We start from the raw sequence: 57,172 nt of genomic DNA on the forward strand, positions 1-57,172 counted from the left end.
CTCGGCCGCGTCATACCAAAAAACGTTAAAATATGGTACTTTGTTGGTCCCTGTCTGGTGCTCGGCATTAATAGGTACAACAAGGACTGGTCGGCTCGGAGTCAGTATAATGTGTCTGAGTGGGGCATTCATGCTTAATAGCGGCATGGTATCTCAGTGAGCTATATCACTAAAAAACCAGCTTCAACCTGGGCTAGTACAAGCAGCCACACATACGTCGTCATATATGAGCGAAATATTCTTAAGTACGACGTTAAACCACTCCTCACCTCACCTCACAAAGGATGAACGTCAATCGCTACTGAATATTTTAATGAAACCATTGCAACGACACAAAACCTTCTAAAACAGACGATCAAAACGGAGCATGTCATAATTTATTTATGCTACGTATCGTTAATGTAGAGATGACACAACTTTATGGATGATCAACTTCTTTATTTTAAGAATAGCGACGTTTTCGGTATAGGTTCTTAAACTGTTTTCAAGCATATGACTCGTGAATGTAGTAGCCTCGATCCTCCTCTTGACTTGAGTAATATAGAACTTACATTGCAATTAAATACTTATTAGAAATGATAAAAAAACAAAACAACAAACACAAAACACAGCTCTTAGACAAGAAACCGTTATACTGCTGGTCCACTATATGAAGTCAAATCTAAACCTGGCAGAGAAATATTTGTTATTGTATACTCATGCCAATAATGGTTGTCACCCCCCTCCCCACCCCAAACCCACACACACCTCACACCCCCTCTCCAATTAAAAAATTTGAAGGGGGTGAGAACCATTATTGGCATGAGTATATTTTGGGTCGCAGTCCTGACGGGCGAACGCTTTAAGCTCTATACTAACATGCTTCTGGTGAAATATAGACATCAAATGGTTATGCTGGACTGGATAAAACCTTACCAATCTGTCAAAAGCGGAACTGAAGAGAAGCCGGGAATGCAAGGTTTCTGTTTGGTATACAAAAATCAAAATAGTTCTACACAGAAATCAAAATCCATATCTAATGCAATACTGACATTCAATCCCAGCAAAATAAATTCTTATTTAAAACAATATATGTTAAAGGTGAAAATACAAAATACAATTGGAGCCTAAAACAAAGCTTAACCTAAATCTGGAGCTCGGGCTATCTAGACTTGCTAAATCATTCTTGACTTGACTTGGGCCTCCTTTTCATTGGAAGGTCATGGAGACTGACTTGTCTACCATGCATGAGAACTTCGGTTATATATATAGACTGGTGACAGACATATATTTCCCAGTCGCATACCTGCCATGTATTGTATAACGATGGTGGAGACATCCAGTTATCACTGAAAAAATAATTAGCACTACATAAATAACAGTAATATTACGATGGGCACAACCAAGAACATCGCGGCTCTACGGTTTTACCCATATTTAGAATCGAACCCGTGTCTGTAGGAACGCTTTTAAAATAACGCTCAGGCTCTAAAATTATATACTTTTGACAGAAACAATTAATCAACTACACATAAATTTGACAAAAAATAAAGAACCAGCAGCAGCAACAACAACACAACCCGCCCACAACAAAATTGGTGTGCTGCTGATTTCAAATCTGTCGGTATAGACATACTTGCTCTTATTCGCAACCTTTGCGCATTAACGGTTGCGTCTATACACGTCATTATGTCTGGGACAGCGGGAGTTTTGAATTACTCTTTTTTTTCATCATCTGTCTGTTAGATGTCTTACAAAACTGATTATATAAGAGCTTGAAATGCGCCGGAATCCCATTGTCGGACAGTGAAACCCCGTGGGTCCTCCAGGTTATAAAATAGCCCCCAGCAACCAATGCGGGCAAAGCAAACCAGTTGGCCTGGTGGTCAGCCAAGGTAACCTGGTTGACTGCGTGTCACCGTAACCCGACGGCGGAGATCGTTGTTCACATTATCAACCACTTGTTTGTATGATATCGCTGACTGCATCAGTGTACGTCAAAACCATACAGACAAAAAGACGCATTAATTAGAGTGAGTGAGTGAGTTTAGTTTTAGGCCTACGCTGCTTTTAGCATATTTCAGCAATGTCACGGCGGGGAACAACAGAAATGGGCTTCACACATTGTACCCATGTGGGAAATCGAACCCGGAACCCGGATCCTCGGCGTGACGAGCGAACGCTTTAACCACTAGGCTACCACACCTCCCACACATATTAGAAATTGGTCTGGATCATCAATTTTCTTTGAACTAGACAGGGAGATGTTATTGGTATTATTGCTGTTTTGAAATAATCATATATCACGATAATATGTTTTTTCTGAATTCAATTTAAAACCCCTCAACAATACTACCGTTTAGGATTCGTCTGCGGACTGTTTAGGTATATGACGTTAAAATATACACACATGCATACATGACCGTGGATATACTCAATATAGAGTATACATCTGTTGTTGAAACTTTTCATACGGATATATAATAAATCTCTTTTATGAACACGGATGTGATATTAATTTAAATACATCAGGTGCCCTTTGACAAATACGGTTGAGGAATGCAACCGCGTTATTCTCGCTGTTCGTTTGTGGAACGAACACGGAATGTGTTGTGATAGCATCACAAGAGGAATATGCACGCCGTTGAAAATACAGTTTAGACTGCGGGCTTCAGAATGCAAACTAAACAAATTCGTTTGGCTATTAATGACACTTGTATAGTCAATAAATTCGATATCGTGTAAAATACAACAGCCGTTTTATGCACTTTGTTTGGTTCATCTTTTTGTATCACCCTTACAACCTTGACCTTACGCCAGGCAAACAAGCAGGTGAGTAATCTTAGCGACGTGTTAAAGAAATTATATCAAAGGAGATATTCATGGACTACTGGCGACATTAAAAAGTGGGTTTAAGAAAGGCAATTTAATGTGCTCAACGTAGACCTCATTATTTGATCCATCGTATGTTGTGATGATTATATATTCAGAAGGAAAGCGGGCAAGTGTTCCCATGTCGGACAACTCAGTCAAACAGGTTTGACACACCTGCTGTTTCAGATGCCGACTTTCCATGTTTAAACACACAATACGGTTAATTATGTTTCACCAGATGTAAATGGTTATCGATATGTTTCGTATGTTAAAGATTTCAATGAGTCCGACTGCTCGTCAATAGATGTACTCGAAAGCTATTTCGCTAGATCACAATGACATTGACGGGCCTGCTTCTTCATTTTCGTGTTTGGGTATCAATTATTCAACTACCTGTGTAGTTTTGTGTTCAGGCAACGTTACAGTAATATAAAGAAGCAAATGACATTGAATAGAATGTGATATAATTTGACTAAATGTTGTCAAATGTTCTGACCGCCGATTGTATCTAATTATATGCAGTGAACGCGCTGGGGATGCAAAGATGCACATTTCAGTGATATCCTGCGGTCCCCAGTGGGAATTATTATGTATGTTTTAGATGTAAAGGGTCACCCTGGCTCCATCGATGTCACTGAGTTATCTATTGTAAGAAATAGCTTATCAAAGAAAACTAAGAGGACTATGGCTACAGGAATATGTGACCATTTAACACACTGAATGTAGTCAAAACATATAGTCAGATAATGACAGCTGGACAGTATCTGGCCACTGATGTGATTAACTGGTCAACACATGTTTCATTTGGCATGGCTAAGAGATGAAAAGGATGCTGAATACTTCTTGGCAGACATCAACAAACATGTGAATGGTTTTAGCATCATCTAGTTGATCCAATATAGTTATGCTTAGTGCATCCTTTGGTTGATAGTACATAACCGTCCTGACATGGACATTTTGTCACCTCTGGTCGTGATAGTTTCTGCCATGGTAATAGAAATAGAAGGATCGAAGGTTATGCTCTGTGAAGATGTATCATATGCATATAAGTAAAACTTTACTTCAACAAAATAATTTGATTTAAGGCACATCCTGTTATGGACTAAACAAAGGAATATTGTTTAACCGTGCTGTTTGTAGTGAGCCTTAGAGATACTTCCTTGTTGTAACAAGGAGATACCATGATTATGTTCTATAAGGAAGGAGGAAGGCAGTGTATCATGTGTATGACTATCATTGGTTAATCTCTCCTAAGTTAAGTATGTCAGCTAAAGCTCTTGTGAGCAAAAATATAAGCCAATGTTTTATTCATAGAATTGAAATGCTTGTTAATGTAGAGGCTTCTTAAACAATGAAATCAAATGTTTATTTTGCATATTATTATTTTACATATGAAATTGAAATAATTTCTCTCAGAATGTGTTGTTTCTTCTATCTTGACATTTATGCTGGCACACAAATACAATTCAAAATGAGATAAAACATGATGAAGACCCCTTTTTGTCATTCTCATACTCATTGTTTAATGGATGTAATTGTAACAAAACTTATGCGTGATGTGTCACATGTTTTGTAGATGCACTTACCAGTATTTCAGGTAGATATTGATAAGTGTTAGTACTTTAAATGTCGTTTTGAGAAATTCTTTATTCTCTGCAGTGGGATATTGTGATTGATTCTGAAAATCATCAGAAGGAATAATTCACACATTCTTCATGATCTTTCCACACTTGTGGATGATATTGTTTCACATAAGCTCATGGAAAAGTCTTGTGTTGGCTGTTTAGCCAATGTCATTATTGTAGGGAGTTGTGAGTGAAACAGTGGCTGTTCTGGTTGTGTGACTGGGTTGTTCAGACTCCTTGAGACAGGCTGTAATGAGTCATATTGCCTGGAGGCAGGAGTTATTGATAAGCGAGTTCAGCTACTTTGCTTCCAAGTATAATGTCGTATATGGCCTGTTTCTTATGTTCAGTTCAGGTTAGAATGATACAGGTTACAATAAAGTCTACAGCAACCCATACTTGCTGTTGTAAGAGGTGACTAACAACATTGGGTGGACATATCGTTGTATTCCGATTGCTTAGAATACAGATATACAATCTGCAACGTTAGCCACTTGTCTGAAGCCAGAGGCAAGTAAAAGTATGTTTGGTCTAGAAAGCTTAGTTGATATTAGTTCATAAATGATAAAACTAAAATCTAGTGCAAATGTTGTTAAGAGCTATGTTTGGCAGGCTCAAAATATATTTGCTCAGATCATATATCTTGATGCATCACATTGCAAGGTACATTGTTGCACCAGTTTATATCACTATCAGTAGGAAGCTCCGAAAAATATATGTTTTCGTAAGGGTTAACTGCCAGGGAGTTTTTCAGTTTACACGATACTACTGCCATAGTACTAGCATTGTATAATGTTACAATAATATATGGTCACATGACAGATGACTACATTCCTTGGCTTCATGGCCACATATAAAATATACTCCACTTCTAACATATACTTCACGTGTAACATATCCTCCATGTGTAACATATCCTCCACGTGTTAACTTAACCAGGTGTTATTAGCACGATATGTATGATAGTATGTGGACTGAGAAGTATCACAATTATGATTGATTATTGACATGATTGAAAATTTTTGTGTTGACCAACAATCTAATGCGAAATATGAACTAGGCAGATCTATTATATATTTAAAATAGAATTATGTTTTGCTTCCTCATCATGCAAATTGTGTATGTTAACAATGGTAACCATGTCAACATTTCTGTGACATTAATTTAGTATATATCCCCAAATTGTAATGATAAGTATCGGCATAGAAAGATATTTTTCTCTGACTTCTGTGTCAAGTGTTATTTTGTTTTGGCATCGACCCTGGAGAAATGCTGGTATGTTGTGATGGTAATATGATGGTGACATGCCAAATCTCTATATAAGAATACCGACTTTTACAAACGCACAGTGTTTAATCAAGTATGGTGTGTGTAATATCATAAGCACAGAAATTATAAGCATGAATGCAATGACAACTTTTCATTAAGCTTGCAATCACTAATAATCTGATGTACATGTACCTCATGAACTGTATATGACCTGATGAAATGATTGGCACCTGTCATCTGATATGAACAAATCCTTTTTTTTGATAAGCATTCTGTCCAGTGAGTTTCGTATATGAGACAAATAGATAGCCAACACTCTGCCAGCTTCTCCTTATTATCTGCTTTTATGATGCAAGGGCTTACTGTTGCTCGTTCCACCTGACCTACTTTGCTCTGTAACTACTGCTGTTCCCAACACGCCTTTAGGGTGAGCTATCAAGTCATCATAGTAATAAACCACTCTAACTGCTTTTAAACAAGACTGCCTCATGATTGCATCGAGAGAACTATAGTTTGATCTGCGACTTCTGAGCCATCAGTCTCAAGTCCGGGTCTAAGAAAATTGTCTTCGCTCTAGTAAAGGACAATATTTGATGGCTAGGGTATTATCTCTAAAAATAAACTGTTCAAGAAAAGGCGAAATATACTATATTACCATCATTGTCTGACTTTATTGTATTTACACAAGGATGTTGGTGATGAGGTTGATGAATGTTGTCATTGCTATAAGGGCTTGTGACCACATATAGTGCGCCCCAGGAGGGCTTCCCCTGGGATATAGGTTGCCAGCAACTGTTCTCTGTTGTCATATACAGGACAATCAATGACCTCTCTGGAACTGGTTTGTTTGTGACCATAATGGCTCATGGCTGACCGTTTTATATTATGGGAATTGAATTCCGTTCCACCAAATGTTTGTTACAAAATAATGTGTTTTGTTTTACTGATAGAACTAGAATGATCACTGGACACGCAGGATGCTGTAAAACACAGCATATTGTTGGTCCTCCCATCTGAGAAAATATTCAATATTTTTATGACTTGTACTGACCATGCTGACTAAGCGTATATTATGTCTCAGTCACAAATTTCAGACTGATACTAACTGGTTGCTCTCTTTTGGCTATTTTCACCACAATGCTGAAGCTTGTTTCTAGAAGTTATTCCTTTTGGGCCAGAAATCTGTGTCTTGGGTGTAAGTGTTGGCACACTGTTTGAGCCATACTCAGGATAATATGCCACTCACTCACTCACCTGCCTGTCCTCCTACCATGACTGATGCCACTACCTGTCCTTCCCGACCCTCTGCTCAAACATTGACACATCCACACACAAACCCCCCCATTCAACTGTAACTCTAAAAAACAGAAATTAACATCGCTGTTCAACAGAAGCGTTGCCATGGTTCTACTCCCATGTCACCTGACCCATGCATGTGTGCTGGCCAAGACACAGGAAAATAGTTTCAACTTCCTCCATTAGAAGATAATAAGACATTACATATTGACAAGAGCCAGTCTGTGAACTCACACAGTCTTTGAAAGTTACGGTATCTGTAATGAGTTGTCTTTTGTCCGACTTAACTGACCTTGTTTACACATATGGGATTCAGTTGGCATTTAATGGGCCATGCTGACAATGAAACAAGGACACAGAGCAGTATCACATCTAATTTCTGAGCTCTATAGCCCACCTGATCTCTGAGTACAATTTCACACCTGATTTTGCACCTGGTTTTCCTTGTTGCATGAAAAAACAATCAAAATAAACAACACTGAGCATCCTTGCTCACATCGTGACGTCTTAAACTACATAATATTGTCCTTTCCAAGAATGATATCACTTTGTTTGATATAATACATAATATTGTCCTTTCCAAGAATGATATCACTTTGTTTGATATAATACATAATATTGTCCTTTCCAAGAATGATATCACTTTGTTTGATATAATACATAATATTGTCTTTTCCAAGAATGATATCACTTTGTTTGATATAATACATAATATTGTCCTTTCCAAGAATGATATCACTTTGTTTGATATTAACAGTAATAACATAGATGACACAGTTACATCACTTGGTGACATATTGACAGAGCCACTGATAGCTACATTGTCTGAACCATTTAGTATGAAATCTAAGAGTTTCTTTTCTGGAAAAGTGCAACTCGAATCCATATGTCTTCACTCCTTGAATGACGTAGTTGTATTTGTTTTGTCAGACGAGACATTTTGATTACCAAGATTATGAGACTGCTTATGCTACAGCTACTACTGATTCTACCTCCAAAAACCGATCATATTAGAAATAAGCCCTGCGGAGAGGATCAACCAGTAAAATCAGAGAATATGTATGCAGTATGTGGTTATAATACCCTCAAAGCATAATTGATGTCAAAAGACTTGGCACCTGCTCCAGGCAGCTCTGGCTCTTTATAGTTACAGAAAAAACAGATTAAAAAACAAGGATACATCTACTGCTGTGCATTACAGGCGGAATGTATCGGTGTTATTTATTTATCTTGTGGATTAGTGACTATATTTGGGGCGGTGGGGTAGCCTAGTGGTTAAAACGTTGGCTCGTCACGCCGAAGACCTGGGTTCGAATCCCACATGGGTACAATGTGTGAAGCCCATTTCTGGTGTCCCCCGCCGTGATGTTGCTGGAATATTGCTAAAAGCGGCGTAAAGCCAAACTCAGTCAGTCAGTCAGTGACTATATTTCATAAGAAGCTGGCAAACACTCAGAGTCATTGATATGTTGTAGGTAGATTTTGTGTGTCTCTCAGCACTATGCTGGGTCTATCATCGGAGCATGTTGAGTCCATGGAACTTTTTGGTTAATACCTGCTTGAAACATTGAGGTATCTTTTCGCCAGAGACTTTAGAATTTATGCAACAAGGACTGTCTGTGTGTCCTTCGCAGTGTGGGCAGACGTCAATATTGTCCAGCTGAAAATAACAGTGGTTGGGTTTACCAGAAATCAGTAGATGTTTACATCTAGCTTAGAGATATTTATACAACATTACCAAGTTCAATTTTGATAGTGAAGGTAGGCAAACAGTTATTCAGTATGAAACATTGGATATGTTGCATAATGTCTAAAGGAATATAGCTCGCACAAATGGTGATAAGGTTTTGGCACTGTTGCAATTTAGTGATCATTAATGATCTCTTAACTGACATAAACATCACTTATTTGACTGTATATTTCTTTTGCTTTGATTGTGGTTTGTTTGATGGAAATTTAGGATTGTCTAACAGGGACACAGTGTTAAAATCACAGACTCATGACACGTTGAGAACAAGTCTGATTGGTGGAGGTGGAGGTCACCATTAACCAGGTAATGGAGGGCAAGTCAATGAAGTACAGTATTTCATGACCTTGCCTTATCTGCCGACTGGGTACACCTACAATATACTGGATACCTATGTGCTATTTTGTTTGATGCTTCATATATGTTTAAGCAGATATATTTAATACTGTATTTACTTAAATTGAACGAATGGTTGTTTTGTCTGCATGATTGATCAGATATTGCTAGGCATCTTTGAAGCTTGCCACTCATGGTTTGCATTTGATTATGGCCGATTGATTTCATTATTCGTGGTGGGGAAAAATACAGAGAAACAAAAAATATCTGTTAAAAGATGAATCACAGGCAGTAAAGCCTAAAGGTCAGTGAGTATGAAAAGAAATATTGTCAGAAATTTCAGAAGCTCTGGGTTAAGTTTTTTGAGTATTTACAAGCAATTAGCAATGTCTTTGCCTTCTCATTCTTGTGATAAGACACCATTTGTGAACAAGAATTGGGACAAGTACACCATGTAGACTTTGTCTCAGGATAAGTGAACTTTTACTGTTTGTCATTTTGGGCATTTATTAAAACCCATTCATAGTGTCTTGTACCATGGTACGCCCACTACAGTATGTATTGCGGTACAAGAAGGCCTTCGATTCTGTTCGATTCGGGACGGTATATGTTATGAGATAAGATCATAATGCAGAAAACTGACAACAAGAGCCATCTAACAAAGAAATGCATAGATTTTGACAAAATTGTTCAATTTTTAGACATTTTAGAAAAGGTTTAAAAAGGTTAATAAAATGTTGGTACGAAAACTGAAAATACCGAATTTTTGGATTGTATTATGGTATACCGATCGAAGGCAAAATACCGGTTCTACTTATACCTCGGCATACCGTTTCATGCCAAGTGTCTTGTGGCATGTACATGTAGTGGTATTAATGTCCTGATATTACTACTAAAAATCTCCTCTCTTCCCATGATTACTACCTTGCAATATTTTGTCAATTTATTAAGTGTGCTGTGAGTGTGTGATAGATTGTTTGTTTACACTTGACTAATGTGTAAGTAAGTCTGCTGATTCAGCATTAAATATTCCTCAGCCAGTCAATCAGTGACCAGCCATCCCAGTCCAGCAACTCGTCACATACCTCTGTTGTCAGTGGTCAGTCGACTGAACCCCTAATCCCCCAGAATAAGGTCAAGTATACAGACCCATCTCTGTCTACATGCTCCCCTGATACAGGAGCCCCCTGGTGTCTGTTAGGAAACTGTCTCTCTGTCAGTGTAATTACGTACTGTCAGTCGACACACTTCAGCTTCAGTGAGTACTTGTTATTCTTCCATGCCACGGATATTTAGTCACAGAAAACTGACTGACAGATAGTATAGCCAGGCCTGGTGTCAGTAATTATGTGGGTGTTAGTGATATTTCACCTTTTCACCTGATGAAAACACTCAAAAAAAAAGAGGGTAAGGGCAAAAGGGCATAGATGCAATGTCAGTCTATGGATAAATTATGTATGTTTTGTGGATCATTAGTGAAGACATTGTTCTTACAGAGGGCAGGTATTGTAACAGGAAAGTCCTTGGATTCAATTCAGATGGTGAGATTAGGGGTGAAACAATACTGCAAGGTCACAAAATGATACAAAGGTCATTATATGATACATAACACGATACATCGGTTATGATACGATGCATATTGCACTTTGCATATTCATGTCAAATTGTGTGGAAACTTCCTGACAATGAAGATTTCAGACCTGGTGTTGAGAGAAAATCTTTCTGCCGACATGTAATGACTACTTTTTTTAAATAAACCTGAAACAAAGTTTCAATACATTTTGGGATATTAACTGACAAAAATACAGTAAGTAAGATAGAAGTCTTTGTATCGAGACTGAAACATATTGACAAATGCACCAATGTTCTGCTTCATGCCTTTTGAGGATGTATTTGTTTCGAAGTGTCCAGGTCCGGTGAGATCCCCTCTATGCTATCTAAGGCTTGAGGTTCTGTGTAGATACCTATCTCCTCCCATCACCAAGGGTATTGATGGCACATGAATGTTAACAATGGCTAGAGGTTAAGTTCCAGTGAGATAAGCCTTTCTTTCTTACTATAGCTCAAACCAACAACTGAAGACTCGAGATCACTGAGGTCTTATATGTATCACGTATCATATGTATCATGATTTGACGGGTGTGGAAACATCAGAACTCTGAACTTTCCCTAGACGTCAACAGTTAAAATTCACACGTCCTGAGACTGTCTACTTGTCTAAATTCTTGTCTTGTGTTTTATCACTGGAATGGGTAGGCAGAGTTATTGTCGTTTGTTTGTAGTCACTGAAAATCTAGAAGCCTGTGCTTCTTGGTAATGTTTGTTTTCATGCTCACTGATGTTTACTGCCTGTGATTTATGTTTCATATCTCTGTTTTTCCACACCACATATAATGAAATCAGTCAGCCATAATCAAATGATAACCAACGACCTTCAAGGAAGCCTTGCAACATATTGCGCAACTGACTATTATACTCTGATCAATCACACACAGATCGAGCAATCAGAGAGTTTTCTCCTGATCTGTGAGATATGAAATGTTAAGTAGTAGTTTATGATGACATGGACCCTTTCACATTGACACTGTAATTGTATAGAAATACTTCCTGTTTTGTGTGTGTTTCACTACTGTGTTCTGAAGTACAGTCAGATTAATTTGTTTGTTGTTGAAAATATTGACCTATACAAGCTGGGTTTGCTATTAGAAAATGTGTCCGAGCTGAGCTGACTGTGTACCGTCCAGCAGGATAATCATCTTGCGTATGTACCATGTTTATGTGTGGATATTAACCATGTTAAGACTGATTCTTATAGGATGTGTGTAAGCATGCATGTAAACAGGTGACATGAAGAACATGAAGGGAAGAAAGTACTGCACTGGATAGAAAACATGTCAGTTATTATGGTAATACCACAGTTTAGGTTGTTTTTTTTGCAACCACAGTTTATTTTTTTTGGGCAAATACCTCCTCTGATGAACATAATGAAACTCAAAATTCCAGATTATTAAGTGATGATGTAGCTAGACATCTTAGGCCTGATGGCCGTGGTCCTGTATATACAGGTCACAAATCATTGAAGTTAAGTAGTGACAGTTGAAGAAAATTGTTGGATGCCTGTCTGTGTTTGGCAGCTTGACTCCTGAGAGACTCTGCCTTCTGTAATCTGAAGGTTATGTTGGGGGTTTTAACGCCACACTCAGCAATATTCCAGCTATTTGGGGGCTGTCTGTAATTAATGGACCAAACAATCCAATGATCAAGAGCATGAGCATTGCTCTACACAGTTGGAATATGATGACATATATCAACCAAGTAAGTGAGCCTGACCACCTGATCCTATTAGTCGCCTCTTACTGAAGACCAATCCTAACCTGGATCTTCGCGGGCGAAGCCTATGTAGCACCCATGGTGTCTTCTCTGGCTAGTTACTTTGTTTGAAATATGTCTCTGTTCAACCAGCAGTGAGTGGGTACCCTGTGGGATGAGACAGTAAGATGACTGTTAACCTTTTTGCGCTTCACAGTCAATTTGGTTATGTACTCCTTAGGGAGCTGAAAATGAAAATCCAATGAACTCTATTCAATCGACAAGGGTAATTATAATGTAGTGACCCTGTGAGCAGCATATCTGGAATACAAATAGATTATCTTTATTAAGTATAGAGGAATCCTAACCGTAGAGAAGCTGTAGACAGGATGCCACAGTAACTAATGCCCTTGTTCTAGCAGCGTTCAGTACAAACAATGTTTAGCCTGCAATGTGTGGCAGTCTTAGTGTCAGAACATCATTCAGCTGACAGTACTGATTGATTTATCTGCATCACCGGCCAGGTTCAACAAAAACACAATAATTGATCGTACTACGGTGCTGTAACTATGTCATGGCGCTCACTGTGTTATAAACATTGTTTTCTGACATCTATGAGTGTTAGTGATGGGATGTACATACTGGTAAGGCAAGGGATGAGTGTTGTTCAGAGCCAACCTCTCCTTTATGTTACATTGTAGTGGCCATATCCATCACTGAATGTCCTGTGGGATCATTTTCAGCCTTTGGGTTGTTTACAGATGTAGGAATATTATTTCCAGTGCAATGAAAGCTAGTTGACCTATAATTATTGGAACCACCACAAATTTTACTTATTTGTTTGATTCACATATTGATTGGTGTCTGTGTATAGTGGAGTATTTTGAGCAACTGTCCATGGCTTAAGTGCACTTTGAGGCAAGTTTGTTTCCAATTTTTAGACTGTTATGCTGTAGAGGAAGGTTGGGGGGAATGAGGGAGGGGTGCGGAAGGAGAGATGAAATTAATGAGGTGTCACTTAACCGTATCACTTAACTCAAGTAGGGGCAGATAATGTTTCAGACACGCTTCTTGCAAGTTTGATGTAACACCACTGGGTGATCGCCTAATGACCAGATGTAGCAGAGTTGCGTCCCTTACATACATTAATATGCAAGAATCCCTAACAGTGGGTTTTGAACCCAAGATTCACCTTCATTCTTGACTTGTCAGCACCTTAACCATGCTTGAAGGTTCCATCAAAGTGGTATATAGAACTGACTATAAGCTCTATTTGTGCTCCTCCAACTTTAGAGTAAATTGGACTGACATGCTGGGGCACAGCTGAGGTCAAAGCAAAGTCCAACTCACTCACTCGATCTCAAAGTGTTTTGGTCCAGAGGGATTCATCACAATTCAGTTGTCTTAATTTGTTCATTCAATCCTGTGTCAGCAAGTGAGTGAGTGAGTGAGATTAATTTTACACCACTCTCAGCAATAGTCCAGCTATATGGCGGCAGTCTGTAAATAATCAAGTCTGGACCTGACAGTCCAGGGATCAACAGCATGAACATCGATCTACCCAAGTGTGATACGATGACATGTGTCAACCAAGTCAGTGAGCCTGACCACACGATCCCGTTAGTTGCCTCTTACGACAAGCATGGGTTACTGAAGATCAATTCTAACCCGGACCTTCTCGGGTCGTCAGCAAGTACAATTGATAACTTATCCACCTAAAGAGATAAAAATATTTCATATTAATGAACCAGCTTTTTGTCGATACTCAAATCCTTCCAAATGTGTGGCAGTATGGTAATGAGTGTGTGTAATTACACATGGGTTTAGTGACTTGTCAAACCTGGAGAATAAATATTTGTTACAGATAAATGCTCAAAGCTTAGCATTTTGTAACACAGGTGGAAATGTACACAATATCATATTATGGTACACCATACAGAATTACCAGCCATTGATGATGTTGATGATCACCCCAAGTTTCTTGCTAATAAGGTCAAATTGCCTCAATCTACCATTAACAGAATGGTTTCAAATTAAGTTGACAGTTTAGAGAAATGTTGGATTGTGAAGGGTGACTTGACTTCATGTGGAATCTATTAACACAAGGTTGTGAGAGAGCAGACGGCAGAGTTACATCAACAGCTGGACTGTTTTAAGTGAGATAAGTCGAAGCACTCAGATGTGTCTGTAGGTAACAATACACAAAGTAGTCCACCTGTATCCGCTGTGAAGAGGAACCAATTGTGTTTTATTGATTGGGCGTTATCACAGTTTCATAAATATGCACAATATTGATTCAGAGTATTCCGGATATAAAACATTACTTGATTTCATACTGCATGACTATCTCCTGATCAGTTAGGATGTGTCATTTCTGTTATAATAGATAGTGTTCAAAACTGATAACTGTTCCGGGATATTAGCAAGACTTATTTCATACATATGGTTAAGTTATTAATTTTCTATTTTTCTATGATGAATTCAACTGACCAGTGCTGACTCACCGGGGTGAAAAAAAGGTAAAAAGAACATAATAATAGATTTTTATTTTTAACTTTAAAATACTGAATGTGCTAGTATTACAATTTACAGATTTATTTAATGGATAAGTTGACGTGTTTGGTTACTGTAGTCTTCTCACAACGGAAAACACATCAGGGAAATACTGTCAGGATACCCAAACTACACTACAGATTCACCACTTTACACAGTATTAGAATTTGGTTAGAACAGGACAAGGACTGGCCAGTACACCTGCCAACTTTAGGTCACTTGATGAGATAAATGTTGTTTGACAAGCAAATACAATTATTTTCTCTTGGTCGATGAACCAGTTTATTGTCATACGGGTTTTGGTCCTTTTAGTTGGAGATTCAGCATGTGTTGGGAGGATGCTAACATTGTTTTTGGTTTCACTGTTTGATGGTTTAATCAACCAGGTTAGCTAAGTCATTATTAATATCATTGTCATCATCATATTTATCATTTTGCTGAAGGAATAATAGTAGTAATTCTGTTTTCCAATTTCCTCATTATTTGTGGGCTTGGGATATCTATCATTGAATTGGATTGAACATATCCGACCAAACAGTTATCATAATTGTTTTACATTGTTAAAATATGTATTATGTATGTTTTGGTCATTAGCACGACTTGTTCATAAGTCAAGTCACTGAGAGACCATGTTGGGATATGCTATTCCTCTTTCCATTTCACACAAGACTGATTCTCGATGATGGTATACTTTAATAAAGTAACATGCAATGGTATTATTAAAATAGTGTATCTGAGTACACCTGTATATAGTTTACTGTGTATAGTATTTAACCTGGCTAGTGTGCCGATTATCTTATTCTCCACCAAATTAAATATAGAACAATTTTTTATGGATAACAACTTCTTTATTTCGTGATTGCGACGTTTCGATAAAGATTCTTGTACCGTTGTCAAGCAAGAATCTGTATCGAAACGTCACACTCACGATAAAGAAGTTGTTATCCATAAAAAATTGTTCTATATTGTACGTTTCAACTTCTAAAATGCCACTCAAACAAATTAAATAATTGTCATTATTCCATCAATCATTCTTTCCCCTGCTAAACTTAAAAGAGAATAATACTCTTTTTATATTTCATATGGCCATGGATATAAATTCTTTCATATACCAAAATGTTCAAAACCAATTTCAATTATGTTTATTAAGATTAATAATATATTCAGAAGAAACTTTAAGAAACCTTTGCGGCTCATCATACCCAATGCAGGCAGTCTGTCACACATTCCATGAACTTTATTATTTTCCCTTACATGCAACTTTTATTGTAATGCTGTAAAAATGAAGCAAGTCTAGATTTTTCACCGGTTCAGAATCTCCCATCATACTGAATCTCCATTTCAATTTAGATTGAGTTGTTTGTTTTAAATGTAAGTGTTAACAGAAGCTAACTGTTTGTCTTCCAGTGCAGGTTTTTATGATTGAAATAATAAGTCATTGTTCCCAAACCCAGTTCCATTCTCTATAAAACATAAACAAGTCATCTGACATGGGAAACATGTTAGTTGTCAACAGGTGAGCCATCAGTAATTAGCCATGTTAACCTGGCTGTGAGGTAATTAACCAAGTGTCACAGTGCCCACTCATGCATACAGGAACTTCTCCAGCCTGGATGGTGCCACCCTGAAGATGTCTTTACTCAGCTGACAAGGTGTTTCTCCACAATGGCCTCATTGTATTGATCTTGACACACGCTGCTTATGTAATATTGAGTGCAGTATTCTTCTCAGCCTGTGCCTGATAAATCTGTTAAGCACATATCAAATCACTGTGCACCTATATGTAGCAAGAGCCACACAGGAGTACTTCCACCTGAACCAGGCTGAACAACTTAAAGGTATTGGAGATTTGATCATGGTGTTTGTGTAGAAGGGTTGATGACATGTCTTGGGTTTAGAAACTAATTGATTTTTAACAAAAATATGCCTTGTTCTTGTAAGATACTTTATGGATAAACATCCATAATGAATCTTATTTACTCATTATTCACCAACTTCTGAATTGCCAATCAAACAGATGAGCTTCTTGTAGTTTAGTACCTGTGACTAACTATGCTGTACAAATTTGTAAATATTAGGAATTTAACAAAAAGATTGAGGTATTTTATATCAAAGACAGGTCAAATGTGAGCTGCAGTCAAGTTAGATATGACTGATAGTGTCAAATCCCTACATGTTTAATATGTATCTTAAAGAATTGTGTAAAGTTTAAGGATATTGCTTGTCTTGTACGGAGTTGACTGTTGTACACATTTGTTAACATAAGCAAAATTATAGATCACATGACCGTAACTGAACTGGATTCTCAAATCAACTCCATGTCCGTTACTGAAGATAAATGATAGTACAGGCCAAATGCAGTACAGACATGTACAATTAGTCAATTGAGGTTGTCAAAAGTGAAATTGTTGTTTGACTTTGAGTACCATCAATGGGTGATTAATTGTGATGTATGGAACTATTACACTACTACTGGCACTTGCTTGATATCTCTGGCTTCGTATTAACTTGTGACCCTGTGAAGATCCGGGGTAGAATAGGTCTTCAGCAACCCATGCTTGCCACAAAAGGCGACTATACTTGTCGTAAGAGGCGACTATCGGGATCGGGTGGTCAGGCTTGCTGACTTGGTTGACAAGTCATCAGTTCCCAATTGCGCAGATCGATGCTCATGCTGTTGATCATTGGATTGTCTGGTCCAGACACGATTATTTACAGACCGCTGCCATATAGCTGGAATATTGCTGAGTGCGGCTTAAAACTAGACTCACTCACTCACTATTAATCTGTGAATTGGAAACATTTATAATCAGGATGAAAACAAACCCAGACAAAGCAGTTGTATAACCCAACAACCAGACTGACTGACTGAATTTGGTTTTACACCGCTTTTAGCAATATTCCAGCAATATCACGGCGGGGGACACCAGAAATGGTCTTCACTCATTGTACCCATGTGGGGATTCGAACCCGGGTCTTCGGCGTGACGAGCCAACGCTTTAACCACTAGACTACCCCACCGCCCCCCAACAACCAGAAGCACTTTGAATTACGGGAATATTGACCAAACATGTTGGTACGGTGTTACTACTGGCAAACAGCCTCATGTCTTCATAATTTCACTGTTCTTCCATTTTTTACAAGTCATTGTGTCTTACTTAACTCTGTTATAAAGAATAATTGCAATGACAAACCTGCTCACCAGGTATCGTGGAGTTGCTATATCAAGCTTTTGCCACATGTTCTGTGGTAGGTGAATGTGGCATTGTTGTATATATTACACTGGCAGTAGACTTGCCGTGACGTGTTGTTAATGCCTATTATGTTATAAGTACTGTATCATGACTGTGGTAAGGGTTTTGGACATCACAGGTCATGTCGAACTCTAATAATGATGAAGGTCAAGGACTCTGTGTGAAGGCCACTCACCATTTCCATACCCATCATTATTATTATTGGGGACAAGTCTTATTGTCTGAGTGAAATGCAAGTAATTTCCTTGATGGAATGATTCCTGGAAAGATTTATGGTAAATATGTCTGTATGTGTGTAATAATACTATCATGGGTAATGTATGAAATGAGATTAGTGTTTGGTTCTTCCTGCTGGGCTTTTTTTAGCATGTGTTCAGGGTTTGAAATTGACCATGTTTACAAATGTTCAGAAACTGAACAATTCCAAAAGAAACCAGTGTGTTATCATGCTTACAACAGAAACCCCTGTTAACCTTTCATCAGTGTCTACATTATATCAAGGTTTGTAAATTATATATCATTTACTTTTGTGTTATGCTGAAATTGATGCTTGCAGTCATGGGACTTAATATTTAACATTAGTCTACCATGCAGGTCTGTCTCAGGTTCACTTGTTTGAGGCTGGTAAAGTGGTAAGGACAGTAGTTTTCACCCAAATATATCGAGATGAGGTGGCAGAGTTGTCAAGGTGTGTGTACATAACCTATTACCCGGGTTCAATTCCCAATAAGGGTACAAGTCTGTAAACTGTAATGGGCGTTCCTCACAGTTCAGGAACATGGCTGAGAGAAAGAGCTGCTCTATATTCAACTCAGTGGTGTGTAGGAAGTGAGCTGTGTACTGTTGGATTTAACTCATTGAGTATAGCAGGAACCTAAGCATGTAGAAAGAAACACCTAAGTTTGTCATTGGGGGCTGATGGTCGGCAACGGGTGGTCAGACTCACTGACTGGGTTGTTCCATGTCATTGTATCCCGCTGTGTAGATCGATGCTCAGGATTTCAATCACTGGATTGTTTGGTTCAGTCTTAGTTATTTAGAAATCACCTTAATATAACTGCAATATTGTTTAGCATGTTTTAAAACAAAAACATAATGTCTACAGGGCTCCAGATAATCATAATGTCTAGTTTTGAAATAAAGCCTACATTTAGAGTACTAAATACATATATTTGCAAATTTCATTCTGTAAATGATTTCCTCATTGGGAAGTGTACAAAATTTTATACGCCGATCACCAGTGTAGTTTTCAAATATAGACATATATTTGACTTGGAAATATCACCAGTGTGTCAGGTGCCTTTGATGTTCAGGGCCTTTGATGTTCACAGCTCTACACAGTACACCTAAGATGTGAACACGTCATTACAATTGTCAGTTTATTGAGCATCCATCGGAAGTGCATCAGTTTGTTGTACAAATGTACGTACAAGTACTCAGCCGTTTGCCCTGCTTCAGTCATTAGTTACATTATCATGATTATCTTGCTCCCGCACTTTAATTATCTCAGCACGATAATGACAGTTTGATATGATGACTGTGTGAGATATGAGTCAGACGCTTTCACCCGGTGTTGAGTCAGGTTGTAACCTGTTCTAAATACAACTTTAAAAATGACGCTTCATCGAGTGTGTTTGTGATCAGTGAAGGGAAAAATGATGTATGGATTTGTTTGCTGTTTGGGAGGTACGTATGAAGTTTGGATGGTTCGGAGCACGGCCTTTGTTCTCGATATGAGTTAATGGGTAAAGAATTTCAAAATTGTACTTGAAAGAGGCGAACTTGTTCCAGTCATAAAACCCCATGCTTAAACACTTTTACTGATAAAACACATTTTTAAATCATGAAACGAGCTTGAGAATCCCCTTGGAGTGTGTGTAGATAGTCTTATCTACAGTGGTGTGGTCAGAATGTTTGTCTGTTGAGTGAAGTATGTGGCATAGCTGACTCGAGTTCACGTTCACATTCCTTGGTGCATGTATTAGAGGAGACAGGGTGGGAGAGGGTATTTGTAGGGTCCGAGAGGGTGTTTGTTGGGTCAGGAGAGGCGGAAACACAGATTTTTACCTATAATCATCATCATCACCATCATTAAGAGTTGTTCTTTTGTTGTTTGCTTAACGCCACACTCAGCAATATTCCAGTCATGTGGCAGGATATATTTCAATCTTATTTGGGGCCTAGACGTGAGCCCTATTGTGAGCCCTAATTGCTTAATATGATTTTATGACAGGTTTTTGTTTGTCCAGGGATAGACATTTGTTTTGCTTTTATTAGTCTGTTAAAATGATCTCTCACAAAATTGCAATTCACCCAATACTAAATAAGGTTGTCTGTGAGGACATGTATTGTAATAGATCTCACTGCCGTTAATGATTTGTGCTGGCCTTGGGTTGGAGGGATGTGTTACTGGGTAATTATTAAACCTGTTCTTGTGATAGTGCTTGCTTTGAATATCCATGTACAATAAACTACATTTATGATGAACAAACATAAAATGAAGTGATGGATATGACTAGTTATTTTGTAAGAAAGAAACATTAGTAATTCATTGTAGCCATAGTGTGGTGTAATGTTTCAAAGTAACACTGAACAATTACCTGAAGGAACTCTAAAATAGCTTAGAAAAGTTTTATATATTAATATTTAAATATTACTGCAGAAAACCTTGAGGATCTTCTTACATTTCCAACATTGGATTAGAATTTGAATGTTTATCATGTTTATTAAGTTAGTCTTCCACACTTATCCAAATTGCAATATGGGGAGCATGCAGTGTTCACGAATGGTGTTTCAAAGTCACAGGACATTGGATCTTGTAAGTTTCAGATGTCTGTCTGACCCATTGAAAATGCACAGGACCCATAGAATAAAATTAAACACACATGTCAGATTTAATATTTCTTATAATTGACATTGAAATTATTAACAAACATAAGCTTTATAAACAGCAAACAAGTGTAACATGCACATAAAACAACTTCAGTCAAAGTCATTGTGAAAAATATATAGTCGGACACTGGGGCCGGCGGGTTGTAGACTTCTGTCTGACCGTTGAATCTGCCGGATTTGTCAGAGGGTCAGACGCTATTCGTGAACACTGAGCATGGTTTTGTTAATGATTCAAGGCATCCATGTGCATCATCTGTTGAAGTCCCGTGGAGCATTACTGTTTTGCAAGAGTGTATATCAAGTACAGGAATAGTTAATGCTTGAGGTGTCCCTGTCTTTATCATTTGAATTATCAACTAAATGATCAATTATGTATGATGTTAAAGGTTATAGATACATTGATAACGTGTTGTACACTGACATCACTGGGGAATACATTTGTTGTTATACTGAAGAACAATAAACATGATGAAGTGATGTCCTCAGAACATGAATGTCATGGTAAATGTCACAGATGGGAGTAGCATTGAGATCAGATGGTCAGAACAGTACGTTATGACACATGGTACTTAATGGAATATACACATGAATATACACAGACACGTATTGACAGCATGGTTATCAGATTTTGGCTTATTTACCATTATATTTATGGTTGCCATGATACCTACAGCCTGTAACCATGGTGATTTTCAGGGGTGGAAATAACCCATTGCCCGGCCGAGTCCAGTGTTTATTGTCGGGCAAGCATTGGTTATCACTGTACCCGGTGTCCAGTTTATATTACAATGTTAATTATGTTGTTTATTTAAAAGTCGACAAGAAAATGGCCGGTATAGTGGTAAAATTATCAGGCCAGTGATTTTACATGTGCCACTGTACCGGAGTACACTAGCAATTTTAAAGTTATTTCGATCCCTGATTTTCAAGTTAAGTTGGCCGTAAACTTGGGTCCTCCAAGTGTAATAAACTGGTTAAATTTTGAATGTAGGAAATCTTGAATACATTCATTGGAACAAAACTGTAAGATAAACCACCAATGAATGTCCAGTTTGTCAATGAAACACTTTCTAAATGTCACATTTCACACAATATGCACAAGGGGATATTTATGACATGCCAAGTTTGGTGTTTAGCTGAGCTTTCGACTCCATTTTCAAATCCCTAAATGCTGACAGTGCTGTGTTGTAATTTTGTAAATTTAGACATAGCATTTTTAATCAATCCTGACAGCATCATGCATATTTTTGATGTAGCATGTGGAGTGGTGACATTAACAGCTTTGCCAGAAGTTGTGTTGTTGTCTTAAAACAGAGTGAGATAAATACATTTTAACTTATACTTTATTGATGACAACTTCTTTAGTATATTATGATGCAGCATTTTGGTATTGATTCTGATACCGTTGTCAAGCAAGTCAAGCACTCATCAACTTCTAAATGCCAATTCTTATTTGTTGATACAATATACAGATCTATCATTATTGATAATAAGCTACTTTAGTGTAAAAGGGCCATGGTTAAGATGGGGAATATAAAGGCAGAAGTTTTAACATAAAGTGGGGCAACATTGGCATATTATATTGTTGGTGGGGATAGGTCATTTTGATCTATATTCATACAGATTACTAAAGCCAGGATGCTTTTAGGATGACAACTTGTTTATTCTATCATGTTGTGACGTTTCAGTATAGATCCTTACACCATTGTCTTGCTTGACAACAATATGAGGATCCATACTGAAATATCTCATCATTAACAAAAGCGACAAAACCCTCTCCACATCTAGAAGAAATCTCTGTTAAAAGCAGAGTCGATTGTACATTTGTGACAGTATCATAAGTATATATTTGTTTCAGTAGTATTACAGCTGTATGATGTTAATTTTTAAACAAATCGAGTCTTCGACATGCAACACTCAACCCATACATTGCATGGCAACAGCACGCAAACGCGTGTACAATTGTGACATGCTGAAGTTGTTATCCATAAAAATGTTTTCTTTTCATTGTTAAGCAACAGCTTCTAAAGCTTCTAAAATGCCAATCAAACAGAGTGCAGAATAACAAATTTTGTTACCAATCAATAGGTATTCATTTATATCATGATATGTTTTAGTGGATATATTGTTGCTAAACTTTCCCACCAGTGACGGCCCTGTAGGATGTATGTAGTTACCTAGCTCTGTCAGAGGAACCAACTTAGGCATGCCACAATCTGAAGAGTGTGTTGGCAGGAGTACTTGACAGGATTACTTAGTCGCATCAAACGATCCGCCATGGTCAGTGATTGTCCGAAACCCATTGACCATACAGTCCTGTGAATACCGGCCCTGATAACACATTACATAGATGACCTGTGTGGGTCTGTGTCAACTGCTGGTCACCTGTATGATGCTGATTATATCATCAGATGATTGTGTTTCTGCGTGACTGGTCACATAGGAGATTACACAACCTTGACCTTTATACCTGTGCTAAATATTGTTGATCGGCGTTCTAGAAGTTGGTGAGTAAATAGTGAAGCATACAACTTTGTGGATATGATTCTTTTATCTTGTTTAACAGTGTAAGAATCTACACCAAAATGCAGAATTGCTCTACGCAATAAACAAGGAGTTCATCCACAAAGTTGTATGCCTTGTTTCTGTGTTAAATAATCCCTGTCCCGCCTGGGAGTGTATAAAACAAGTAGGACTTGTAAGAAACATTTAAGGATGGTGTAAAACATTTGGAAGTTGTATGAAACATATTAGTATGAAATCTTTAAGGGTTGTCTAAAACATTTAGTAGTTGTTTGAAACATTTAGGGGTTGTGTAAAACATTTGGGAGCAGTATGAAACATTTAGGGGGTGTGTAAAACATTTGGGAGCAGTATGAAACATTTAGGGGTTCTGTAAAACATTTGGGAGTAGTATGAAACATTTAGGGGTTCTGTAAAACATTTGGGAGCAGTATGAAACATTTAGGGGTTCTGTAAAACATTTGGGAGTAGTATGAAACATTTAGGGGTTCTGTAAAACATTTGGGAGTAGTATGAAACATTTAGGGGTTCTGTAAAACATTTGGGAGCAGTATGAAACATTTAGGGGTTCTGTAAAACATTTGGGAGCAGTATGAAACATTTAGGGGTTCTGTAAAACATTTGGGAGTAGTATGAAACATTTAGGGGTTGTGTAAAACATTTGGGAGTAGTATGAAACATTTAGGGGTTGTGTAAAACATTTAGGAGTAGTATGAAACATTTAGGGGTTGTGTAAAACATTTGGGAGTAGTATGAAACATTTAGGGGTTCTGTAAAACATTTGGGAGCAGTATGAAACATTTAGGGGTTCTGTAAAACATTTGGGAGTAGTATGAAACATTTGGAAACTATATGAAACTTTTAGATATAAAACATATAGGATTATTATGAAGTATAAAGGGGGTGTATAAAACATTTGGGAGCTGTATGAAATTTTTATGTATAAAACATGGGATTAGTATGAAGCATTATGGGAGTGTATAAAACATTTGTGAGTTATATAAAACATTTGGGGGTTGTATAAAACGTTTTCATTTCTAAAGCCTGATGTAACCTCCAAAGAGTTGACAACTTGGCATTACCCAGGCAAGTTGTTGGTGCACATTTCTCATGCTGGTGTTAATAGTGATAACATGTGCTAATTATAATTTCCTCATGGTTACAGAATGTTTGACATAATGTTTGACAGTGCCCCTGCTGTGTTTGAGGCATTGGTAACAGTGTATGCAATGGATGGCAGTTTGTACCTAGGTGGGAAGTATGTTGTAGGTAATCAAACAGATGATAATTGCTGCCAAATAGCGTTGACCTTATCCTATTTCTACTGTGTAGTGAGTAGCACTGGCCTGACATTTGTAGACACAGTGGCATGGTGCTAGTGTCAGATACAATGGACTCTGTGAGTACAACAGGTTGTATAGTGAAACCATACCACTGATTGCTTGATGTCTACTGCTTTATCACGTTAAATAACACCAGGTTCCTTCATATTACTTTCGTCCCTCTGTCATGCCATATAGTAATGATATGAAAGTAGTGTGATCTTATTATTACAACTGTTTCTCTAAAAACTGAATTTTTTCAGTGTTAATGAAATTTTACCATTTTTTTTATGTGGCTTGAAGAATTTGTCAATTTTCTATTTTCTGTGATAGAAGTGCTGAATATAATATTACATGACATGTTATTTCATGTTTAATGATGTCAAGGATATTTTCGATATTATTCTACTCAAAGAAGATAAAGATCATTCATTTTTTCATATTGCTATCGTTAGACAGTCATTGAAGGACATATTAACAGGAGCATGAAATAATTTGTTTTCAAGTGGTATATTTGTCAATATTGAAATGTGAAGAAAAACTATTGTCCTGTGAACAACTTCTGTGTTCTGTAGACCCATAACATGTTAGAATGTTAATTATGTCAAGAATTATGGACTGCTTGGCACCTGTACAGGTCTCAGCTTCCTCCACTGATTTTAGGGTAATCAGAAGTCTTCACGCGCAGTATGAAGTATGGGTTTAGTTAACAGCGTTTTGGTTTAGTACAGCGCCATAACACCTCCGGTATGTGCAGCATCACAAGATAACAACATTGTACTGGCAAGTAATTTTTATTTTAGTCTTCACAGTGATGTTGTATGTGACCAGATGTATTCAAGGTATATTGTATTCATATGATATGTATTTAGTTTTCAGATATTTGGTTGATAGTTTTCATAATAATTTGATTTGATGTGTTAAGATTTTTTTTGTTTTTTAGATATAATTTTGATCTGCAATTTGTCATCATCTGCATTAATGTTTGAGAACAATTGAGTAATCATGGCAACACGTCAGATTTTGATGTAAATGTAGAGTGCGAACATCATTTCCACAAAGACAAACATTTCTGGGTGTGTCGGCTATCCAGACAAACAGTTACTGAGATCGATGTGGCATGACAATATATATTTGAGACTGTAGACAAATGTGGATGTAGGCTGTAATAGGTGGCGCTGGGATCAGGAAGCATGAATCTCGCTGAGAAAATATCTGAATTAATGAGAGCACTCTTATGTGAAACTAAGCAATGTATTGAGTTGATAAGAAGCCAGGAAGCTGAGGACTGTTTATTCAGCACCCAGCTGTTGTTTCACCTTTGACATCCTCTGTATGAACTGTATGGCAACATGGTGGCTGGAGTATGCCATGTGACTGCATTAAACAGTGGAGTCAGGACCAGATGGATGATTATGTGGTGTGACAGATGGGATTGGGATGAATATTTACCTTGAAAATTGTCATTTGAACAAGACATGGTTTATGAGTCCTGTTAGTGAAGTGAAGGGCGTGTCTTCTAGGCAAGGGCATGGGGATCCACTATGTCACCCTGGGGAGAGTGTGTGTGGGGGTGGGTGTTGTCTTCCTATTTAGACTGGATGGGGGTCTTCCAGTTTAGTGAGGTCTTCCAGGCTAGGGGATAGGGTCCTTCAGTATGGTACAATTTGATTTGTTTTACTAACAGCATTAGGTTTAACAAATTGAACTAATCAGGTTACACCTTGGGATGTTAACAAGAATTGAAATATTTTATTTTCAGTTATTTTGAATATGAAATTAATCAACATAATCAAAAGAGAAAATATACTTGAATATGTGCTGGAGTATTTTATGTTCATTACTGTTGTTTTATTTTAATTATACTGAACCTAACATTTCATCAAGAACACTGTAGGGGTGGCTGCATCATCATCATCATCATCATCATCATCATCATCCCACACCAAAGGAGATAACATTATGTGATATTGGAAATGTATGCACTTGTGGTGGAATATGTTACTGGGCGCAACTTGACACTGAAACTTGCCTAAACAATATTTTACCTGCACTGTCTGGATATAGTGAAATCTGACCATGTCAGTGATGGAGTGTGGCTCCTTGAATCAGTACCTATGCATTGCAACACATTTCAAGAGCTCTGTAATCTGTGACACCTAGCCTAACACTTGAAACATTTCAGGTTTTTTAGCTGATAATAAATCATGTCTCAAGGGAGTGGGTGCAACTTGGTTGATAGGGTGCTGAAAGTATTCTTCTTTTACTGCAACACACCCAGCAGAATGTGTGGCCTCTTGTTTCAGCCTTATTCTGGAGACAAGTATTGCCATATTGCTGTTTTCTAAGGGAGTGTTAGGGTAGTCGAGTGGTTGCCATTAGCTTTTCTCACCTCAGTAAGGTTTAGATCCCCACATAGGTACAGTTTGATAAGGTCATTTTTATGGCTCTCATGTAGGTCTATATCATGTTTAGTTGCAATCAAGATAAGAACAGCATAATATACTCACTAACTTACTGTATCTTGGAGGACATACTTTCAGTGAACAGTTGCATGTTTGGCAATCATTTTCTAGAATTATGTTTTGTCCTGTTATAGACATAATCATTTAGAAATACTGACTACATTATATTGAAGTATAACTTTAAGTGAAACATTGTCCACTGTCAACCTTTTAATGTGTGTTTCCTTGTTTCAGGTTTCTGACCGCTGGCTGATTGCAGTATGTGATAGTGTAACAACATAGTGTGAGGACGTTGTGTGAGGACAATGAGCTGGTTCAAGAGGGGGAGTGTTCGGCAGGAGGGCCGAATGGCCGACTCCCCAGATCATGTGTCTGATCGGGACAGACGGGACACAGACCCTCAGACGTGTCTGGAAGTGTTCCGCAACCACTGGCAACAGGCTCTGAACGTCATCGAGAGCAAGAAGGATGGAAGCAAGGGAACTGTGGATGACATTGATACTGTAATACATAACTTTGAGCACATGGTCACTTTGCTTGTTGGGGAGGAAGGAATTGATGGAATGCCTGGACCAATATTACATTTTCTTCTTGAAAAAGAAGTGTTTGAAAAATTCTGTGCTTTGAGTATGCCAACAAGGGAAGGGCTTGGGAAACTGAAGTATGACCAGTTGCGAATGTTTGAACTTGCTATCAACCAATCCAAGCAGCTTCTGCTGATCCACAAGCCAGTCATACGACCGCTGATGAAGCTTCTGTCCTCCTGCACTGACCAGGCCATCCAGTCAGAGGAGATTGAGTACCGCACTGTCCTTGTGCTGCACCAGATCTGCGTCTGCATCTCGCAGCAGACGGTCATCCTTGAGAGCTTCTTCAACACCAACGCTGACCATGGTCCTGCCCGATTCCTCATCTTTTCATTGCTTATCCCCTACATCCACAGAGAGGGACCTGTTGGGCAGAATGCTCGTGATGCTCTCCTTTTGTTGATGGCCCTCTCCGCCAAATATCCCCACATTGGCCAGTACACCGCAGACTCCGATTTCTGCCCTGTGAGTTTCTTTGTCTTCTTTCTTGTTTAATATGTTCACCAAGGATAAATTGTCCTTATCTTGGATATAGACATAGTACCCTCCTCATAAACATTCTCAACAGTGAGACCATGTCAACTCAGGCATAGCAAACTTAAACTATATACCTGGCAAATCAATAAAGAAGATTGTCAAAATTCTGTCAGCTTCTTGAGTTTTTGCATACAGTAAACTGCTTTATCATTCTTGTAAATAAGATGGGTAATTTACTGAAACATCATTAAAAGATGTAATCATAGTAATTCAGATATGTAAAATATATTTCGGTTTGTTGTTTGCTGTTATCTCAGGCCATGTTTCTTGAAAGGTCACTGTGTCAACCGTATGTGTCAGTCTTCTGTATGTTCTGTCCCTGCTATTGAAGGTGTTGGCCACTGGCTTGTCGGGACTGTACTCCTCACTGCCACGCAAGATATCCCGCCCGAGCGAGGACTGGTACATGGTGACCGATGATGACATTGCCAGGATACCTGATCTGCAGATGTTCCTCAACTCACTCGAGTTCTGCAATGCTGTCATTCAGGTACATTCATATACTTTCAGAGATTTGTACTGCTGTCACCAAGACATGTATATAAATAGTGTCTGAACCTGCTAGAGATTTGTACTGCTGTCAGCAAGACATGTATATAAATAGTGTCTGAACCTGCTAGAGATTTGTAGTGCTGTCACCAAGACATGTATATAAATAGTGTCTGAACCTGCTAGAGATTTGTAATTGCTGTCACCAAGACATGTATATAAATAGTGTCTGAACCTGCTAGAGATTTGTAGTGCTGTCACCAAGCCAGGTACATAAATAGTGTCTGAACCTGCTAAAGATTTGTAGTGCTGTCACCAAGACATGTACATAAATAGTTTCTGAACCTGCTAGAGATTTGTAGTGCTGTTACCAAGGCAGGTACATAAATAGTGTCTGAACCTGCTAGAGATTTGTAGTACTGTCACCAAGACATGTACATAAATAGTGTCTGAACCTGCTAGAGATTTGTAGTGCTGTCACCAAGGCAGGTACATAAATCATGTCTGAACCTGCTAGAGATTTGTACTGCTGCCATCTAGGATCACATCCCATAAAGTGTTCCAAGCTCAATGACTACCATACATCTATGTTAAAGTAGGGGAGTTAAATCATCTTGTGCTCAGAAAGCTTGGTGCAAGAAGATCCAGGCAGGTACATTGACTCTGATTGTCTGAACATGCCAAGTGGAATTACACTTAATGTGGCATTCAGCAACTGGGCAAGACACAAACACACCCTCCACCTGTGTTTGGTGCTGTGGAACCCGATCACATACCTTTTTATCTGTCCTGACAAGTTGGCAGTGTCATATGTCATTCTTGTTGTTTGGACGTCACCTGAAAAATATCCAGTTCTGGTCATATGAACTGTTCTGAATTATTCATGCTATTAATGTCAGTATATAATAGCCTGTCTAGACTGGCTTTTTTTGGCTGCGTTTTCTCCCCAGGGACCTGAGAGTAGAACACACTGATTCATTGGCTTGAGTGGTATTTGTATGCCCTATGATCATCTGTGTGGAATGTTTGTCAGACATTATTGAAGATGATGATGAAAACGATGTAAATATGATAGTACCTTTGATACAACAATCATCCTAGCATACTTGCATCACCATGCTTTGCATACACTTATACTCGTGGGGCGGTATGGTAGCCTAATGGTTCAAGCATCCGCTCATCACATTGGAGACCTGGGTTTGATCCCCCACATGGGTACAATGTGTGAAACCCATTTCTGGTCTCCCCCGCTGTGATATTGCTGGAATATTGCTTAAAAACAGCATAAAACCATACTCAAATACTCACTCATACTCAAGGCAAAATATATTGCTGTTTATGAACTAAGAAGTTGGAAGATTAATTTGGATGATAAGTAGATCATCATCCCCCTGTGTCTTTATATCACACATCAAGTCAAGTCAGCATGTGTTATATCATGCTTAGGTGAGATGTTGGGTTTGTTCACTGACTTGCTCTAAGTGTTTTCTGACTCTTAAATGAAATTTCATAGTCAGCTCGTTTGTGGAATCCAGTAGGATTTCACCATTGATATATAATTAGTTCAAATTTACAAAAAAACAGAGTATCAAAGACAAGCAAAGACAAGCAAAGACAGCTTTTTGTGTGAATTTTCGGGATTTCACATTCAAGTTTCGATCATGATTTACGATGATCAAATCCCAATGTGTTTTCATGTTTGTACTTTCACAGTGTATGATTTATGGACTCTTCAGTAATCATGGAATATTCAGAATAATATTTGGTTTTATTCGTAATCAGTGTTAATGTTGGTTCAGGGTAATTAGGCAACTACAGTGAGTGAGTTTATTTTTACGCCGCACTCAGCAATATTCCACTTATATGGCAGCGGTCTGTAAATAATCGAGTCTGGACCAGACAATCCAGTGATCAGCAGCATGGGCATCGATCTGCGCAATTGTGAACCGATGACATGTCAACCAAGTCAGCAAGGGTAAGATCTGTCGAAATACACTATATTAGCGTGCCATGTTGAATAAGTATCAGAGTATTGATAACCTGTGATGTTGGAGCAACTATCAACCAACAACATCCTCATTGTCTGTGGTGTTTTTCAGATTGCCCATCCGTTAGTGAAGAACCAGTTGATCAAGTACATCTATGACGGGTTCCTGGTGCCGGTTCTAGGTCCGGCTCTGCATCAGGTGGGTAGACATGGTTGTAACAAGAGCCAGCTTCCTGATAACACATGCTTGTACTGACACCTGCGGCTAAGTAGTAAACATTTCCTGTGATGTGAACTTTATAGGTATCAATTGAGCCCTTTTCTGAAACCAGATTATTTTTTATGTTATCAATGTTTATTTTTAGAAAGTTAAATAACTTTAGAAAGTTTAAATGCAGAAACATTTCATTATTCAGCAATATTTTGCAGCACAAGTGTTTTTCTATTGCTTGGATGCTCAAATCCAGATTAAATCTGAATGACCTGATTGGGCTGTAACCACTCACAAAAGATACATTGCTGTATCATGATACATAGGTTGTAATGATACAAAAGATACTCAATTCAAAAAGTTTCCAGAAAGTGTTATGATGATTATGTCGGTATTATTTCCGACTGTGGTGTAAAGCTACACCCACTAGGGCTCATTTGCCATGGTATAATGTGTTTTGTCAACCATTACACCATTGCAAGTGTTGTACAATGACCCTGTGTTTTGCTACAGCCCTAAATGGTTATTTCAAGATGAAGGAATTTATAGTGTTTATTTCAAGTATTCAGACATAATTCTAAACAATATGCAATCACTAATGCTTTTGCGTGTTTTAGTCTTTGTTAAATGTTAATGATTATTAAAACATACTGTAGATAAGTGATTGTGGTGTCCATTGGAGTTAATTCTTAACAAAGCTGCAACTTTTCTGCTTCATTTTCTTTGTGAATTTCTCCTTCTATGAACAGATAAATACTTTCATTCAGAATATCTGTACTATAGAAAATGTCTTCTGTTTATATTTCATCTGTGTAATCCTGTGATATTTTCTTCTTTCAAAATGTCAGATCATCCAGAGGAAATGAGATTTTCTTCCTTTTGCAAAATTCAAACTCAAATGTTTTTTTTGTCATTTCCTCACCAACTCAGGATATCCCTGGCCTTCCATTACCTCTCCTAGATACGGGAATGTTTGCGGTCAGTAATATTCACTAACAAACAGCTGCCTGGCATTGTGACAGTTTGGTTGTATATGAGGTTTGATGACTAGTTTGTGTCTTTTGTTATCTTTGCTTTGTGTTGTCATCTCTGTGTCTAACCTCCATGTGCGGAAGGTTAGACTGTAGTACAGCTTCACGTGGTTTCATTTCGTCATGTCATTGGCACTGGTGTGGTACTTTCGTAACGGTTGTCAGACTGCCCGCTAACCTTTAGTTTGTGCATTTTCTACCAGTCATACTATACAGGGGAGTGGGGTGGTCGAATGGTTTAAGCGTCCACTCGTCACGCTGAAGACCTGGGTTTGATTCTCCACATGGGTACAATGTGTGAAGCCCATTTCTGGTGTTCGCCTGCTGTTATTTTGCTGGAATATTGCTAAAAGCGGCGTAAAACCAAACTCACTCACTCACTCACTCACTCTATATGGGGATGAGGACTTTTTCAATGCCGTAAACAATTGATACAAATTTCATACACGTTTTTAATAGGCGGAAAGTGTGAGGCATTTTGTTTTTTTGTAATTTTTGTTTTCTGTTTGGAGCATCTGCATGCATTAAAGGAACAACCGCTTGATTAGTACCGTAGTGGGTAGGGTGCTGATTTTGTTCTTAGAACACTATTTTCCCACAATTTTTTTCCACCGCACTATTTAACTTGCTGATCACCATCATTTCGAACTGTTTGATTGGCATTGATGAATACATGTTATATGAAAGGTAAGATTCATTACGGATGACAACTTCTATATTATATTATGTTGTCATTCATAAAGTATCTTACTTTTCTCACCATCATTTCCACAAATAACACATAGTTTCTATGTTTGGGTATTTTCCACAAAACAGTCTATGAAATGTTTTTACCATTGCTAACAGACTATTCATTTTGGGCATATTTCTGAACAGACTTATAATTTAAAAGATCTAACCACCACACATCTTCAGTCAAATGGGTGCACTCTAACTGTTGATGGATGTGATTTATTAGAAGTATGTTTGGCTATATATAATTATTTCACCAAGTGAAGATCTTGGAACACACTTTACAGTTTTCTTTGTATGTAGGTTGTTAGGGACAATCTTATGATGTGAGAGGGCAGAAATGGTTAATCACTGGTTTCATATGTATTTATTGTACTTTGCTATACAGTCACCTACAGATTCACAGGTGGGGAATTTGTCTATCATTGAAAGATTTGCACTCTGGGTTCCGAATTACAGTTTCCCCAAAAGATCTACATTGACAAGGTGTTCATCTCCAAACTGTTCCCTTCAGAGGGTACCAACTGATATTTCAGGTCCCTTTTCATTTGTTGTGTTTAGAGTTGATGCAGGCGGTGGGGTAACCTAGTGGTTAAAGTGTTCAATGTGTGAAGCCCATTTCTGGTGTCCCCTGCCGTGATATTGCTGGAATATTACTAAAAGCGGCGTAAAACCCAACTCACCCACTCACTCCCTCCCTCAGAGTTGATACATGTCACCATGACCTAGTCTTCATAGGTCGGTACTGATGATATCAGTAACTAGATCCACTGGTCCAGACTTTAATATCCTGCCATCCTGTAGCTGTAACATTCCTCACTGCTGCTCCAACAAACCAAACTAAATCATGTTGTATGTTGTACCTCATTTCACACTCACCATGCTCACGTTTTCCTTGTTTGAATAGTGAATCATCAGAATTAATGTTACTGTAGAAGTTTAGTGTATTAAAGGAATAGTTTTATCTCCTTATTATTGTGTACACAGTGTGGTGGTATGATTATTGAAATAATCGAAGAAAAGTGAGTGACTAAACAACCAAGCAATCGATCATAATTTCTCATAATCGAACACAAACAATTCTGGAAAACTTTTTGCATTAACAATGTTTTTCACAAGGTTGGTTTTGTCTGTCTGTTACATTTCATAAGCACTACAAGCTCGTTCCAAGTCATGATTGAATTTATCTTAAAGACTCCAAGAAATTAATGTTTCTAACATACTAGTCATCCTTTAAAGATCCTTTTCTTTAGCAAACAAAACAACCAGGAAAATAAACCATGGATGAAATTTCATAAATGGATTTTAACCAATTCCCAACACTAACCAATGTTACATTTTACATAGTATGATTGACTGTACAGTGTTGTACCATGAACCAATCAGCAATTATGGGATGTTTAACCAATTACCCTACCACTACAGTACACAATGTTACAGTGTTACATGTGTACACATAGTGTTGTTGTTGTACAGTGTTACAGTGTTGTTACAGTGTACAGTGTTGTGTTATACAATGTTACAGTGTTGCTTGTACCATGTACATTGTTACAGTGTTACATGTACATAGTGTTGTTGTGTACAGTGTTGTGTTATACAATGTGTTACAGTGTTACCTTGTATACAGTGTTATTGAGTACACAGTGTTAGGTTCCTGACTTACTGTTGAACACAGCCAGCTAGTAGTGAATGTTGTAGTGTGGTGGCACTGTGTAGAAGCATGTGTGTTGTTGTATCACAATATGGGTGTCCACCGCCGCTCTAGAAACACTCTAATACACCATCACAGCATCCTGGTTGTCATGGCTACTGTTTCCACCACTTCACCTCACTGATGTGTAATACATTCAATACATTTGTATCAAACACTAAATATCTAACCTAACAGATTCACGACCTATCATGCTTAATGGTTGAGCAACTTTGAAACTGTTTTAGGACATCAAAATATAATGATATAAACTATGTCTTGATTATTTGCCGAAGTATTATTTGACTCTTTGTCATCACAATTACTAGATTACTAGAGATTAGTAATTTGAGAGTGGAAATAATAGCCTTGATTCAGGTTGAGTATTTCACATGGTGTAACGGAATCAGCAGAGTTTGGAGAATTCTAGGGTTTCATATCATGGCTTCATTTTCAGTACACTGACTCTCATCCAAAATGTCCTTGACATAATTTCCAGGTTTCATATTTACAGATGGATAAGCTAAGATACATTTGCTGTCATCTGAACATTACTTCTTTTCTACCAGCAAAGGCTTTGTTGATGACTCAGTTTGTGAGATAGTATTGGCATTTTATATGGTATGATTTCTGGTGATAAATAACGTCAGTGTTCCACTATATCAACCTTCAACTGTTAAACTATGTCAACCTTCAACTGTTAAACATGTCCACCTTCAACTGTTAAATGTCCACCTTCAACTGTTAAACTATGTCAACCTTCAACTGTTAAACATGTCCACCTTCAACTGTTAAACTATGTCCACCTTCAACTGTTAAACATGTCCACCTTCAACTGTTAAACTATGTCAACCTTCAACTGTTAAACTATGTCAACCTTCAACTGTTAAAACTATGTCAACCTTCAACTGTTAAACATGTCCACCTTCAACTGTTAAACATGTCCACCTTCAACTGTTAAACTATGTCAACCTTCAACTGTTAAATATGTCCACCTTCAACCTTCTGTTAAACTATGTCAACCTTCAACTGTTAAACTATGTCAACCTTCAACTGTTAAACTATGTCAACCTTCAACTGTTAAACATGTCCACCTTCAACTGTTAAACATGTCCACCTTCAACTGTTAAACTATGTCAACCTTCAACTGTTAAACATGTCAACCTTCAACTGTTAAACTATGTCAACCTTCAACTGTTAAACATGTCAACCTTCAACTGTTAAACTATGTCAACCTTCAACTGTTAAACTATGTCAACCTTCAACTGTTAAACATGTCCACCTTCAACTGTTGAACTATGTCAACCTTCAACTGTTAAACTATGTCCACCTTCAACTGTTAAACATGTCCACCTTCAACTGTTAAACATGTCCACCTTCAACTGTTAAACTATGTCAACCTTCAACTGTTAAACTATGTCAACCTTCAACTGTTAAACATGTCCACCTTCAACTGTTAAACATGTCCACCTTCAACTGTTAAACTATGTCAACCTTCAACTGTTAAACATGTCCACCTTCAACTGTTAAACTATGTCAACCTTCAACTGTTAAACATGTCCACCTTCAACTGTTAAACATGTCCACCTTCAACTGTTAAACTATGTCAACCTTCAACTGTTAAACCTATGTCCACCTTCAACTGTTAAACTATGTCAACCTTCAACTGTTAAACATGTCCACCTTCAACTGTTAAACTATGTCCACCTTCAACTGTTAAACTATATGTCCACCTTCAACTGTTAAACTATGTCCACCTTCAACTGTTAAACATGTCCACCTTCAACTGTTAAACATGTCCACCTTCAACTGTTAAACTATGTCAACCTTCAACTGTTAAACTATGTCAACCTTCAACTGTTAAACTATGTCCACCTTCAACTGTTAAACTATGTCCACCTTCAACTGTTAAACATGTCCACCTTCAACTGTTACATATGTCCACCTTCAACTGTTAAACTATGTCAACCTTCAACTGTTAAACATGTCCACCTTCAACTGTTAAACTATGTCAACCTTCAACTGTTAAACATGTCCACCTTCAACTGTTAAACATGTCCACCTTCAACTGTTAAACTATGTCAACCTTCAACTGTTAAACAACTGTCCATGTCAACCTTCAACTGTTAAACTATGTCCACCTTCAACTGTTAAACATGTCCACCTTCAACTGTTAAACTATGTCAACCTTCAACTGTTAAACTATGTCAACCTTCACCAGTGTATTTTTACATTTTAATGTTGCCACATGTTTGTATATTTTGATTTAGAATGGTTGTATAATGGATCTTGATGTAAGTTATACACTTTTCTGATAGAACCCTTAACATACACATATAAGCATGTTTAAACAAGTTTACCAGTGGGGTGCTGAAGTAATTCTTTAAAGCATGAAAGTATATAACTTTGCAGAAAGTGTTTTTCTACCCTTTGGGGAATTTAGTTCTCATATAATATCTTATCTGACTGTGCATGGGAATTTAAACAGATATGTATCCTTTCACATCTATATATATATAGTATATTTCTGGAATGGTGCTGAGTGAAAGTAGCATGCATCTTTGTGCACATGGTCCTTGTTATGTCAAGATGGGACAATGTAGTCATGGAGACCGTGTCCCATGTAGCAGAGTTGCTCCCCTTACCAGTATCAGGATACAGACTTTCACATCACTAGCCCTGACGTGGCTGTTATCCTCATTAGTAGTTATCAGTGTTACCATATGGGCAGTGATCATTTCAACAGACTAGGCCAAAAACAATTGAACTTGTGGATAAAGTCCCAAATTGCATTGTTTGTGTATTTTTTATTCCCAGATTTGGGCCAATAGTGATTGTGATCTTTGGCCTGATTGTTATCCTTGGATTGTGATCTTTGGCCTGATTGTTATCTTTGGATTGTGATCCTTGGCCCGATTGTTTCTTTGGCCTGATTGTTATCCTTGGATTGTGATCTTTGGCCTGATTGTTATCCTTGGCCTGATTGTTATGATCCTTGGCCTGATTGTCCTTTGGCCTGATTGTGATCCTTGGCCTGATTGTTATCTTTGGATTGATTGTGATCTTTGGCCTGATTGTTATCTTTGGATTTTGGATTTATCCATGGCCTGATTGATCTGATTGTTATTGGCCTGATTGTTATCTTTGGATTGTGGTCGAAAGCGTTATTGTGATCTCATTGGCCTGATTATACAATTTGGCCTGATTGTGATCTTTGGCCTGATTGATTGGATTGTGATCTTTGGCCTGATTGTTATCCATGGCCTGATTGTGATCATTGGCCTGATTGTTATCCTTGGATTGTGATCCTTGGCCTGATTGTTATCCATGGCCTGATTGTGATCCTTGGCCTGATTGTTGGCCTTGGATTGTGATCCTTGGCCTGATTGTTATCCATGGCCTGATTGTGATCCTTGGCCTGATTGTTATCTTTGGATTGTGATCTTTGGCCTGATTGTTATCCATGGCCTGATTGTGATCCTTGGCCTGATTGTTATCCATGGCCTGATTGTGATCCTTGGCCTGATTGTTATCTTTGGATTGTGATCTTTGGCCTGATTGTTATCTTTGGATTGTGATCCTTGGCCTGATTGTTATCCTTGGATTGTGATCTTTGACCTGATTGTTATCTTTGGATTGTGATCATTGGCCTGATTGGATTGTGATGATTGTTATCCTGGGATTGTGATCTTTGGCCTGATTGTTATCTTTGGATTGTGATCTTTGGCCTGATTGTGATCATTGGCCTGATTGTTATCCATGGCCTGATTGTGATCTTTGGCCTGATTGTTATCTTTGGATTGTGATCTTTGGCCTGATTGTGATCTTTGGCCTGATTGTTATCCATGGCCTGATTGTGATCTTTGGCCTGATTGTTATCCATGGCCTGATTGTTATCTTTGGCCTGATTGTTATCCTTGGCCTGATTGTTATCATTGGCCTGATTGTGATCCTTGGCCTGATTGAGATCCTTAGCCTGATTGAGATCCATGGATTGTTTATGATCTCATGGATAAGTTGTGATCCTCACACTCATAGTAATCCAGACCATGCTGAAACCTATGACTGTGGAGTTGAATCCCAGATTGTCCCTGATTTTGTTTATATTTGTGTCACTTTAATCAAAGCATAGTTGGTTTTACGAAAGTGATCAAAGTCAGAGACCATTTCAGGTTGTGCTCCCTACTCATGCTGACATGCTTGCTCTAGCTATAATACTGTTCAAAGTGAATAACCAAACTGACCATCTCACACACTGACTTTTTGATGAGCCAACTAAAACAGGTACATGTATCAGGTTTGTCTGTTGTGAAGTCTCGAGTGGGTTGCCACTGAGCGATGCTGACAGAGGTAGAGTGCCACCATGCCCATGAGCATGGATTGATGCTCGCAGTATCAACCACCAGTGTGCCGTTCCATGCTTGGATACTTCCGAATCTGAGATGCAGTATTCCTGACTCCCTCTTTGCTTAATATATGATACTGGGATCGCAGCTATCTTACTCTGCACTCATTTTATTCATAGTGGAATCATTATATTTTGTTGATGAAATGGCATATATTTTAAAGACAATGCTTGCATAGAAATGTTTTCTTATGTTATTTTAGTCCAGGAATATTGCATACCTTGTGTGACATCTTCTGTGCAAATATGTAACTGGTATATGATCATATTATATGATAGTGTATTGAAACTCTTGAAGTTACAGTTGTTGTGTCAAACTGTGTAGATATGTGTAATGATGTTATGCTTGTTAGTTAATGAATGCAGTCACATGTATTTGCACGTTCTCTTTACCGAAGAGTTTTTCAAATGATAGTTTGTTTTTTTATCATTTAGGAATACATTAATCTTCTATGCACTTTCTCCAGTGATATTATGGCATAAATGAACTAATTAAGTATAAAATGTAAAGAATGATCATCTTTCTGAATATATATCAGCTGAAGCGTAGTTTTAACATATAGCAGATAAATTTAGGAAAGTGAGAAAAAGCTTCCTTGGAAATGTTTGATGTGATTTTGACAACAATTCCTACAGGTCAATTTGTTAATGAAATTTCATATTTAAGGTAGCCCATATCTTCGACCTTGTCATAATTGAAGCATATCACTCTGTAAATGGAAACTTATTTTTTTAAAATTATTTCCAAATATCTGTAACAGATTTATCCATATAATGCCCATAGTATCATAACATGTAAACCCAGCAACACTTCCAACGTTTTGAGGACTTTGAAAAGGGGACATTGGTCTTCACACTTCCTGTTTAAATGAACTGTGTGGTGTGTTACAGAATTCCCGAGAGGAAGTGATGACAGCCACTGCGTACCTCGACCTGTTCCTGCGACGGATCACAGAGCCAGTTCTCATCCGAGCTGTACTCAAGTTCATACTGCTGGAGAAGAATGATGAAATCGTCATCCTTGATTCTCTCATCACCAGAATCAACTCCAGTTCACGGGTAAGAATCTGGGAGGCGACAGCTTCCTGTCGGAATCAGGGGTCAGTAATGGGTAATGATGAATGAGTGTTAGTGGCAAGTCTTCATGGCAGATGAGAAATGATTGTTACATGTTTTTTGAGATCTTTCAATATCCCCTCAAATGCTAAGCCCTTGAATAAGGAAGGTTTATGGTTTTGCTAATATTGGAGATAGATGAACAGATATATAGAGTATATATGCGTTGTCAAGTAGTAGGTCTTTGAGTTGGATTGAAGCTGAAATGAGGGATGTCGGCAAAGCCATTTGGCTGATTCATGGAATCGAGTAGTGATAAAAACTGCATAAAACATGCACTCACTCACACTCACTCTATTGCTGAAATGCAATCGACAAATGTAGAAACTCATCTGGAGCCGATACAGAATGGATGAGTTTAGGCTGACAGAGAAGGGGATATGTATAGTTGGAAAGATAATGGATGAGAAAAGGCTGAAAGAATGGGATGAGTATAGGCTGAAAGATAATGGAATATGGTGAATATGGTTTTGCTAAGCACATGTTAGTTGCATGTAAGTTAGAAGCCAGAGCCACATACAGTGTTTGGTGATGTAGTTGGACTGACCACATGTTGTACATGTTTGCTGTAATAGCTAGTCCCTGTTGGTGATGTAGTTGGACTGACCACATGTTGTACATGTTTGCTGTAATAGCTAGTCCCTGTTGGTGATGTAGTTGGACTGACCACATGTTGTACATGTTTGGTGTAATAGCTAGTCCCTGTCGGTGATGTAGTTGGACTGACCACATGTTGTACATGTTTGCTGTAATAGCTAGTCCCTGTCGGTGATGTAGTTGGACTGACCACATGTTGTACATGTTTGCTGTAATAGCTAGTCCCTGTCGGTGATGTAGTTGGACTGACCACATGTTGTACATGTTTGCTGTAATAGCTAGTCCCTGTCGGTGATGTAGTTGGACTGACCACATGTTGTACATGTTTGCTGTAATAGCTAGTCCCTGTCGGTGATGTAGTTGGACTGACCACATGTTGTACATGTTTGGTGATGTAGTTGGACTGACCACATGTTGTACATGTTTGCTGTAATAGCTAGTCCCTGTCGGTGATGTAGTTGGACTGACCACATGTTGTACATGTTTGCTGCAGCTGTCGCTGGTGTCACTGTCACTGTTCAAAGACCCTCATCAATCTCAACTGTGAGGATGTCATGCTCCAGCTGGTCTTCAAGTAAGTAACATCTCATGTTCTTCCATACCAGAATTAATATCACTGGTAGTAGACTTCAAGGATACAGGGGCAGTGGGGTAGCCTAGTGGGTAAACCGTCCACTCGTCACGCTGAGGACCTGGGTTTGATTCCCCACATGGGTACAACGTGTGAAGCCCATTTCTGGTGTCCCCCGCCGTGATATTGCTGGAAAATTGCTAAAAGCAGCGTAAACTATACTCACTCACTGACTCAGAGATACAGACTGTTAGTGTATACTGAATAACAGTAACACACATTATTAGCTGAGCTCACTAAATGATCAGTTATTATTTTAATAATGAATAAATAACCCTTGTGTTGTAGATACCTGATTCCCTGTACCCATGTAATGGTCAGTCAACGAAGGTCGGTGAAGGACCTTGACCTTTACAGTAAAAGTGCGGAGAAGTTCCTGTCTCTGCGACCATCCTGCTGCATGTCGAGGAGCACGGAAAGCCCTAAATCCTCCTCTCACAGTAACGATAAGACACTTCCCTCCACCAGGTACACTGCATGGTCCGGTCAGGCCACGACTAACCGCTTGTGTATTTCTGCTATAGTGTCACTCTATGTCTTGAACATGGTCTTTTCTTCATTACAAAACCTTTTTCTTTTCAGATTTTGAAGGTTTAGGTTTTTGGGTATGGTACATGCTGTTAATTATGGAAGATTTGTGGCCAGGAATACCTCATTGCTTGAATCCTTTGTCACTAATGTAACCTACAGTTAACCTTGGTAAGCCAGAAAATAAAATGTACTAATGTGAGATGTCTTTTGCTGTGACCCACACCATAATGCAAATAGTGTTGACCAAGTTGCCTTTTGCTGTAAGCCAGAAAATAATATAAATAACAGTTTGGCTGTTGTGCAGACCATGATATATGACAGTCTAGACCAAGATGCCTTTCGATGTGGCAAAGAAAATGATATACTGATGGTGTTGGCGAAAATGCTTTTGGCTGTCGCTCAGACCATGATATTCTTACTAGACTGAGATGACTTTGGTTGTAGCTCAGACCATGATATGCTTACTAGACTAAAATGACTTTTGCTGTAGCTCAGACCATGATATGCTTACTAGACTGAGAGGCCTTTGGCTGTAGCTGAGACCATGATATGCTTACTAGACTGAGATGACTGGCTGTAGCTCAGACCATGATATACTTACTAGACTGAGATGGCTTTGGCTGTAGCTCAGACCATGATATGCTTACTAGACTGAGATGGCTTTGGCTGTAGCTCAGACCATGATATGCTTACTAGACTGAGATGACTGGCTGTAGCTCAGACCATGATATGCTTACTAGACTGAGATGACTGGCTGTAGCTCAGACCATGATATGCTTACTAGACTGAGATGGCTTTGGCTGTAGCTCAGACCATGATATACTTACAAGACTGAGATGGCTTTGGCTGTAGCTCAGACCATGATATGCTTACTAGACTGAGATGATTTTGGCTGTAGCTCAGACTATGATATGCTTACTAGACTGAGATACCTTTGGCTGTAGCTCAGACCATGATATTCTTACTAGACTGAGATGACTTTGGTTGTAGCTCAGACCATGATATTCTTACTAGACTGAGATGACTTTGGCTGTAGCTCAGACCATGATATTCTTACTAGACTGAGATGACTTTGGTTGTAGCTCAGACCATGATATACTTACTAGACTGAGATGATTTTGGCTGTAGCTCAGACCATGATATGCTTACTAGACGAGAGAACTTTGGCTGTAGCTCAGACCATGATATAATTACTAGACTGAGATGATTTTGGCTGTAGCTCAGACCATGATATTCTTACTAGACTGAGATGACTTTGGTTGTAGCTCAGATCATGATATACTTACTAGACTGAGATGGCTTTGGCTGTAGCTCAGACCATGATATGATTACTAGACTAAGATACCTTTGTCTGTATCTCAGACCATGATATGCTTACTAGACTGGTCTTATGGTATTCTGAAAGTCAACTGCTGATATTTGTTTCTATCAGCAAGTACATTACTGTTTCTGTATGAAGAAAGTGGCCATGTTCAAGATGTTTGCATGTTGCTCAATCTTGAGTAAAATCTATCCTTCAGCTTACTACTCTGAGACTGTTAACAACAGTGTGGATAATAGCACCAGTAATAGTCAGTGTTGTACCCCTCAGACTGTTAGCAGTTGTATCGATACAAGCATCTAGAATACATATAGTCAGTGTTGTACCCCTCAGATTGTTGACGGTTGTATGGGTAATAGCATCAATAGTTGGGAGTGTTGTCAGTTGTATGGGTAATAGCATCAATAGTTGGGAGTGTTGTCAGTTGTATGGGTAATAGCATCAATAGTTGGGAGTGTTGTCAGTACATCAATAGTTGTATGTTGGTAATAAGCATCAATAGTTGGGAGTGTTGTCAGTTGTATGGGTAATAGCATCAATAGTTGGGAGTGTTGTCAGCTGTATGGGTAATAGCATCAATAGTTGGGAGTGTTGTCAGCTGTATGGGTAATAGCATCAATAGTTGGGAGTGTTGTCAGCTGTATGGGTAATAGCATCAATAGTTGGGAGTGTTGTCAGTTGTATGGGTAATAGCATCAATAGTTGGGAGTGTTGTCAGTTGTATGGGTAATAGCATCAATGTGTGTTGTCAGTTGTATGGGTAATAACATCAATAGTTGGGAGTGTTGTCAGTTGTATGGGTAATAACATCAATAGTTGGGAGTGTTGTCAGCTGTATGGATAATAACATCAATAGTTGGGAGTGTTGTCAGTTGTATGGGTAATAGCATCAATAGTTGGGAGTGTTGTCAGCTGTATGGATAATAGCATCAATAGTTGGGAGTGTTGTCAGCTGTATGGGTAATAGCATCAATAGTTGGGAGTGTTGTCAGTGGTATGGATAATGACATCAATAGTTGGGTGTGTTGTCAGCTGTATGGGTAATAACATCAATAGTTGGGAGTGTTGTCAGTTGTATGGATAATAGCATCAGCAATAGTCAGTTTTGTACCCTGCAGACTGTGATTAGTTTTGTGGATAGAAGCATAAAAATAGTTACCGTTTCACCCCTCAGACTTTTAAAAGTTTTGTGGTAATAGCATCCATGATAGTCAATGTTATGTCCTTCAGAATTATCAGTTGGATGGACAGTATTATCTATAAGATCCACTGTGTTGCCTGAATGCAATGATCAAATCATTAGAGGAAAGTAATTTCAGTTTGGAAAGCAAATATTTGAAATGCTAGTTTACACTGATCTTTGTTTGTCTGTGTTCATGGTATACTAAGGGCTGCTATAAGTAAATGTATTTTTCAACTGTATGGGTGAATGCCTTTAGCTAAGAAATACATAGACTCAGGTGACTGGTGAACACCTGGTGACAATGTCAGGTATTTGCCCTGCTCTGACTTGCTCTTTGTCTTTTCAAGCTCTGACATATTTTGTTTACTTTCTTCTACACATATTTTTTCACAAAAGAAACTTGATAATGTTACAAATATTTTGGCAGACATTTCATAGGAGTCAACATTGTGAAAACTTTGTAAATGTGAATGTATAAATGAGAACAAAAAACTTCTGGAAGACGTTATCTTTTTTGAATTGTAATTCCTCTGTCTTCCAGCATCTTAAACACATTTATAGTGTAACAATAAAGATTATTTGAATAAGAGATCAAGATATGTCTGCCAGTGGTATGAACTAAACTATCAAGTTCCCTACTATGTATACTGTTGGTTGTGGTGTGTACAGAATCATTTTGGTTATTTGTGCACTTATTTTGTCTGTAGCTCTCTAAATGATACAAACAGTAGAACTAGACGACCCTCCAGCAGTCCTAACCCAATCGCAAGGCCCAACAAACCTTTTGGAGATTTTTTCACCCGAAAGAACTCCAAGACTAAGCGAAGCAATTCCCAGCTTGTACCGTAAGTGGTTCACTAACATCGATGCCCGATGCTGTGAATATTTCCAGCGTCATCACCTGTCGGCTTTCATTCTCCATCTACCTGAGATGTAACGATACACAGGGTTGATTAACTTTTTACTGAAGTTTGAAAATTTTAAATTTCAACTCCAGTGCAACTTGAGATCATTCTTGGTTTCATAGCAACACTTGAAATATATTGGCTTTAAAACATGTTGACAGCTGTGTATCATTACTCTGTCATTACGTTGCTTCTGTATTGGATTTATATATTATATCCTTCCCCTAATTAACTTTCCCTAATACAATTTTACAGTCTCTTTTTTATTTGACAATAATTATTTCTTACTGACATACAGATCTGTATAAGTTCATATATGACCACCAGGTCTAGGTGAGTGAAATCCACTTCAATGGATTCGAATGTGTCATGGTTTTCTTAACAAATATTTTGAAAAAAAATGTAAAATGATGTATGAATTGTTGGATTTAGTTCATATTCTCCATCCCTGGAAAAAACCTGTAGCAGTTTCTTTTAAAAACAACAACTGACATTTTATTATTGTTGTTGAGAAATTGCACTGATCTTGATTGATTTTCACCTTAAGAAAATGTCACATTGTTCTGCTGTTAGGAGATTTGCATGTCCACAGGAATGTTAGGACAGAAATGTATCACATTTATTTTTGTTTATGACAAGTATGCACAAAACTGTAATGCCTTGTTGAATGCATGCATGTTTGTTGTATGGACAGTATGTTGATGGATGATGCACTGTGATGAATGAACCCTGCCAGCATGATGTCCCCCATTTATATTGACTGGAGTGATTCAGATTCGTTGTATGTAGTTGCTGATATCATTCACTCTCTTATCTTTGCCATTATTGTACGTTATTCTCATATATCTATTGATTACGGGTACCATGTGTGAAGCCCGTTTCTGGAATATTGCTAAAAGGGCGTGAAACCCAAGTCACTCATTGACTCTGTTGATTACATTCTCTTTGCTTATATATTGTCTTTTTGGCTGTTCCCTAATCATGTAAATTCCTGTTGCCAGGGCAACACAGGAACCTGTCAGAAGAAGCCCTCAGATGCCTACTACTTCTGAGATGAGAATCGAGGACTTTGAAACAAGTTACTTTGAATATTTACACGATGCTCGTTATCGATTAACGAAATGTGCCCGAGCATGTCGGAACTGGTCTGCCCCTTATAACGGAGAGACGCCCCCACCTGATTGTTTCCTGGACAAGGCAGCCAATGAGAACAAAGCTGATAGTGATAAAAGTCTGTCAGAATCGCGGGTTAAACCTTCATCTGAAAAAGGAGGCGATGGTGCAGAGACAATGTCTCCCAAAGTCCGCCTCTTCTCCCATGGCTATGTGAACTCGAACTCTAGTGGAGCCGATGTTATTGTTAACGGCTGTGTGGATAAATCGATGGACAAGACGGAGCCAGGCTTAGGAAGACACACATCACCTTTGTGCAATAACTTATCTCATAGTGAGATGGTGACGTCGCCAAGTCTTTCAAAACTGTTTTCATCGTTAGATAGTTTAGATTCTTTTATTCGCTACCTTGATGAACTGGACCCAGCTGATGATTCAGCTTCTTCTATAGAGGACAGTATGCAGAGTTTAGAATCGGTGCTATCAAACATGTCCCATTCTTTCAATACTTCAGCTGGGAATGACACTATTTTGTACTCCCAGGAGGGAAGCAAATCCGGCAGCAGCTGCCACAGTTCGGTCAGGTCCAACGTGGAGGTTCCGTGTAGCCTCAACCTCAGAGATATGTCGAGTTACGTGGAGATCACCATGTCCTCCCCTGACCGATCCAATGCCCAGAAGGTTCTGCAGGAGCTGCCTCAACGAAGCTTCTTGACCCCCGACCTGACGCTGTCGCCGAGTCGGTGGACAGAAGTGGACATGCCCTGCAGCCCCTCCCCCTTCCCCTCCGTCTCCTCCCGGGCATTCACACCACGCTACTCCAGCAGTGCCCCCAACATAGGTGAGCCAGTCTTACATCTGTACTGCGTGTTGTAACTAGATGTTAGCCACTCTCATGTCATTGTGCCCCAGTGTTAAACCTTAAGAAAAGGGATCCTTGTTAAAATGTATGGGTTCCCAGATATAAATACTCAAGCATCTGGCCATTACAGTGCAGGTTGTTGTCAATCTTGAACACTGTCGGGTTTCATTATTTATGACAGCAAGCTATTCAATGCCAGGTAAGATCTTAAAGGCAACAGATAAATGTAAAATAGTAACCATGAAGCCTTTATTTCTCACAGTAAAGATGCTCATATAACTGACGGTAGGTTGATATATGATGATAATTTGATGACAGTATCATGATAATCATCTCTTTCACTCCTCTTTAGCAGTGTAGGAAAGATGTAGAAAATCTAGCCTGTCCACAGGACTGGCAGGTCAATTTTTTACCAGTCCTGCCAAAATCTAGCCTGTCCTCCAAATATAAATAAAGCACCTTCGGCAGTAAATATTTAAAAGGTTATAAGCATTATATATATGTCATTGGTTTGCTAAAATTGACCCGACATGAGGACGGACTAGATATTTTTTTGACCCGTCCGCCACAAAATTCACCCGTCTCGGACGTTGGGACGGGCTATCTTTCCTACACTGTCTTTAGTCCATGTCTGTGGCAATATCTGATAAACTTGCCACAGGAGATTATTCTGAAGGTACTATGTAGCAAGGTCTTCCATAGAATGAAGAAAGAAATTCCATTACTTCTTTGGATAAAAGCAGTGGGCATTTGAAAATATTGTTACGGAGAAATAACCTGTTAAAATTCAGGTAGTAATTTGACAAAAGTCTCACTTCCTTGCTTGTGTTTCAGGCCCGTTCCTAGCTGCAGTGTTCTCCAAGCTGGAGAGTATGATCCAGAACTCACTGTACATGAACCTGCTGCTGACTGGCATTGTAGCCCAGCTGGGAGCCTACCCTCAGCCCATTCTCCGGTCATTCTTGCTAAACCACAACCTCGTCTTTCAACCCACAGTCAAATCATTGGTGCAGGTGAGTACCTTCTTGCTAAACCACAACCTCGTCTTTCAACCCACAGTCAAATCATTGGTGCAGGTGAGTACCTGCTTGCTAAACCACAACCTCATCTTTCAACACACATTTTTTCCAGTTGTACTCTTTGTGTGACTGTAGAATTTGAGTAAGGTAGTGAGTTGCTACTTCGTATACATTTACATAGGATACAGCCAGCCTTACAGAGGAACTATGTCAGTCCAACTTCTTACCAGGTTTAGCATGTCTTAAATGCCAACTATTTTTTGTCCAGGTGCTATCCTCGGTGCGCCAGAAAGTGGACAACTATGCCTTAAGTATCCCCAACTTTGAAAACCTAATCATCCTTGCTCGGAAGAATCTTCTGTCCCGAGAAGAGAGTTACTTCAGTGCAGGGTTCGGTCCAGTTCCGGCCAGTCTCGGGTCGTCTCCCGTCAAACCTGTGCGGGCAGCTACCATCTCCGAGATCCCAACAAAAGGTAATCTTTACGCTTGGAACCATTTGTGCTAGTGTGAACATTGTTTAGAAAGGGACATAACTCCACTTAAAGGAGGACAAGGACGATTTCATTGGGAATTTGCGTCATATAAAGAAATATGTGTACCTTTTGTGAGATTAATGTTACTGATAACCGACACATGTCTGATGTTTCCTTTATATTACAGAAAAACGGAGCCCTTCCCAGTCTCTCCGTGACTTGTTGTTCCGACGGAGCCCTGCCAGTAAGAAAGGCCTTCACAGTGGGAACAAAGGGGCACAACTCCAGCGGGTTCCGGGGGGAGTAGGCTATCTGTTCATAAACCGAAACAATGACGAGCCATCCAACAGTGCAGAGGAATCACTGAAGACCTGGAACGCTGTTTACTGTGCCATCATCCTAGATGAGTTCACGAAGGAGTTAGCTGCCCTTGCTCAGGAGCATGCGGTCCTCAGCATGGACGAGGGGTACGGCAGCAGTTGAAGTGGTAGCTAGATATTTATACTGCCTCACATTTCACATTGCACACAACTGGAAGGGGCACTTGTTTAACAGGATCTGGCCTGGTCACATGCTCTAGCACAACACCTGGGTAGGTCCCCTTGTGGGGGCATTCAGCAATCTTTCTGTCTGTCTGTCTGTCCTTCCTATCTGTCCCATTTTCCATTTCTGCAGCAGAAATCCTAAACTGACAGATGTTTCTATTTGAAACTTGCTAAAAGGATCAGTTTAGTGACAAACAGATGTCTTTTGACGATTTGCAATTTTTGGTTTTTTAGTATTATTTTGTTTTCATGAGCAGAACTTCAAAAACATTGAATATTTCTTGATGAAACATGCTATGTAGATAATAGCGGCATTTTGATGATTCATGAATTGAGAATACTGAAAAGCATGAATTATTTTCTTCCATTAACTGATGGTATCAGAGGCAGTGAACCAAAGGTAGGGTATAAGAAACCAAACCCAATTTCCTAATTGCACCAGCAAGAATATGTCACCTCCTGATGAGTGTGTTTGACAAGGCTTGTCCAGGCTTACATCATCCTGAAGTTACTGGTTTCACTTGTTGTTCACAATACCTTGGTTTATTCTGTCGTGGCTGTATTACAGACCAGATCTGGATCATTGTTAGCTAGTCTTGCAGAGAATGAGGTCGCCAAAGGCTGTGCTGGTCACATTGTGGGTCTCTGTCTGAAACCTTGGCTATATAGTTGCAATACTACTGATGTCAGGCTGCAATCAACACATGGGGCGGTTGGGTAGCCTAGTGGTTAAAGCGTCCACTCGTCTCGCTGAAGACCCGGGTTCCATTCCCCACATGGGCACAATATGTGAAGCCCATTTCTGGTGTCCCCTGTCATGATATTGCTGGAATATTGCTAAAAAGTGGCGTAAAACCAAACTCACTCACTCACTGCAATCATCTCCCCTACTCACTGTTACTCTCTCTCTGCTCAATAATTAGGCTCTGTTCAGACAAACTGTTCCTACCAGTGATTCAGTAGTTTAGGAAGTTTGGTAAGAAAATATGTATCAACCAAGGCTGTTAAAAATTAATGAGTTTGATCTGAAATACTTTCATTGTGATAATGATTGTAAAGAAATGAAAGATTTCAGAAAAGCTTCTCATTAACTTCTTTGAGTGGCATTTTAGAAGCTGGCACTCATGAAATAAATAAGTTGTTATCCATAAAGTTTGTTCAAGAAGGCTTCTGATTGTATTGACTTAGTTCTACTTCATCACATCAGTCTGGGTCAGCGTCTCTGTTAACATCAGTTCTTCCTGAATTTATAACACCGTTTGTTTGGCATACCATGTGTGATCTATTCCTGGACTCAGATATATGTGGAAGCACTTTGACCGTTTCTGTTTGGTTTTGTCCCTGTTTAGATATTGTCCGTGTTTACAGTAGCTTCACTGTTGTTATCATAACTCCTGTTGTGTGTTGCAGAGGATTATTCAAGCTGGACTCATGACACAGAGCGTGTATCCAAGTGACAGTTGCCGTGACGACACCCATCTCCACTCCCTCCAGATGTGCACAGACAGCACTCTTCACATATCACCAGCTCTGTCAGGTGGCGCGACACATGGGCCAGCTATTCCCATCTCTCATACAGATGCACCATCAGTGAAATTGTTGGGCCAGAAATGTCAGCAGATTCCTGGCAGACGACACTTTTTGTCCAACTGTATCTATCATCAATCTATATGGACATACTGATGTATATTAACCCTGGCTATGAATAGTCTCTGAGAGAAAGTATATCTAATGCAACCTTTTATAAGAACAGAAAAAAATAAGGGAAACTAATCAAATTTCTGAAATTTGTTTATTGGTTTTAGAGGGTAAAGAAGTTCGAATTAGCAATAATGTAATCATTTAACAACAAGCAATGGTATGTTTCTGAGCACCTTCAGGAGTGGAGACCATGGTGCTGACTGGACATTGTTCCTTGCATGGCTGGGGGAAGTCAGTATTCACTTGTTAACACAATACACAGTTGATTGTTCAAAGGTACAAAGTGGTAGTTCTTGAGTCTGCAGGATGGGCCATGTCTTTTCTAGAGTTATTTACCTGTATCTTCCAATCTTGGATAAGGCCACTCACATCACTTCAGTGTTGTGACTGATCCACTTGAATTACGACAGTGGAAATTACAAAATTTTCTTTTTCATCCTAATTTCTGCACAGTGTAGTGGTTCGTGAGGTTCGTGATTTTTCCATTTTAAGGTTTTCATATGATTTTTAGGGTGTTTATTTACAAGAGATTCATATTTTTACCTGAAAGAGAATGCTTCTATATCCAAGTGAACATTAAATATATATATATACATATATCGATTCATATATTGCTGCAATACAGGTCCAATAAAGAACTATTAAAGACTGTTTATAGTAGTATGGCACATAACTCATCTACAAATGAAAAATAGAATCAGTGAATGATATATCGATTCAAGACTTACTGTTCGTTTTTATTTTTTAAATGAAAGATCAGACAAGTATTGACCAGTGATTAGAACAAGAGATTTGTTTTTGTGCATTTATAAAGCTGTCTTTGTATAAAGTAAGAATCACAGGTAATGATGTCCGATATCAATGTCCTGATTCTGGTTACTATGACAACTGATTCCGGTACATGTTGCTCCATACCGTGTATGCAGACATTGAGATGTGTGGGAGAGATTGTTGCACACATAGCATTGTTACAAGCTTTTGCTTCGTTTTCACCCAGTGAGTGGAATGCAAAGATCTTGAACAGTCTCACTTTATTATCTTGCACAGTTTGTTTTTCATCTGTATTTAAAGCCTGTATATGTGACTATGCATTTCCTGCTTCAGTTTGTCTGTAGGTGAAAAGTCTGGACTTTTAGCCAGGTCATCAGTTTAATTAATAATATAAATGGGGAAAATATATACTGTATGTATAAGGGAAAGTATTGTTTTATAATATTGAACAAAACAAATTGTGACATATAAAATTAAACTTTAGTTGCTTCTATAAGTTCCATAAGACCAACGATATGCATTTTTCTCCGAAATGTTACATGTTGTATAACCATCAGCTACATGGGGGTCTAAGAGTGGAGTGGTGTGTTTACAGATGTCACTCATGGGTTATTGTTGGTATTTTGAATGACATACAGTACTTACTTCTGGGTTGAGTTCACAGGGAGTCATTGAAAGGTTGAGAAAGACTGGACTTGCCTGAGGACCAGCTCAAGCAGCTTCTGAGAGGAGCATGAAGATATTTGATGTTAAATTTATTTGAGTTTAGTGATAATCCTGAATGGCACATTAATAATCCTGGATGGTACATTAATAGTCCTGAAAGGTACATTGATAATCCTGAAAGGTACATTGATAATCCTGAATGGTACATTGATAATCCTGAAAGGTACATTGATAATCCTGAATGGTACATTTAATAATCCTGAAAGGTACATTGATAATCCTGAATGGTACATTTAATAATCCTGAAAGGTACATTGATAATCCTGAATGGTATATTGATAACCCCTGAAAGGTACATTGATAATCCTGAATGGTACATTGATAATCCTGAAAGGTACATTGATAATCCTGAAAGGTACATTGATAATCCTGAAAGGTACATTGATAATCCTGAATGGTACATTGATAATCCTGAAAGGTACATTGATAATCCTGAATGGTACATTGATAATCCTGAATGGTACATTGATAACCCTGAAAGGTACATTGATAACCCTGAATGGTACATTGATAATCCTGAATGGTACATTGATAATCCTGAATGGTACATTGATAATATAATCCTGAATGGTACATTGATAATCCTGAATGGTACATTGATAATCCTGAAAGGTACATTGATAATCCTGAAAGGTACATTGATAATCTTGAATGGATCCGTGAGAGTTGTGGTACAAAGCAGACAGCAATAATGTGATTGTTTGCTGCCGGCATGCACAACACTTGTTTTAAACACAATAACTGTTTTACTTGCTTCTTCACCTTGCTTTTATGGTTTTATTGTGTGTACATAAGCCAGTGACTGGGACCCTTGAATGCTTATTGGTGCTTTGTTTTTCCAGAGTATTTCAGTCATGTGAGTCATGACGGAATGATTGGGTATGATTATCAGGAAGTGAAATGTGATATAAAATGTACATATAATTTATTAAATTTTTATCACTTCAGAGCTTGTATAATTCAGTCCTGTATTATTGAGATTATATGTAGGGACGAGAAGTGAAATATTTTAAAGCAAGAATATCTGTTGCAATGTTTACGAGTCTGTTTTTATGTAATCTTGTATGTTTGGATGTTTGATTTTAAAATAGGTTTTAGTAGATAATATTGAAAGAATATATAGATATTTGGTATTTCACCAGCATAATGATCTCTAACATAATATCTTTCAGCTGGTTTCTGTGCTAGAATTCTCCGAAAAGAGTACATATCTCTTTGTTGTAACATTTAAAAACGTGGTCTGTCACATTTTGTTAACTTATGATATCGTGCATGTTGTGATATTTGAGGGGTGATAAGGTTCAATGGAAATACTTGAATTTGCGCAGTTTTAGCATGCGATTCTCAAATTTCCTTGCAGTCAAGCCATTTGCAGCAACCATTTTGTTACTTGTTTGCATGAGAGTTTAATTCAGACTCATTGTGGTAGTGTAATGCAATCCAGTTAAGCATCATGTATTGGGGTAAGATAAATCTAGTTTTTCACAACTTGATAAAATTTTGAAATTCAATACAGAATATATAGAGGAATGATGCATCATGTATCAATTCATCAGACGTACATTTGTGATGTATCCTACTGAAAACAAACCCTACTTGAGAATTGTGGTTTGGAGACTCCAGGGTTGACATGAGATGTTTTAGGAATGAGTATATGGATAAAAAATACCAGTCAGACTCTTCAGATTATTCTTACTTGCCATGTTTGAAGTGATATTCATTACATGAACAGAATGCCATCCCACACACAATATTTGTTTTGTAACTAATCTGTAGATTGTAAGTGAAACTTTTGTGCCACGAGATTTATCACACAGCTAGGCGCTAGCAGAGGTGTAGTTCCAAGGAAGGAGTGTGTCACACATACTTGTAGGTTCAAACTCTCAAACCTCATATGGTAATGTACAGCAGCCTGTTCCATGAAGCAACCTTCAACGTAATATTGTCATGGTAACAGTGGGACTCTTGCTTTGTTGGGCAGTCCCTTGGTACTTGTTGACAGTATTTGTCAGTTCCATGCAGCCAGTGGACCAACCCTCCACACAATCCTCATCTTTATTATATACCCATGTAAACTTAGGATAGTAATACAGGAGTGTAATACGGATGAAGTGGTCAAATTCGATAATGCACCCCAGATTCCATATTGAACGTTGCTACGCTATGATTTGTTTTATTAAGTAACAGATTAATGCAAGATAAGAGGGTATATAATAAATATAGAACATCATACTAGTGCATTTGGATGTTTTGTATTGAACGAGATGTTATGGGAACAGAGAAACAAGTTTGAAGAACGAGTTGTTTTTCTGCTCCCATGACATTTTAGTATGACGTTCTCTATGTTTATTGGATCAGAAATATGTGTATCATCCAGACTTGGCTTCCATGGAGATAGTACTTGGGTGAGATCAGACATTATCTCCCACATAGAAATTTCATCCCAGTGCAGACCAATGTGATGTCATGACAGTGCCATGACATCAGTAATCCCCTGCCCCTGACATTGTAGCTGTACTTTTATGTTGAAGACACCAGTTAAACAGAAACACTTGGAACAGTTACTTTGGATGATAGATATAGTTTCAACCTGATGTCTTCCAATCTCAAATATATCAAGATTCTATGATAAACTTAATAATTTCCTCATCAAGCCTTGGTTATTTGTAAATTTCATCAACCCGTCTTGATATATGTGATCTTGGAAGAGTCTTTGGTGATATTCTCTATATGGTGGCACTCATACTGACAGTGGTATACTGGGGTATGTCTGTATTTGATAATCATACTAATGGTGAACTACCTGGAAATGGATTCTTACATCAGTGTGCTGTTGTTGTTCGCTATGAGTGTCAAGTCTCTGTCAATATGTTGGAGTTACGATCACCTTAGCACTAAGACTGTCGTGAAGAGGATGAGATGTGAGAGTTCTGATCACCTTAGCACTAAGACTGTTGTAAGTGTATGATGAGATGAGAGTTGATCACCTTAGCACTAAGACTGTTGAAGTCTATGTTAAGATGTGGGGTTAGGATCACCTTAGCACTAAGATTGTTGTAAGTCTATGGCGAGATGTGAGAAGATCACCTTAGCACTAAGACTGTTGTAAGTCTATGACGAGAGATGTGAGAGTTACGATCACCTTAGCACTAAGACTGTGTAAGTCTATGTTAAGATGTGGGGGTTAGGATCACCTTAGCACTAAGACTGTTGTAAGTCTATGACGAGATGTGAGGTTACGATCACCTTAGCACTAAGACTGTCGTAAGTCTATGTTAAGATGTGGGGGTTACGATCACCTTAGCACTAAGACTGTCGTAAGTCTATGTTAAGATGTGGGGGTTACGATCACCTTAGATTTCTTTATGCAGCCAACACCCAGGTGTCTAACCATCTGTCAGTGTAAGAATAGATAGTTTGAAATATTGGGACCTCTATGCATTTAGTCATATTTGACATTTATCATAAATTGAAGATAATGGGCATGCATATTCAACTTGCACATACACATAGAGCTTGGGTTTTGTTTTCAAAAAGGGTCTGAAATTGGGAATTCATATCTTTAGATAAAGAACTGTGGCATTTCATTTATCACATTCAAAATCAACATACTAGTAGATTTAGCCCAATATACTCCAGACTAAAGATATTTGTAGTGTTAGATTTAGATTTATGTAGTATTTACCAGCAAATTATTTGTATTTTCTGAAGAGCCAACGATTCCTTAAAAGTAACTTAGGGGTGACAAATAAACCGATAAAAGGGGATGTCCTGGTGATAATCCCTGTGGGCACAGTATCTTGGCCCTGCTGGAATCGGAGTTGGATGGTGAGGCTACCTGATGAAGTGGATGGTTAGACTTGCTGACTTGGATGATAGGGTGTCCTTGTTCCTAGATACAGTGGCTCGCTGCTCGCAGTATCGATCACTGGATTGTCTGGTTCACATTGGATTATTTACCATCTTATTGCAGGAATATTGCCAAGCTTCGTGGTACACGGTGTTACTGAAGCTGTTGTGACACGCGAGGACCCATGTCACTTGACATTGACAGCAGTTGGCACTAAACCAAGTGATGGTCCTTGTCCGATGTTGCCGATGAATGCCTTGTGATGTCAGTGTGATCAAGTGGTCCATGAGTTCGTTTTCTGAAGTGAGACCAGACCAATTTTATTTCCCGGCAGGAGGGAAAAAAAAAATCACCAGTCAAAGCAAAAACCCACATGAATTTTTCAAAGGCATTGTTTTTCAAGTTCACACTCGCTGAGGTGCTTGAAGCACTTATTTCACAAGTCTCTGAGAACAGATACCTGTGTTTTAGTGACCAACAAATTGCCTTGCGTAGTCAGTCTCGCTCCCGTATATCTTGATATTAGGATTTTTTTTTTCGAGTGGGGAAATTTGTTTAAATATTTTTTTTCCTATTCTTGAAAAAATACGACTGGTGGATCCATAAAACAAGAATTAAAATTGGTCTGACCTGAGCAGTACACGTGAATTGATCCAGTAGGATAGGGGGTGGTGACGTAGCCTAGTGGTTAAAGCCTTTGCTCGTCATGCTGAAC

The 57,172-nt window shown here is 38.5% G+C and overlaps 1 protein-coding gene across 1 annotated transcript; it reads left to right on the plus strand.

Annotated features, from left to right (window-relative positions):
- The first annotated feature begins 11,663 nt into the window (after positions 1-11,663).
- LOC124286419 (FHF complex subunit HOOK interacting protein 1B-like) lies at positions 11,664-52,871 on the plus strand. Its single transcript, XM_046722793.1, is given in 15 exon segments — positions 11,664-11,887; positions 27,679-28,496; positions 28,900-29,058; positions 31,157-31,243; positions 32,186-32,233; positions 40,005-40,172; positions 41,320-41,346; positions 41,348-41,400; positions 41,746-41,925; positions 45,200-45,337; positions 46,399-47,351; positions 48,207-48,448; positions 48,660-48,864; positions 49,052-49,331; positions 50,820-52,871. Coding segments are annotated over 14 exon segments (3,312 nt in total). The 5' UTR covers positions 11,664-11,887; positions 27,679-27,749; the 3' UTR covers positions 50,845-52,871.
- Positions 52,872-57,172: the final 4,301 nt, after the last annotated feature.

The sequence above is a fragment of the Haliotis rubra genome, unplaced genomic scaffold (assembly GCF_003918875.1).
Source record: "Haliotis rubra isolate DU_JTF1 unplaced genomic scaffold, ASM391887v1 Scf382, whole genome shotgun sequence".
NCBI classification, from domain to species: Eukaryota; Metazoa; Mollusca; class Gastropoda; order Lepetellida; family Haliotidae; genus Haliotis; species Haliotis rubra.